We start from the raw sequence: 61,407 nt of genomic DNA, 5'->3' as shown, positions 1-61,407 counted from the left end.
TTTCTAATAAAAACTTGAAATTAAATTTGAACCATTATAAAATTACCGTACTTAAGCCAAATCCTTTAAGATAATAATAATAATAATAATGGTCAATGAAAGATGTTAATATATATGAAAATTCTATGGGTGTCTAAATAAATATCTTACTAATATGGCAATAAATTAAGATAGAGACACATAAATAACATTAATGGTCCTCCCACTAGTTCCATGATCTGCATGATGGCCTCCCACCTTCCCCTGGCCTCCTTGAATGGTCCAATTTATTAATTTGATCAATTAATATCGTCTTGATTAATCATGTGATCTAGACAATGTTTTAATTGCTCATTTTTTCCACCTTGCCAGCTAGTGTAACCTACTCATTGGGAACTGACCTAATCCTAACCCTTTCAAATTGATCAAAAATGTTGTACACCATATTGTTATATTATTTTACTGATTTGACACTGTTAATTGGCCCACATCATAAAAATGTGATTTATAACGTTTTTCTCTCAAATTTATATCTAAAATTTTTTCGAAATTTCCAACATGAGTGTTATGCTACACCATCAATATACAGTAACTAGTTATATTTTAAAGATATTGGTTTTATTAAGATGATCATTACCATCTAAAAAGCACTGATTTTATTATGTCTACGAAGGTTCATATATATTGTTCATATTAATTACAATTATAAATGACATAATCCACCTTTAGTTATGGAAGTTGATCATATCATTTCTCAATTTATTTTCAACCAAACTCAAACTTTTTTCAAACCAATTAAATGTATATATATATTTACAATTACTATTAAAAAAAAAAACTTATGGGTGGCTGAACCACCCCATGGAGGTGGATCGCCCACCCTCAAATAGCACGTAGAGTCAAGTTTGATAGTGAGTTCCCATAAAAAAATTAATGGAGGTGCAGGCTTATTCATTTTCATGATCAGAACGAGCAAGCTTAAGCACTTGTTCAAGGTGGTGGGCCATGTCTGGTGGGTGGGCCTCCACTCTAGGCCTCTCCGGCAAAACCCACCGCCCATCGCCACTCCTCACCATCCCTTTGTTCTCATCCTGCCGCCAGTGCGGCGGCACGCCGTACTCACCCCTCAAGAAATCACAGCATTTGTTGACAAGAGCAATATCCCTCTTCGTCACCAAGCAAAAACGCCGCCCCTTGCCGTGGTAGCCGTCCACCAAGTGTAGAAGTGCTTCCAAATTGTGCGCACAACCAGGATCATTAGTTTGCTTTAGAAATGGGCTGTGAGTCTGATCCAACGCAAGTTCCACGCCAACATGCGCATAACTCCATGGAAAAGATATGGTATCCTCTATGTACTTCTGAAAATGGAGCTTCTCGTTTGCAATAATCCCGGGCACTGCGGGAACCTTGTCATGGACATTGATGACTCTTAGAACCTGCTTCAATATAAATTAATCGATTAAATTTAGAGTAATGTTTCTTACACAACTCTCTCACAACTTTTGCACAACTCTAACTACTTTTTGTTATGATTAACCATTGGATTTGTTTTTCAACATGTGGGTCCTAAATATTCAATGGCTGATTTTAAAAGAAAGTTGTTAGAGTTGTGTAAAAGTTGTACAAAAATTGTGTAAGAAACATTACTCTAAAATTTATAACATCATAGCAAAAGTCATTATGATTTAATATGATATTAGATCAAATGTTTTGAGTTCAAATTTTCTTTTTCTTTTTTTTTTATTGACTTAATTTTAATCAAATATTCGCCCACACCCATTATTTGCAACTATCCGTACATACGGATGTGAATTTATATATATATATATATATATATATATATATATATATATATATATATATATATATATATATATATATATATATATTTATATTCACTAAAATGATATTGTTTTGGATTAGGTATAGGTTTACATTGATTAGGTTGGATGCGTTGTTTTCTCGTGTAAAATTTGGACAAAAGTCAAAATAGTGTGAAATTAATATATTTTCAAAAGAACATGACTTAAAAAAAATTAAAACAAACCAAAAAACCAAGAATTGGCCAAAATTATTTAAAATAGGCTTTAATAGAGATCCAAATAAGATTCAAAATACTAAAATAAATATATTACCTAATAATTAGCGCATTTAATAACTGTAATAACCACACGAATACTGTTAATAAAAACATGATGCGAATATAAATGAAAAATGCTAGACATCCCAACACTTTTTTCCAGAATTTGATTCCAACTTGATGTATCACAATCCTATGAGATTGTGGCACACTTCCCAAAATGATATATCTTGAGATTGTGACACATCAAATTAGAATCAAATTCTGAAAAAAAGTGTTTGGATGTCTAGCATTCCTCAATATAAATATAGTTACGAATATTGCAAATAAGTGGATCTATAGGAATGTTCGTGCAACCTTACTATTATTAAAGGAAAATTGTAATCACACGTGAAAATATATATATATATATATATAAAAATTAAATAGATTAAATTTATGTGTTTGTAAGCTTTTGCGAGAATGATTTAACTGCACCTTAACTCCGAGCTCATCACACCGTTCCTTAAACCTAAGGTTGCCCACTCGAGGACCCGAGAAGGAGTACACTGTGATCGGAATCTTGGGCGCATAGTCGCCGTCACCGGCATCACGTACAACGTTTAGTCTCATCTCGGCTATGTCATAAGCGCTTAATATCGCCAAAGCCGCGCCAAGACTATGCCCGGTGAATGTGAGACTGATTTCTTCCCCTCTATAGTAGTCAAGAAGTCGCTTGATTTCGGCTAGAACTTGTTCGCGGGCTGAAAACGAGCAATACTTGCAGTTGTTCTCCTTCTCGGTGTACAAATCGTAAAACCCAGACTCTATTTTGATCGATGGGTCGTTCCCGAAGTTAGCCGGGTGGAGAATATCTTTGAGATCGGATATCCATTCCAGGTACGTTACAGTGCCTCTCCAGGCGACGACAATATCGCGCCGTCCTAGCCGTTTGATCTCTTCCTCGTCGGTGGTCACTGCGATATAGCCCATCCAGTTGGCATGTCTGCTCCACACGCTGCTAATCTTGGACTTTTGGAAGAAGTTTGGGAGGTTGATGTTCGAAGTTGCGTACAAATAGCGGCTGATGTTGTAGCCTCTGTCGGCCATGTCGAGCTTTTCGAAGAAGTGTGCTCCTTGGTATTTGCACGTGCCGCAGTACTTGGAGTGAGGGTCGAAGTCGAAGGAGTCGTAGGAGGCTTGTGCGAATTCTCCGTACCGGATGATTTCTCGCCGGAGGTGGGAATTCATGGGGTCTAGGAGTCCTTCCCAGTTATTACAGCCTTGAATTTCCTTCCAAACTTGAGAAAGAGGCTGCTGATGATCATCCTCTTCCTCGAAAACTGGGGCTTCTCCAGGCTGATCATCCAACGACAGTGGGCTTAAACTACTTGAGACTGATGACAAGCATTTTGGTGTGAAGGGTTTGCGTGGAAGGAGGAGATTTTCGGATTTCTTGAGGTTGTAATATCTTGGGAGGAGGCCTTGAGAAAGAGGTGAGAGGGTTGGCTTGGCCGGAATATTGTTGAGAGATAGAAGCAAAGAAGCCATGATGATCTCAAATATTGTGCGAGGAACAGAGAGTGAGATTTGAATTTGTGTTTGTGTGTATCGGCACGCCTGTCTGAAATCGGAGAGATATGATAATGGGTGGAAACTACTTGTACAAGCCACTTAGCTACTGCTTTCCGATCACCGTTAGATATGTGAAGTTCATATATAAGCTAGGGGAAGTGAATCATTTCCGTCGAGTAATAATGAGGGTAAAACGTTAAAAGAGTTATTGGCGGTCCCAGCTTTTTTGGTTTGGCTTGCTAGCTGCAAAGTCTCTATTATATTGCATGCATTGTCCTTTGTACTAAAATAGTTTCATTATTGTCCTCGAGTTAGTTCAATCGGCCAAAAATTACGCCTCATAAAATAAAGGTTACTAGTTCGAATTCCCTCTTCCCTTTCCCTCTCTTATGTGGACATATAAAAATAAAAAATAAAAAAAATAGATTCACTATTTTAAAAATCCACTTCAGCGGCTATAGTGCGAACAAGAATCCTTTCTACCTCAAGGTTCTCTCCATCTATTATAAGAATGAAAGTATAGTTGTCTTTTTACACTTTTATAAAAATATGAAAAAACAATTATATTCTCACTTATACTAAATGAAGAGAATACTCTTCATTTCAAATGGAGAGGATACATTTTTATAAAAATATAAAAAAATGATTATATTCTCACTGTTATACTAAATGAAGATAATCATCTTTCATTTCAAATGAAGAGGATCCAAATTCCTATAGTGCAACCTCTTCCAATGCTTTCCTCCCTGCTTTAGTTTTCAAGTTAGCTTGTTGCTTCAATAAGAGCATCCTCAACAAAAAAAGTTTAAATAATTATTGTAAAAGTATGAATATTTACTTTATCTACTCATTTTTCTAAACACACTCTAACAATTCACTCACTATTTTCTTTAAATATTGTTTTTTAATCTTCTTTTTTTCTTCATTTCTCTCTTAATCTCTGGTCTCCCTCTCACTCTCCAGTCTCCTCCAACCCCACTATTTTTCATCGGAAATCAACCGGACTTTGCACCTGGCCCACTGAAAATCACCCTGCTGATGTCTCCAAAGGAGGAAAGACGTCTCCTGGGAAGAGGGGCTGTTGACGCGCCAAAGGGGGGTCACTGGGTTAACAAGGGGCACAACCACCGAGGAAAATAGAGCGGAACTGGGAAGCACGGGCTTCGGCGATCTGGGCCAAGAGGGAGCACGAACATTTGGGGGCAGCAAACCAAAACCTCCAGGGACCGGTGAAGAGAAACTCCAGAGAAGACAAGGCTGAAGGGTTGCCTGAGTCCAGAGAGGGAGAAGCTAGCTTGGACGATGCGGGCTCCGGCGATTTGAGGGGGACATTGATTTGATTGGTAGTTTGAATGGGACATTGACAATTGAATAATAGTTTGAGGGGATATTCGGATATGTGTACTTTTCCTTATTCCTTTTCTTTTCTTTTCTTTTTCAGTTGATTTCCCCTTCCTCGTTTCCTTGTACTTTGCTTCGGGAAAAAAAAAATGCTAATTTTCCTTCTTGTTTTAAGTATCTCAAACGTAACGCCCTAACATTAATTTTACCTCTCTCCCCCTCTCCATTCCCTTCACTTTTTTTATTTTTTATTTTATTTTATGTAAAATTCACGAGGCATTGCTACTGTGACTTAACTTTAAAAATATAAGTAAAATTATAAGTTTATAACTATAAAAACAATACCAGAGCACTAACTGAAACCTCATTTACATTTATTCACATTAACTTTATAACTCTGTGTACACTTAGATTTTACATTGTGTCATACTTCCTAAAACTAAATATATACAAAAGAAAAACCTTCGATGTCTCTCCCTTTTGTGTGAGGAATAGAGAGTGAGATTTGAATTTACATGTGCAATGATCGTAATTTTATCATTTTTTTTTTGAGTGAAAACTACTTGTCCTGCTTTCCCATCACTGTTAGATATGTGAAGTTCATATATAAGAGACTCATATTTACAAATTCAACAATAATTTATAAAAAAAATAAAAAATAAAAAAAATAAATTGAACAGAAGACTGAAAGATAGGACGAAATGAATCACTTATCTCCACCAATAATGGGAACAGGATCCTCTCCATTTGCTTGTAAAGGAGTGATACAATTATCTTTTCATATTTTTATGAAATGTAAAAAGATAATTAAATAGAGATGATCCAAATTTTCAATAATGAGGGTAAAAAAATCAAAGAGTTATGATGAGCCCAAAATATAATTGGGCGGTCCCAGCTTGATTGGGTTGCTGGCTAGCTTGCTGCAAAGTCTCTAGACTCTATTGCATGTATTGTCTTTTCAGCTAAAATAGAATCATTTGTCTTGGGGCTCAGTTCCAGTAATGGGTTCTGATGGTACCGCATGCTACTTTTTATTTTCTTCTTTTTCTTTCTTTTTTTATTTTATTTTTTTAACCCTTTTTCCTTTTTCATTTTTTTAATATTATTTTATGTGAAATCCATGAGGCATTATTACTGTAACTTAACTTTAAAATTGATTTTTGCAACAATATGTGAATATCTCTAAACAGAAGAAAATAGTAATTAATTATTAATCAATTTATCTTTCAAACTCATAGACGAAAGGAAACTTTTTCTCTCACGGTGGGTGAAGATTGAAGAATCCATATTTGTTGTTTCATGGTTTTCCTCCGCCGAAAGTGAAGCCTTTTTCTAATAAACTTAGGCCGGGATTACTATTGGACATGTGATCTCGTCCTTTCATTAAAAAAAAAAAAAAAGAAAAAAAGAAAAAAGGATTGAAGAATCCATATTTATATGAGTATCGGATAAAACTAATTATTATTATTATTATATATGAGAATGGTATATTAATAGACTAGCACAGACCTACCTGATTGTGCCATCCTCCAAACCATTTTCAAGTGACGTATGGGGTGACCTCAGCATAAGTAGTGACGTCATAATTAGAACGTCACAATTCTACAACTTAAAATATGAAAAAAAAAAAAAGAAAAACAAAAAGGGAGAGATTAGAATGCAGCTTGAAAGTGATCTAGAAACGATGCAATAAATTATTTGTTGAGCACAAAGATTAGATAATGAGGGAGATTTGCCGGTTCAAAATAATCGATGGCTGCTGAATAGCCAAAATGACCATAAGAGAATTGCCTTTCAAAGTGAAGGAATTGAGTTTTAGGAATTTGGTCAGTTGAAGAATCGGGAGACCTGCCAAAGCTCCCCAATGAATTGGATCACATTTTAGACAAATCTAGGAGATGGCATGGACAGTTTGACCGCTAGAGTTACCGCACACGGCTACTCAGACGGAGAAGAAATCACGAATGGCTTTATCAAAATTAATCTTAAAAAGCTCTGTTTTTATATTTGGAACTTTTATCCCACTAACATTTTGTACACCAGACTTATCATTTTGCCGTATCATGTCATTTTGGTCTCATGTTAGCATTTTGGTAAAGACAAGTCAGAAGAACAGTAATTAATGTTCCATTGTTTCAACGTAAAATGTTTTTTGTCGAATAATATTTTTTTTTTATGATTTCTTTTTTTTTAAAAAAATTTCAGCATTTGACTCAAACGAAAAAATCACCAATAGTGTAAAACGGAATCCTGCAACTGTTGTCGAAATCTGGCTAGTGCTGGCCGGATTCCGACCATACTGGCCAGATTTCGACAAATTTGGGTGGAATCTTGTCTGCCGGAATCCGACAAAGTCGTTGGATTCAAGCAAAAAAATTCAGATTCTGGCCAAACTGTCCGGAATCCTGGAAAAAGGGCCAAAATTCGGCTGTACTGGCTAAAACTTGGTATGCCAGAATCCAGCTGTACTGGCAGGATTTCGGATGTACTGGTTAGATTCCGGCCAATTTGGCTAAAATCCGAAAATTTCGCTGAATTCCGGCAAAAATTCCAGATTCTGGCAATCGGATACTAAAATTTGGAGATCTTCGACAGTAATGTCGGGTTACCAACAAATTTCAGTGCCTAACAGTGGCGAATTCCCACAAACGTTGGTGCAATAATGAAAAGTTTAAATCAAGAAAACGATTTTGTTTTCAAAACTGTAAGTCGTTTTGCAAAAATTAAAGAGGCTTTTACAGTTAAATTGAAAATGATTTCCGTTGATCATTATTTTTGCCCACACCAAACACCGAAAAATGCCGAAATCATTTTCTGAAAAACATTTTCTGCTGAAACAAGCGTAGTAAAAAAAACATGTAATTCTTATGTGCTTATGAACAATAAAGATTGTTTGTAATACCTCAATGAGGACCGTGTTTTCTATTGTATTTACAACCAACATACGAAGTTTAAAATTACAAACAGACTATCCAACTCATCTTGAGTTTGTTACAAAAAATTCAAATTACAAAAACAAAGTGAGATATGATTATCTCATAGAATTATTGACTTGGTCTTGTCTCTTATTTTCAGTTATAGGTGGTTGACTTGTATATGAAAGAGTCAATCCAATAGTCCCCCTCAATCCTGACAATTGTGAGCAAACAATAAGATTGTTATGAAGATAAGCAAATCGAGTGGAGACAAGAGCTTTGATGAACTCATCTACTAGCTAATCTTTGCTTGAGAGAAATTTGACTGTGAATGATTTTTGAGCCACTAAATCACGCACATAATGATAATCAATGGCGATGTGTTTTCATGTGAGCATGAAACATGGGATTTGAAGTTAAATATGTGGCACCAATGTTATCACAAAATAATATGGGTGTTGATTCGAGAAAAATTCCAAGTTCTTTTAGCAAAGATTGAATCCAAAGTAACTTTGCAGTTGCATTGGCTAAAGCCTTATACTCAGATTCAGTACTTGACCTTGAGATTATAGGTTGCTTTTTGGAAGTCTATGAGAGGAGATTGCTGCCTAAAAACGTGCAGTAGCCGGAAGTAGATTTTTTGTCGTCTGGGCAACCTGTCCAATCAGCATCTGAGAATGCAACTAATTGATTTGAGGAAGAAGGCCGAATGAGAATGCCATATTTCTTTCAAATAGCGAAGTATTCGCTTTACTGCAGTCCAATGAACATCACAGGATCATGTGAAAATTGTGATACCTTATTTATTACAAAGGCTATGTCAGGCTGTGTGATGGATAAGTATTGTAAAGCACCAACTGTGTTTCGAAAGATAGTAGAATCAGACATAAATGTGCCATCAAATCTGCTTGGCAAATTGCATATTGTTTCGTTGAAGAATGTCAGCAATATATCTTTGCTGAGACAAATGTAGACTAGACTTGAAATGGTGAACCTCTACACCTAAGAAGAGAGATAAGGATCCAAGATCCTTGATTTGAAATTCAATTTTGAGAGATTGAATCAAATTATCCACAGCAGATGCAGAAGAACCTGTTAAAATAATGTCATCCACATACACTAAAGCAAACAACTGAATTTTGTCAAGATTAAAAATAAACAATGAAGTATTCGCTTTTGAAGCCACAAATTCCAGTTCTAGTAGACGATTGCTTAGACGATAGAACCAGGCACGAGATGCTTGTTTTAGCCCATACAATGCTTTATTTAGAAGACATACGACATCTGGGTGTTGAGGATGAGTAAAACCAATTGGCTATGACATATAAACGGTTTCATGTAGAAACCTATGTAGAAAAGCGTTACTAACATCCATCTGTTTGATAGACCATCTAGATGACTTTGTAATTGACAAAACAGTACAGATTGTAATGAGTTTAATAACTGGACTATATGTTTCTCCATAATCAATCTCAGATTATTGATGAAAACCCTTAGCAGCTAGTCTTACCTTATAACGCTCTATATTGCAATCCGCTTTTCGTTTGATTTGGAAAACCACTTCAATCCTACAATATTCATAGAGGGTGTAGCCCGTGTAGGAGAAACAAGGGTTTACGTTCCATTTTTCAGCATTTCTCCGTAATAAAGATAGGAGACAAGATCAAGTCAATCCGATCCAAATAACACGTGTTATCATTAGAGGTAATTTGTATGACGTTTCCTGCAGAAAATGAATGTCCAAAATATTTTTATTATTTTTTAATTGGCTGTCCTTAAAACCTACTGAAAACACGGACGTAGTTGGTATGATGATAATGCCTATATAAAGAGCAAAAGGCAAATTCCAAAACGTAAACAGCATCCGAGTAAAAAGAGGAGATCGGATAGAGAAGAAAATGAGCAGTGGAGCAGGGAAGATCGTGTGCGTCACCGGTGCGTCCGGCTACATAGCTTCATGGCTCGTCAAGTTTCTTCTCCAGCGCGGTTACGCTGTCAGGGCCTCTGTTCGTGACCCAAGTCAGTACTCTCTGTCTCTATCTTTACCGTGTAATTTAATCGCGGAGTCTTTGTTTAGGGCTAATGTGTTTATGGGTTCTGACTCTTTAATTCTTGGTGAGCTTTTGGATTCTTGTCGTTGAAGTTCCTGCTTGCAAATTATAAGCAATTCCCATTTTCTGGTTGTGGCTTATGATCGTATATTTTTCAGTTTCATTGGACCTTTTGATAGCTTTCAGGGCTATTCCAGACAATGGTTGTGGGTATTTAGGACACTGGGTTATTGGGTTTGGATTTTTCTTTTCCTTGTGGGAGAGGGGTGGTGTTGGGAGCTGATGGAATTGCTTTTTGGAAAATATGGGCTACTAATTATTTTCTTGAAAGGTCAAAGTTATTAAATTTTAAAGTGATTACATTAGTTCTTGATTGTAGATACACACATCAGTTTGCAATCAGATTGGGTGTATCAGTTACATTTTAATCAATGTCGGAAGTGGAAATGGATTTTAACGCTGCAGTTGATCCAATTTATCATATATGTTTCTTCATCTTGACATTGGCTAAATAATCTATAGCAAGTAAAAAGAATGAGAAGAGATTGGACTTTGTATGGAAACCCAACTAGAGGAATTAGCCTCCATCGAAATGATTGGACAAGTATTTGTGAACAAAAGAAGGCCCAATCGGCGAATAATATTGTTTTATGAGACAAACTGACACCATTTTTTATTTATTAAATCAATAGAGTCTACAGTCACTGAATAACGACACCCTGTGTAAATTACATGCAGATCTGAGTTTGGACTTCGAAGGAGTGATTAAAATTGAGTCATTGTCCTGCCCTTAGTTTCTTGATGATGGAAATTTCAATCATCAATTCCAATGTGCATTGTTTGGATGGGTATATTTAAAAGTTAAGAAATTAGAGTCACATCGATAATGGTGATGGTGGTGGCAATAACTTGGCAATTGAGGTGGTAAAGTGTCATGATGTTGGTATTGATAGTGGTACTAGTGGCGGTTGTAGATGATAGGTGGTGATGATGGTAATGGTGACGATGATGATAATAACATAAGATAGCAATATGAAGCATAATGGTGATAGTATGAGAATAGTAATGTTAGTATAATTTGTTTAGTGACATATTTATGTGGAATTTGGGCATGGGATCTGGATACTTAAAAAGCCCAAATTCAAAATTTCAAAGAATAATAATAAAAATAAAACTATTGTTCACCCATGCAAGTGGAATCAACATTAAAAATTCCCAAAATAAAACCTTAAGATAAAATCCTAGTTTAAAATATCTCACCCAAACACAAAGCTATAGGATATGTTTGTTAAATATTTTAATTTTTGATTTGAAAAAATTTATGATGTGACAAAAAGTTAAGAAGTATTTTCGGTGGGATTCATATTTGAATTGTGTTTTCCATAGAAGAAAATTGTTTGGTAAACTTATTTTTTTGGGTAAGTACATTTTTTGTTAAACTTTTGGAAAAATATTTTGTGTTTTCAAACAAACATACACTGGACATGTTTATTTTGAGAAAATACATGTTTATTATTCAGTCGTGGGGTCTAACTTTGTATTTTGAGTAAATACATGTTTATTTTTCAGTCGTGGGGTCTAACTTCTTCTTTATAAAAAATTATAAAATAAAAAATAGAGAGGTTGTTGCGCGATCACCCGAAAGGGGGGAGGGGGTGGCCTTCTGGCCACCTTTGTCCTGTTGGGATGGCCGTGCGGCCCCTCTTTTCCGCTGGGGGTGGTTGTGTGGCCACCTCTTTGTTTTTTGTTTTTTTTTTTTTTAATTATTTTGCTAAGTAGTAAGTTAGCTTTTACCCCTACAAAAATAAGCGCTTCTTTTCTCAAAAGATACCAATAAGGTGTGAACAGTTTTCTAAAAAGTGTGTTTTGTATTGTTTTTCGAAAAGTGTTTTGTGTTTTGAAAAATGAATCCTTTGTTAAATGTTTTGAAAAAGTGTGTTTTTATTTTTGAAAACGGAAAAGAGATTTTGAAAAATTTAACAAACATAGCCATGTCTTTTCGGTCCCATAGTTCAAATCAAATCACGCAAAGTCACACCATTCTGTTCCAACTCAGATTATTTGGGATTGAGAATAGCATGTCCTCTAGCATATGTTAGTGCACTTTTGTAGTTTTTGCATTCTATGTGAATGTTGTAATTATATGACAGCTTCCAGCTGTAATTTTTGGTTTCGTTACTCTGAAATTCTTAGTAACAAAAATGCAAATATAAGTGAGATCCTTTGTAACTTTGTGGCATACAATGGATTAGAGAGTTTCTATCTGGAAGGCTGCAACTTCTTAACTGCGGCTGTTTCTCCTCCTGCACAAATATATATATATATATATATATATATATATATATATATATATATATATATATATATATATACTGATTTGTAAATGTGCTCATGAGTAAGACATATATTAATTTAAATTGTATGTTAGATAGTATCAAAGCTGCCCTTGAATTTTGATCTTGCAGTGTCATAGATTAGAGGAATAACAATGCTATTCAGTCCTGTTTATTGGCATTTTTTTTTTCATCGTTTACAGACTCTCCCTTTTCGTTCTGATTTTCTGAGTAAGAGAGTAACTGGAAAGTAGTACCCTTTTTCCTTAGGTCAACTGTATAGTTTACCTGCCATGGCTATTGGTATGATACATTAATCAAGTTTATTTCCGTCTCACGCAGATGATCCAAAAAAAACAAACCACCTACTCGAACTTGATGGAGCTAAGGAGAGACTTCACCTCTTCAAAGCAAATCTTCTGGAAGAAGGTTCCTTTAATTCTGCTATTGAGGGCTGTGAATGTGTTTTTCATACTGCATCTCCCTTCTATAATGATGCTAAGGACCCACAGGTATATTCCATTTTACTCTTCTTTGAATATTAAATCCTAAGGGCATGAATTATTAGCATTTATTGATGAAATCATGATCTTTGAAGTTTTGTGTACACCTTTCTTCTGAAAGAGGTACTTATATATATAAAAAAACCTTTATTCTGAAAGAGGTGATTTGAACAATGAGTTTGTTAAAGAGGCCATGATAGTGTCTTTCAGAATGTCTTTCTTCAGAAATAGGGGATCGAGACATCATGTAATGAGTGTACCGATTGACCTTTTGTCTATTCATCTAGATGAGAAGCAGGTAATAGGGGTCTCAGAGATGATTTACTGCACCATTCTTTGTTTTGGAAGTTGCTTTTTGTACCGTTGTCAATACAAAGGCAACCAAGTTAACAAATTACTAAAACAACTTTAAGAAGGATTTTTTTATTTTTTATTTTTTTTTAAACTCTAGCCATTTGCTTTTTTATTTCTATATCTCAATTATTATTGCATCAAAGTTGTTATGCCACCATTTCTTATGAAATGTTTTTTTTTTTTCCAGTTTTTCTTAATCACTCTACTACAAGGTGTATGTGAGGCATGTTTTACTATAACATATTCTGATTTCTTTCTAAGACTTGTGTTGTCTGACTTAATTATACTTTGTATGTATAATTTACTTGAGCCTCTAATTACTCTTTCAAAGACACATGGATAAGGGCATTGGGTAGGAAATATTTTGTAGGCTGTCAAAATGTGATGTTTTTCCTCTTCAAAACTTCCAGTCCATGAGTTTTTTGTAACATATTCTTTCACCCCCTACTTTTACCACCAGTTCATGTTCAATAGTGCCTTTAGGTCTCCTGCTAGAAAAATGTACCAAAGTTGGAATATAGCCCAAACTTGAGCTTTTGAGAGGTGGAGGGCATAATTCATGAAATGGCTTTAAATAGCAAATGATGTACTTTTGATAGATCATAGATATGGTTCCTGTAGCAATCATAAATATGGTGATTTTGTGATTGCATTGGAGATGGGTAACAAAGTTCTGTAGGATAGGATTGCAGTGCCAAATACCTTTGTTTCTTCTTTGTGCAAAAACTGTATAAAGATGTAAATTATGAATTGGACTGGAAAGAACAGATTCCTATGAACTACATGGATGTCCAGCCACAGATTAGAATGGAGAAAAGTTTAAGTGATGTAATACTAGTCACAAACCTTGTGAAATATGGCTTGTGTAATGGCCTGTCATAACCTTGTGAAGCATAGCTCGTGTAACTGCGCGTTTCGCATTTATACTTTTAATAATGTCAACAGTCTTGCTATTTCTATCAGAATGCTGTTCTTGTTTCATTTAATAACTACTATCAAAATGCTGCTTGGGATTTTGATTCCTAGTTAAGAACGCCGATTTCCTACTAAAGAACAATGATGTTAATATAGTCAACTACTTTTTGAATGTGATACCATGAAATTATACTGAATTTTGTTTATAAAAAAGCAAATGACTTTCTTGTCTTTGCTAATGGTAGTCGTTGCTGCTTTTTTTTTTTTTTTTTAACCCTAATGATTATGAGTAATGACTTAACTTTTCCCTAACCGTTCAGGCAGAGCTACTTGATCCTGCAATAAAGGGAACACTTAATGTTCTTAATTCGTGTGCAAAATCTCCATCTGTCAAGCGGGTAGTTTTGACATCTTCTATAGCTGCAGTTGCATACAATGGAAGGCCTCGAACTCCTGATGTGGTTGTTGATGAGACTTGGTTTTCTGATCCAGAAGTTTGTAAGCAAGCAAATGTATGTTGGGCTACTACTCTTCATTCTTTTTGAAAATAAATATGGTGTTGCATTTGAATCATAGCCCATAATATTGCAGTGATTTAAATATAAACTTAAACTACTTTTAGTTTCGTATTTTTTGAGTTCTTATATATGCTCTGTTCATCTCATATTGTTTTTCCCTTATCCTATTTTGGAATGTCCCAAAATGTTGTGTACTTTGAAAACTCAATTGACACAATTTTTAGATACTCTTCTATCTTATCCTTCACTATATTTGAAAAGTCAAAGACATTGCATTAAATGATATCTCCTTGCAAAGTTGGATTTTCTAGTGGACAAACAATTTGGTTTGGAGTAAAAATTAATGGTTATTTCCTTTGTCATTTTGTGTACTAGTTGAGATGAGTTGTGTGTCCAATAAGCATCGACTTCTCAGAGACGGGGTGTGCAACTTAGTAGATGAGTGCAATTATTTTAATTCATCATTGTTGAAAATATTGTGAGTTAAAATTTAAACTTGTAGGTAAGTCTGTGGGTGTGAAGATGAGGGGCGTTAGTGCCTTGCCAAGGCTTGGGGACCCTACTCTGTTGTTGTCTTCCTTAGAGGTGGGTGAATCTTCGAGAAGAGATGTTTTTGAAGAGGTTGGTGCCTTGGTGGTTCTCCTGGGGCCACGATAGATGTTGGTTTCTGTTTCCAGACTCTGGGGGTCTCCCATGAGGGGAACGTGAAGGGCTTTTTGGATTTATTGGCTCAAATTGATGTGGCGCAGCATCAAGAGGTTTCAGTTTCCACTCCTAAGTTAAAGGGAGTAGAGAGGTGAAAAATTTAGAGGGCTCAATTAATTATAATGCTAAGGGTTTTTGTTCTAGCTGGGGCAAAGGCAAGAGTGCCCTTGCTGTGGTGTAATGGTCTCTAGGTTTTGTGGGCTGGTTCTTGTTGGGGTATTTGTGTTTCCTTCTGTTTTTGGGTTTTGTCGGTGTTTTTTCTTTTTTCTTTCTTTTTCCTGTTTTTGTGTCCTTATTCCTCCAGTATTCTTTGGGGCACCTTTACGTTTTTTATAAATTTTTCTACTTTCCTATCCAAAAAAAAAAAAAATTGGCGAATTTAATACACGAGTTTATGAAGATTTTAAATCTAAGACCTCTAACTATTTTTTTTCTAATAAATAAATAAAAATGATGTTAATATACTAATATGTCATTCATTTTGATTTTTTTTTTTAAAATAAAAATAGAAGACTGGGGTGGCTCGTGACCAGGGCACCTTTGTTCCCTCTATTGGGGGTGGTTGCCTTTGCATGGGGTCACTCACGGCCATCCCCAAGAGAGGGGGTGGCTCGCAGCCACCCCATTAGATATATTGATATATTCTTTTTGTTTTGTTTTTTTATTTTTTTAATGAAAAGGGCATAATAGTGTTTTCAAGTCATTTTCGTTATTTAACTTTGGGAAAAATAGCTAGAGGTCTTAGATTTAAACTCATTGTAAACTTAAGTATTAAGTTGGCCAAATTGAAAACTAAGGTCTAAAACACAAAATCCGAAAATGCACGTGTTTGTAAATATTTTATTTATAAAGTAATGGAAGCTTGTCTGTTGTTGAACTAGAATAATAAAGGAAGGGATGGAATTTGGGAAGAGTGGAAGAGCAAAGAATGGTAGCTTGTTAGGCTATCGGTACTTGCCATGTATTAATCTGCAGATTATTTCCTGTATATGACTCATATATGCCTTTCTTCTTTTAGGGCAAAAGGGGAAGGAGAGAAGAGGAGGAAGAAAGGGGGGGAGGGGGAGGGGGAGGGGAGGGGAGTTCCTTTTGATGGTACTGAATTGTGAATGCAGTACTTGAAAGTTAGAGTAGGTCTTGGTTGGAGGGAATTTGTTCTAAAGGGGGTGAGGTTAGTACCATTAGCGACCCTATTTCCAGCCCACCAATAGAATCCTCTTATTTCTTATGGCTGTAGCAACCTTTGCGAAGGGATAGTAGCATCAAAAGCAACCTTGTTTAACAGACATGTCGTGAGTTAAAAGAGAATTTGTGGTTGAAGCCAAATGGTTTCCTTGAAGTGTTATCCTTAGGGACTGGATTAAGTCTTGCTTCTGCTCATGACCTCGTAGTATCAGGAGAACTGATCTTTTATTGAAAAGTTTTGCAAGAAAACTTGGAACACTGGTCTACAGAAGTAAATAATATAGAGATACTTATGCAATCAGGTATGAGAGTATTTCGTTTCTACACATGCATGAGCTCACTCCCTAAAATTAATCTGAATCTTAGGTTATGCTCCATTGGTTCCAGCTCCCACATCAGTAATTGGATAGCTTGGCCCCTGTAATGGTTTACTGCAACATCATACTGAAGATTGTCATGTTCTTCCAAGTGATTATGACTAGTGCTGTCTGTCATCATGATGCAGCTTTAACTCAAAACATGTGGTTAATTTATACTCTTCATGGAAGCAATAGATTATTTTAGTGAGGGAGCACTCTGCACCAGTCAGTCTCTGCATGCTCAGCCATTAGTGCTTTGTTAAAGTCAATGCCCTTCTATGGTCACTTATAAAACAGGGAACCATGCTACTAATGACTATCATATATTCAGCAGTTCATTTATGTTTCTGGGTGCTAATCTTGACTCTATTTTTTCCCAGCAATGGTATGTGGTTTCAAAGACATTGGCTGAAGAAGCTGCCTGGAAGTTTGCAAAAGAGAAGGGTATTGACTTGGTTGCAATTAACCCATCAATGGTGATTGGTCCTCTCTTACAGCCGACACTAAACACAAGTGCTGCTGTGATTTCCAACTTATTAAATGGTATTTGTTCTTTACTATACTGATTGTAAATCCTAATTTATGATTCATCTCTATAAGTAGATCTTGACTAACAACCTTTTAACAAGAGCATGTTTCAAATGGTAATGAGAGGTGTATTTGATAACTCATTTAGGGAAGGTTGTAGAGTACAAAACATCATGTTTCTATTTCTGCTGAATCAGGATGTTAACCAAGCAGCTTGATGCTAGCGTTTTATGCCCCTTTGGGCCTTTGCACAAATATTACCGTGTGAGCGTGTGTATTTGTGTGTCTTGTCTGTGGTACTTTATTCTGAAATAATGATATGATCCCTACTTGTTTAAGGTACTTATTGTAATATGATACACTAAAGTTTCCATTCCCAGAAATTTTTGTATCTTTTCTTGCTTTTTATTTGATCTCTCTTGTTCTTTATTTGGTGCAGGAGCACAGGTGTTTCCCAATCTAACATTTGGATGGGTTGATGTCAGAGATGTTGCCAAAGCACATATTCAAGCATATGAAATCCCTTCCGCTAGTGGCAGATATTGTGTGGTTGGGAGGGTTGCACACTATTCTGAAGTTGTGAGGACTTTACGTGAGCTTTATCCGTCTTTACGACTTCCAGAGAAGTAAGTGTTTATTTCCCTGTAATTTCAAGATATAATATTTGAGTAATACTTTACATTAGCAGTATCGCTCCAATTGCACATTCCTGTATGTATGACATGGTTTGGTGATTTAACATGGGGACTAGCTATATATATATATATATATATATATATATATATATATATATATATTTTTTTTTTTTTCCTTCTTCTTTTGGTTATGGGTTAATTACTTATAGCCCCCTTCAACTACCACTCATTTACACATTGCCCTCATGAACTGCCACTTGTCACACTCAACCTCCTTCAAATATCAATCGTTGGCACGAAACCCATTTCTTTAACCAAAATTGGTAGAAGGGACGGGATATTGATCACATGCCATACACGTGATTTTTTTAGACATGAAATGATAAAAATAGGCTGAATTTAAAAACTAAATTTATTTAAATGCCCTCAAGTTAAAAAATTAAAAAATAAAAGAAAAAAATAAAACTCAAATTAAAACAAAAGGAGGCTTAACACTAGCAAAGTTTTAATATGCATTTGGACAACATGTGTCACAAATTCAAACTCTTTTGAGAATAACCATGAAACCAAAATGGCTTGTTTCCTCCTTTCCCCCACTTTTTATTTTCTTTACATAAAATTTCCATCTTAATTTTTTTTATTTTGTTTTTCCAAATAACCTTGACAGGTGTGCGGATGATAAGCCGTTTGTGCCAACATATCAGGTGTCCAAAGAAAGGGCAAAAAGCTTGGGTATTGAATTCACCCCTTTTGAGGTCAGCCTCAAGGATACTGTTGAAAGCTTGAAGGAGAAGAACTTTGTCAGTTTTTAAGTTTGGTAGCCCCATGAGGCTCTTTCCAATAAATAAATGCTGCTGATGAGGTTTTTGGTTGTGTCGTAGCACACTAAAGCTTGCAGGAAAAGAACAGAATGCTTTGCATTTTTCTCCTTGATAGGTTTCAAAACTACTCATTTTTAGTGTGGATGATTATTAGAAGTGTGAGTTTTTGAGTATGTAATCAGGATGAGTTGATGATGAATGTAATAATATCACTGATTTTCTTTAATCTCGTTTAATGTTGAGTGGTGTTATTAATATTGTTAATTACAGCCTCACATGGTGAGTAGAAAAGTTAGCACTTTGGTCAATTTTCTTAGCTTTCCAAGTAGAAAAAGGATGAATAAGAGAGATGGTGTTTTAGATGATGGGAGAGATCTGTCAGTCCAAGGTAATCAACGGCTGCTGAAGAGCCAAACTGACCACAAGAGAATCGCCTTCCAGAATGAAGGAATTGAGCTTCAAGGATTTGGTCAGTTGAATAACCAGTTAGCTGGCAAAGCTCTCCCATGATTTGGGTCACATTTTTAGACCAATCTGGGAGATGGCATGGACAATTTGACTGATAGAGTTACCGCACCCAGCTACTCGAATTGAGAAGATATTGCGAATGGCTGTATCAAAATTAATTTTAAAAAACCCAAGAGAGTGGAACCATTTTTCCGTAGTCTTATCTAGTTTTATATTCCGGGATGAAGCATTTGAATTTGGAACTTTTATCCCACTAACATTTTGTATACAAAAAACACACAAAAAAATAGCTTTAGCTTCAAATAGCTTATAGAGCAATGCTGTAACACACTTGTTTTTTATTTTTTATTTTTTGAACAGAAAAATCACTTTTAATTAATAATCATAAAAACCCCTCATTGGGTTAAAAGGTAGGGACAACAGATTCCCTTCAAACAATATCAGATAGGAAAGATAAGACTTCTTCCAACCAAATAGAATTTATGACTTAAGCGACAGTTGTTTTGGCTAGAGTGTGCACCGCTGAATTAGCTTTTCTCTTTATATGTGCCACGCTAAATGAACGATGTGACCTCGCTTATTTTGTTGATTCCCTCCATAAAATGTTCAAACCTGCTCCAATTAAAAGATCCATGGTAATCGCTTTGACTATTTGCAGTACACCGCCTTCTAATATAAAATCAAATAGCCCTATTTTTTAACTCAATAACACTGCCTGTAATGCTGCCTATGCCTCGGCCATAGAAGGGTCCATGCAAATGACTTGGTTAATAAGCCCATTTTTATGGTTAATCGCAGCATCCAATTAATTGACTTTAACAATCCCGGGAGGAGGCGGGGTGCAGGTAATTGTTTGACCTCCTTGTTGTGTCTCGATCTGGTCCCTCCACGACCAACGACCAACGACCAACGACCAACGTAGTGGTTCTTTTATAATTCTCAAGTGAAGCAATGGCTTCCCGCATCGGCTTGTCGGGGGGGGGGGGGGGGTTGAAAACTCAAAACTCCACCATATATTTATTTGTTTAATTCGCCGACATCAAAACCTACTTAAAACACATACGTAGGTGGCATGATGATAATGCCTATATAAAAAGCAAAAGGCAAATTCCAAAACGTAAATGAAAGATAACTTAATCCAATGAAAAACTGAAAGATTAAATGCGAAAATAATAGAATGGAGATAAAAAAATTTTATGTGGTTCGGTCTATGATCTACGTCGACAGAGTAAAGACCTAGGCCATGGTCTCCAACCTGTACACTTTGGTTTGGCAAAATAAGAGATGTGTTAAGTAGAGGACAAAGCTGACTTGATGTGACCGTCGGAGATGTTGGCATTGTTATCGTAAAACCATAATTCATTATCAAAGCCCCATATGACTTTCTGGGTCTCATGAAAGCTTTGGAATCTCTATAACCCAGAATCCAAACCTTGCTGGGACCAATCGAGACAGATGGCTTGGCAAAGTGGCCATCGATTGCAGCGCCGAATAAGCACAGAACCAGTCAGAAAGCTATGCCTGAGATATCCACGACTTTGTGCGATTTTGACGCTGAAATTTCAGCCTACAAAAAAAAAATCGCACATAGAGAGAATTGTGATGAATTTTTTTTTTTTTTGGTCATATACTATGCAAGATCTATGGTGAGGACATTTGCAAAATATTGATTACTAATGCTCCGTTTGTTTCGACGTAAAATGGTTTCCGTCGTAAAATATTTTCGACGAAATCAATTTCAAAAGAAATTATTTTCTCGAAAATATTTTTCGGCGTTTGGTTCCCACGAAAAAATTACGAAAAGTGAAAATGCAACTGTCACCGGAATCCGGCGACGACCGGTCGCCGTCGCCGGAATCCGGCGAACATGTTTGGTCGGATCCGGCCAAAATTGCCGGATTCCGGCAGGACACCTCCTGGCCCGGTCAGATCCGGCATGATCCGGTCATTTTGGCCGGATCTCAGCAGATCAGTGGCCGGATCCGGTCAGATCCCGCCGGATTCCGGCCATTTGGGCCAGATCCGGCCGGATCAGTAGCCGGATCCGGTCAGATCCCGCCGGATTCCGGCCATTTTGGCCGGATCCGGTGGGGTCAGTGGCCGGATCCGGTCAGATCCGGCCGGATCCCGGCCATTTCGGCCAGATCCGGCCGGATCAGTGGCCGGATCCGGTCAGATCAGGCCTGGTTCCGGCAGGTTTCTGTCCATGGCCGGATTCCGGCGGCTGGCGGTGTTCCGGCAACCGGATTCCGGCGGCTGGCGGTATTCCGGCGGCCGGATTCCGGCAGCCGGCAGGATTCCGGTGGTCGGATTCCGACGCCGGCATTATTCCAGTGACTTGATGATGCCGGATACCGGTGCCGCCTATTTTCGAACGACCGACTATTGTAGAATTTGGACAGTCAGATATTAAACGTGCGTGTAAGGACGAAGAATATAATTTTGGAAAACGATTTACGGTTTTAAAAACCGTAAATCGTTTTCCAAAAATTAAAGAAGGTTTTACGGTCAAACCGAAAATGATTTTCGTTGACCGTTATTTTCGCCCCTACCAAACACCGTAAAATATCGAAATCATTTTCCGGAAATCATTTTACACTGAAACAAACGGAGCATAAGAGAAAAATGAAATACACGAAAACGAAAAATCTACAAGACCACTGGATCTAACACTGGTGTTGGCCTATAGCTCTGATACAATGAAATATAATATAATCTAATGAAAAACTGAAGATAAAATGCGAAAATAATAAAATGGAGACATGAGAATTTTCATATACTCATATTTATAAGAAAATTGAGATAAGTAAGGATGACATTATTAAACTTAATTACAATCGACCTTATAAAAAAAAATATCGTAATATAAAATATAAAATATAAAATATTAATATAATATATTTCCTATATTGAATATAGGAAATATATTCTCAAACAGTAAACAGAATCCCAACAGTAAACAGAATCCGAGTAATAAGAGAAGATCGGATAGAGAAGAAAATGAGCAGTGGAGCAGGGAAGATCGCGTGCGTTACCGGTGCGTCCGGCTACATAGCTTCATGGCTCGTCAAGTTTCTTCTCCAGCGTGGTTACGCTGTGAGGGCCTCTGTTCGCGACCCAAGTCAGTACTCTCTGTCTCTGTCTTTACTGTGTAATTTAATCGGGGAGTCTTTGTTTAGGGCTAATGTTTTTATGGGTTCTGACTCTTTAATTCTCGGTGAGCTTTTGGATTCTTGTCGTTGAAGTTCCTGCTTGCAAATTATAAGCAATTCCCATTTTCTGGTTGTGGCTTATAATCTTATATTTTTCAGTTTCATTGAACCTTTTGATAGCTTTCAGGGCCATTCCAGACAATGATTGAGTGTATTTAGGACACTGGGTTATTGGGTGTTGGGACTTGGGAGCTGATGGAATTGCTTTTTGGAGAATATGGGCTACTAATTATTTTCTTGAAAGGTCAAAGTTATTAAATTTTGAAGTAATCACATTAGTTCTTGATTGTAGATACACACATCAGTTTGCAATCAGATTGGGGTATCAGTTACGTTTTAATCAATTTCGGAAGTGGAAATGGATTTTAACGCTGCAGTTAATCCAATTGATCATATATGTTTATTCATCTTGACATGGGCTAAATAATCTATAACAAGTAAAAAGAATGAGAAGAAATTGGACTTTGTATGGAAACCCAACTAGAGGAATTAGCCTCCATTGAAACGACTGGACAAGTATTTGTGAGCAAAAGAAGGCGTGAATAATATTGTTTTTGGAGACAAACTGACACCATTTTTTTGATTAAATCAATAGAGACTACAGTCACTGAATAATGACACCCTGTGTAAATTACATGCAGATCTGAGTTGGACTTTGAAGGGGTGATCAAAATTGAGTCATTGTCCTTCCCTTCATTTCTTGCAGATGTGCGAGTTCAAGTCCTATAGGTTGTGTTTGGATGAAGAATTTTCAAAGTGACGGAATCTAAATTGATGGAAATTTCAATCATCAATTCCAATGTCCATTGTTTGGATGGGTTTATTTAAAAGTTCAGAAATTAGAGTCACATCGATAATGGTGATGGTGGTGGCAATAACTTGGCAATTGAGGTGGTAAAGTGTCATGATGTTGGTATTGATAATGGTACTAGTGGTGGTTGTAGATGATAGGTGGTGATGATGGTAATGGTGGTGACAATGATAATAACAGAAGATAGCAGTACGAAGAATAATAGTGATAGTATGAGAATAGTAATGTTAGTATAATTTGTTTAGTGACATATTTATGTGGAATTTGAGCATGGGATTTGCATACTTAAAAAGCCCAAATTCAATTTTTTTGATAAGTAAAACAAGTCTCATTGAAAGCCTAAAACGCCCCTAAGTACACCGGAAAGCCCAAATTCAAAATTTCAAAGAATAATAATAAAAATAAAACTATTGTTCGCCCAAGCAAGGGGAATCAACATTAAAAATTCCCAAAATAAAACCTTAGATAAAATCCTATTTTAAAATCTCTCACCCAAACACAAAGCTATAGGATATGTTTGTTAAATATTTTATTTTATTTTATTTTTTTGCGATTTGAAAGAATTTATGATGTGACAAAAAGTTGAGAAGTATTTTCAGTGGGATCCATATTTGAATAGTGTTTTCCATAGAAGAAAATTGTTTGTTAAACCTTTTTTTTTTGGTAAGTAAATTTTTTGATTAACTTTTGGAAAAATATTGTGTTTTCAAACAAACAAACAAACACTGGACATGTTTGTTTTGAGAAAATACATGTTTATTTTTCAGTCGTGGGGTCTAACTTTGTATTTTGAGAAAATACATGTTTATTATGAGAAAATATTTTATGTTTTCAAACAAACAAACACTGGACATGTTTATTTTGAGAAAATACATGTTTCTTTTTCTGTCGTGGGGTCTAACTTCTTATTTATAAAAAATTATAAAATAAAAAATTAAGAGGTTGTTGCGCGATCACCCAAAAGGGGGGAGGGGGTGGCCGCATAGCCACCTTTGTCCTGTTGGGGGTGTGCGACCTTTGTCCTGCACGGCCACACCTCTTTTCCGCTAGGGGTGGTTGTGTGGCCGCCTCTCTAGTTTTTTTTTTTTAATTATTTTTCTTAGTAGTAAGTTAGCTTTTACCCCTACAAAAATAAACACATCTTTTCTCAAAAGATACCTATAAGGTGTGAACAGTTTTCTAAAAAGTGTGTTTTGTATTGTTTTTCGAAAAGTGTTTTGTGTTTTGAAAAATGAATCCTTTGTTAAATGTTTTGAAAAATGTGTGTTTTAATATTTGAAAACAGAAAAGAGATTTTGAAAAATTTGACAAACATAGCCATGTCTTTTCGGTCCCATAGTTCAAATCAAATCACACCAAGTCACACTATTCTGTTCTAACTCAGATTATATGGGATTGAGAATAGCATGTCCTCTAGCATATGTTAGTGCACTTTCGTAGTTTTTGCATTCTATGTGAATGTTGTAATTATATGACAGCTTCCAGCTGTAATTTTTGGTTTCGTTACTCTAAAATTCTTAGTAACATAAATGCAAATATAAGTGAGATCCTTTGTAACTTTGTACTATCAAAGCTGCCCTTGAATTTTGATTAGAGCCATAACAATGCTATTCAGTCCTGTTTGTTGGCGTTTTTTTTTTTCATCGTTTACAGACTCTCCCTTTTCATTCTGATTTTCTGAGTAAGAGATTAACTGGAAAGTAGTACCCTTTTTCCTTACGTCAACTGTATAGTTTACCTGCCATGGCTATTAGTATGATACACTAATCAAGTTTATTTCCGTCTCACGCAGATGATCCAAAAAAAACAAACCACTTACTCGACCTTGATGGAGCTAAGGAGAGACTTCACCTCTTCAAAGCAAATCTTCTGGAAGAAGGTTCCTTTAATTCTGCTATTGAGGGATGTGAATGTGTTTTTCATACTGCATCTCCTGTTTTACTCTCCCATGATTCTGCTATTAAGGACCCACAGGTATAGCCCGTTTTACTCTTCCTTGAATATTAAATTGTAAGGGTTTGAATTAGAGTTTATTGATGAAATCATCATCTTTGAAGTTTTGTGTACACCTTTCTTCTGAAAGAGGTACTTATAAAAAAATACTTTTATTCTGAAAGAGGTGATTTGAACAATGAGTTTGTTAAAGATGCCATGATAGTGTCTTTCAGAATGTCTTTCTTCAGAAATAGGGGATCGAGACAGCCATGTAATGAGTGTACCGATTGACCTTTTGTCTATTCATCTAGATGAGAAGTAGGTATTTACAGCACCATTCTTTGTTTTGGAAATTGCTTTTTGTACCGTTGTCAATACAAAGGTAAGTTAACAAATTACTAAAACAGTTTTAAGATGGATTTTATTTTTTTTATTTTAAAAAAAAAACTCCAGCAGTTTGCTTTTTTATTTCTATATCTCAACTATTATTGCATCAAAGTTGTTATGCCGCCATTTCTTATGAAAGGTTTTTTTTTTCTTCAGATTTTCTTAATCACTCTACTACAAGGTGTATATGAGACATGTTTTACTATAACATATTCTAATTTCTTTCTAAGACTTGTGTTGTTGACATAATTATACTTTGTATGTATAATTTACTTGAGCCTCTAATTACTCTTTCAAAGACACATGGATAAGGGCATTGGGTCGGAAATATTTTGTAGGCTGTCGAAATGTGATGTTTTCCTCTTCAAAACTTCCAGTCCATGATTTTTTGTAACATATTCTTTCACCCCCTACTTTTACCACCAGTTCATGTTGTCAATAGTGCCTTTAGGTCTCCTGCTAGAAAAATGTACCAAAGTCGGAATATAGCCCAAACTTGAACTTTTGAGAGGTGGAGGCATAATTCATGAAATGGCTTTAAATAGCAAAAGATGTACTTTTGATAGATCATAGATATGGTTCCTGTAGCAATCATAAATATGGTGATTTTGTGACCGCAATCGAGAGGGGTAACAAAGTTCTGTAGGATAGGATTGTAGTGCCAAATACCTTTGTTTCTTCTTTGTGCAAAAACTGTCTAAAGATGTAATTTATGAATTGGACTGGAAAGAACAGATTCCTATGAACTAAATGGATGTCCAGCCACAGATTAGAATGGGGAAAAGTTTAAGTGATGTAATACTAGTCACAACCTTGTGACACATAGCTTGTGTAACGGCCTGTCATACCCTTGTGATGCATAGCTCGTGTAACTGCGCGTTTTGCATTGGTACTTTTAATAATGTCAACAGTCTTGCTATTTCTATCAGAATGCTGTTCTTGTTTCGTTTATTAAGCACTATAAAAATGCTGCCTGGGATTTTGATTCCTAGTTAAGAACACTGATTTGCTACTAAAGAACAATGATGTTAATATGGTCAAGTACTTTTTGAATGTGATACCAAGAAATTATACTAATTTTTTTTTATAAACAAGCAAATGGTAGTCGTTGCTGGTTTTTTTTTTTTTTTTAACCCTAATGATTATGAGTAATGACTTAACTTTTCCCTAACCGTTCAGGCAGAGCTACTTGATCCTGCAGTAAAGGGAACACTTAATGTTCTTAATTCGTGTGCAAACTCTCCATCTGTCAAGCGGGTAGTTTTGACATCTTCTACAGCTGCAGTTGCATTCAATGGAAGACCTCGAACTCCTGATGTGGTTGTTGATGAGACTTGGTTTTCTGATCCCGAAGTTTGTAAGCAAGCAAATGTATGTAGGGCTATTACTCTTTATTCTTTTTGAAAATAAATATGGTTATGCATTTGAATCATAGCCCATAATATTGCTGTGATTTCAATACAAATTTTATTTTATTTTTAGTTCTCATATATACTCTGTTCGTCTCATATTGTTTTTCCATTATCCTATTTTGGAATGTCCCAAAATAGTGTACTTTGAAAACTCGATTGGTACAATTTTTAGATACTCTTCTATCTTATCCTTCACTATATTTGAAAAGTCAAAGACATTGCATTAAATGATATCTCCTTGCAAAGTTGGATTTTCTAGTGGTCAAACAAATTTGGTTTGGAGTAAAAATCAATGGTTATTTCCTTTGTCATTTTATGTACTTGTCGAGATGTGTTATGTGTCCAATAAGCATCGACTTCTCAGAGACGGGGTGTGCAACTTATAGATGAGTGCAATTATTTTAATGCATAATTGTTGAAAATATTGTGAATGAAAATTTAAACTTGTAGGTAAGTTTGTGGGTGTGAAGATGAGGGGCGTTGGTGCTCCGCCAAGGCTCGGGGACCCTCCTCTGTTGTCGTCTTCTTTAGAGGTGGGTGAATCTTCGAAATGAGATGTTTTTGAAGGGGTTGGTACCTTGGTGGTTCTCCCGGGGCCGCGATAGATGTTGGTTTCTGTTTTCAGACTCTTAGGGCCTCCCACAAGGGGAATGTGAAGGCCTTTTTGGATTTATTGGCTCAAATTGATGTGGCGCAGTATCAAGAGGTTTCAGTCTCCACTTTTAAGTTTAAAGGAAGTAGAGAGTGAAAAACTCAAAGCGCTCGATTAATTATGATGCCAGGGGTTTTGGTTCTAGCCGGGGCAAAGGCAAGAGCGCCCTTGCTGTGGTGTAATGGTCTCTGGGTTTTGTGGGTTGGTTCTTGTTGGGGTGTTTGGGTTTCCTTCTGTTTTTTGGTTTTCACGTGTTTTTTTTCTTTCTTTTCTTTTTCCTATTTTTGTGTCCTTTTTGTATTCCTCCTGTATTCTTAGGGGTGCCTTTACATTTTTTTTATAAATTTTTCTACTTACCTATCCAAAAAAAACAAAAAAAAAAAAATTGGCAAATTTATTATACGAGTTTATGAAGATTTTAAATATGAGACCTCTAACCATTTTTCTCTAATAAATAAATAAAAATGATGTCAAAATACTATTATGCCATTCCATTTTTTTTTTTTAAAAATAAAAATAAAAGACTGGGGTGGCTTGTGACCAGGCCACCTTTGTTCCCTCTATTGGGTGTGGTTGCCTCTGCATGCGGTCACTCACGGCCAGCCCCAAGAGAGGGGGTGGCTCGCAGCCACCCCATTATATATATATATATATATATATATATTAATTTTTTTAATGAAAAGGGCATAATAGTGTTTTCAAGTCATTTTCGTTATTTATTTGTGGGAAAAATAGCAAGAGGTCTTAGATTTAAAATCATTGTAAACTTAGGTATTAGATTGGCCAAATTGAAAACTAGGGTCTAAAACACAAAATCTGAAAATGCACGGGTTTGTAAATATTTTATTTATAAAGTAATGGGAGCTTGTCTGGTATTGAACTATAATAATAAAGGAAGGGATGAAATTTGGGAAGAGTGGAAGAGCAAAGAATGGTAGCTTGTTAGGCTGTTGGTACTTGCCATTTATTAATCTGCAGATCATTTCCTTTATATGACTTATATATGCCTTTCTTCTTTTAGGGGAAAAGGGGAGGGAGAGGAGGAGGAAGAAAGGGGGGAGAGGGAGGGGAGGGAGGGGAGGGGACGTTCCTTTGGATGGTACTGAATTGGAATGCAGTACTTGGAAGTTCGAGTGGATCTTGGTTGGAGGGAATTTGTTCTAAAGGGGGTGAGGTTAGTACCATTAGCGACCCTATTTCCAGCCCACCAATAGAATCCTCTCGTTTCTTATGGTTGTAGCAACCTTTGCAAAGGGATAGTATCATCAAAGGCAACCTTTTTTAACAGACATGTAGTGAGTTAAAAGAGAATTTGTGGTTGAAGCCAAATGGTTTCTTTTTAAGTGTTATCCTTAGGGACTGGATCTATTAAGATTAAGTCTTGCTTCTTCTCATGACCTCGTAGTATCTGGAGAACTGATATTTTATTGAACAGTTTTGCAAGAAAACTTGGAACACTGCTCTACAGAAGTAAATAATATATAGATACTTATGCAATCAGGTATGAGAGTATTTCGTTTCTACATATGCATGAGCTCACTCCCTAAAATTAATCTGAATCTTAGGTTATGCTCCATTTGTTCCTGCTCCCACATCAGTAATTGGATAGCTTGGCCCATTTAATGGTTTACTGCAACATCATACTGAAGGTTGTCACGTTCTTCCAAGTGATTATGACTAGTGCTGTGTAGTTTAAGAGATGCTGCATCTGTCATTATGATGCAGCTTTAACTCAAAACATGTGGTTAATTTATACTCTTCATGGAAGCAATAGATTATTTTAGTGAGGGAGCATTCTGCACCAGTCAGTCTCTGTCATGCTCAGCCGTTAGTGCTTTGTTAAAGTCAATGCCCTTCTCTGGTAACTTATAAAACAGGGAACCATGCTACTAATGACTATCATATATTCAGCAGTTCATTTATGTTTCTGGGTGATAATGTTGAATGTATTTTTTTTTCCAGAAATGGTATGTGGTTTCAAAGACTTTGGCCGAAGACGCTGCCTGGAAGTTTGCAAAAGAGAAGGGTATTGACTTGGTTGCAATTAACCCATCAATGGTGATTGGTCCTCTCTTACAGCCAACACTAAATTCAAGTGCTGCTGTGATTTCCAACTTAATAAATGGTATTTTTTCTTTACTATACTGATTGTAAATCCTAATTTATGATTCATCTCTATAAGTAGATCTTGACTAACAACCTTGGTAATGAGAGCTGTATTTGATAACTCATTTTGGGAAGTTGTTCAGTACAAATCATCATGTTTCTGTTTCTGCTGAATCAGGATGTTAACCAAGCAGCTTGATGCTAGCCTTTTATGCCCCTTTGGGCCTTTGCACAAATATTACTGTGTGAGCGTGTGTATTTGTGTGTCTTGTCTGTGGTACTTTATTCTGAAATAATGATATGATCCCTACTTGTTTAAGGTACTTATTGTAATATGATACCCTAAAATTTCCATTCCCAGAAATTATGTATCTTTTCTTGCTTTTTATTTGATATCTCTCTTGTTCTTTATTTGGTGCAGGAGCACAGGTGTTTCCCAATCTAACATTTGGATGGGTTGATGTCAGAGATGTTGCCAAAGCACATATTCAAGCATGTGAAATCCCTTCAGCTAGTGGAAGATATTGTATTGTTGAGACTGTTGCACACAATTCTGAAGTTGTGAGGACTTTACGTGAGCTTTATCCGTCTTTACGACTTCCAGAGAAGTAAGTGTTTATTTCCCTCTAATTTCAAGATATAATATTTGAGTAATACTTTACATTAGCTGTATCGCTCCAATTGCACATTCCTGTTTGTATGACATGGTTTGGTGATTTAAGAAGGGGACTAGCTATATATTTTTTCTTTTGGTTATGGGTTAATTACTTATAGCCCCCTCAACTACCACTCATTTACACATTGCCCTCATGAACTGCCACTTGTCACACTCAACCTCCTTCAAATACCAATCGTTGGCAAAAAAACCCGTTTTGTTAACCAAAATCATTAAAAGGGACGGGTAATTGATCACATGCCATACACGTGATTGTTTTAGACATGAAATGACAAAAATAGGCTGAATTTAAAAACTAAATTTATTTAAAGACCCTCAAGTTATAAAAATTCAAAATAAAACTAAAATTAAAACAAACGGAGCCTTATAAATACTAGCAAAGTTTTAATATGCATTTGGAGAACATGTGTCACGAATTCAAACTCTTTTGAGAAACCAAAATGCCTTTGTTTCCACCTTTCCCCCTCTTTTTAGTAAATTTCCATCTTAATTTTATTTTTTGTTTTTCCAAATAACCTTGACAGGTGTGCGGATGATAATCCCTTTGTACCAACATATCAGGTGTCCAAAGAAAAGGCAAAAAGCTTGGGTATTGAATTCACCCCTTTTGAGGTGAGCCTCAAGGATACTGTTGAAAGCTTGAAGGAGAAGAACTTTGTCAGTTTTTAAGTTTGGTAGCACCCTGAAGCTTGAAGTAAGAGAACAGAATGCTTTGCATTTTTCTCTTGATAGGTTTCAAAACTACTCATTTTGGTGCGGATGATTAATAGAAGTGTGAGTTTTTGAGTATTTGTGATCAGGATGAGTTGATGATTAATGTAATAATATCACTGATTTTCTTTAATCTCGTTTAATGTCGAGTGGCGTTATTAATATTGTTAATTATGGCCTCACATGGGGAGCAGAAAAGTCGACACTTGGGTAAATTTTCATAGCTTTCCAAGAAGAAGAAGGATGAATAAGAGAGATAGTGTTTTAGATTATGGGAGAGATCTTCCGGTCCAAGGTAATCGATGGCCGCTGAAGAGCCAAGATGACAACAAGAGAATGGCCTTCCAGAATGAAGGTATTAAGCTTCAAGGATTTGGCCATGATATGGGTCACATTTTAGACCAATCTGGGTCACATTTTAGACTAATCTGGGAGATGGCACAGACAATTTGACCGATAGAGTTACCGCACAAAGCTACTCAAGTTGAGGAGAAGAAATCGTGAATGGCTGTATCAAAATTGATTTTAAATAACCGGAGAAAGTGGGACTAATTTTTCGTAGTCTTACCTAATTTCATATTCCGGGATGAAGCATTTGAATTTGGAATTTTTATCCCACTAACATTTTGTATACTAAAAACACAAAAAAAAAAAAAAAACAGCTTTAACCTTAAATAGCTTATAGAACAATGCTATAGGCACACTTTTTTTTTTTTTTTTTTTTTTTTTTTTAACAGAAATCACTTCTCATTAATAATCATAAAAACCCCCCTCATTGGTTAATAGGTAGAGACAACATATTCCCTACAAACAATATTAGATGGGAAATGTGTGACTTTTTCCAACCAAATAGAATATGTGACTTGAGCGACAACTGCTTTGGCTAGAGCATGTGCCACTGAATTAGCTTTCTTCTTTCGTATGTACTACGCTAAATGGACGGAGTGACATCGCTTCTTGTTTTGATTCCCTGTATAAAATGTCCAAACAGGCTCCAAGTTGAAAGATCCGTAGCAATCGCTTTGACTATTTGCAATGCATCATTGCCTTCCAATATAAAATCAAACAGCCCTATTTTTATACTAAATAACACAAGCATGTAATGCTCTGCCCATGCCTCGGCCATAGAAGGGTCCATGCAAATGACTTGGGTAGTGCTACGTGCAGCCAATTCCAAAACGCTAATCTCACTATCGCTTGCAATAAGCCAAAGCCAATAAGCCCATTCTTATCGTTAATCGCAGCATCCCAATTGATTTTAACCATCGAAGAGGCGCGATCCGGGTAACTGTTTGACCTCCTTATTGCGTCTCTCGTCCCTCCATGACCAACGTAGTGGTTCTTTTATAGTCCTCAAGTGAAGGGAAGCAATGGCTTCCCGCGTCACCTTGTCGGGGTGGTTGAAAGCTCCACCATATATATATATTTTTTTTTAATTGGCTGTCCTTGAAACACGGACGTAGTTGGTATATTTGATGATAATGCCTATATAAAAAGCGAAAGGCAAATTCCAAAACGTAAACAGAATCCGAGTAATCAGAGAAGATCGGATAGAGAAGAAAATGAGCAGCGGAGCAGGGAAGATCGCGTGCGTCACCGGTGCGTCCGGCTACATAGCTTCATGGCTCGTCAAGTTTCTTCTCCAGCGCGGTTACGCTGTCAGGGCCTCTGTTCGCGACCCAAGTCAGTACTCTCTGTCTCTGTCTTTACCGTGTAATTTAATCGCGGAGTCTTTGTTTAGGGCTAATGTGTTTATGGGTTCTGACTCTTTAATTCTCGGTGAGCTTTTGGATTCTTGTCGTTGAAGTTCCTGCTTGCAAATTATAAGCAATTCCCATTTTCTGGTTGTGGCTTATGATCGTATATTTTTCAGTTTCATTGAACCTTTTGATAGATCTCAGGGCCATTCCAGACAATGATTGAGGGTAATCCAATTTATCATATATGTTTCTTCATCTTGACATTGGCTAAATAATCTATAACAAGTAAAAAGAATGAGAAGAAATTGGACTTTGTATGGAAACCCAACTAGAGGAATTAGCCTCCATCGAAATGATTGGACAAGTATTTGTGAACAAAAGAAGGCCCAATCGGCGAATAATATTGTTTTATGAGACAAACTGACACCATTTTTTTTTAATTAAATCAATAGAGTCTACAGTCACTGAATAATGACACCCTGTGTAAATTACATGCAGATCTGAGTTTGGACTTCGAAGGAGTGATTAAAATTGAGTCATTGTCCTTCCCTTAGTTTCTTGATGATGGAAATTTCAATCATCAATTCCAATGTGCATTGTTTGGATGGGTATATTTAAAAGTTAAGAAATTAGAGTCACATCGATAATATTGATGGTGGCGGCAATAACTTGGCAATTGAGGTGGTAAAGTGTCATGATGTTGGTATTGATAGTGGTACTAGTGGCGGTTGTAGATGATATAGGTGGAGACGATGATAATAACAGAAGATAGCAGTATGAAGAATAATGGTGATAGTATGAGAATAGCAATGTTAGTATAATTTGTTTAGTGACATTTATGTGGAATTTGAGCATGGGATTTGGATACTTAAAAAAGCCCAAATTCAAAATTTCAACGAAGAATAATAAAAATAAAACTATTATTCACCCAAGCAAGGGGAATCAACATTAAAAATTCCCCAAATAAAACCTTTAGATAAAATCCTATTTTAAAATCTCTCACCGTTTACAAAGCTATAGCATATGTTTGTTAAATATTTTAAAAACTTTTTGTTTTGTTTGTTTTTGTTTTTTTTTTTTTTTTGTGATTTGAAAAAATTTATGATGTGACAAAAAGTTGAGAAGTATTTTTCGGTGGGATCCATATTTGAATAGTGTTTTCCATAGAAGAAAATTGTTTGGTAAACTTATTTTTTTTTGTAAGTAACTTTATTGATAAACTTTTGGAAAAATATTTTGTGTTTTCGAACAAACAAACACTGGACATGTTTATTTTGAGAAAATACATGTTTATTTTTCAGTTGTGGGGTCTAACTTTGTATTTTGAGAAAATACATGTTTATTTTAAGAAAATATTTTGTGTTTTCAAACAAACAAACACTGTACATGTTTATTTTGAGAAAATACAAGTTTATTTTTCAGTCGCGGGGTCTAACTCTTATTTATAAAAAATTATAAGATAAAAAATAGAGGTTGTTGCGTGATCACCCAAAAGGGGGGAGAGGGTGGCCGCATGGCCACCTTTGTCCTGCACGGCCACCCTCTTTTTCGCTGCAGGTGGTTGTGTGGCCACCTCTCTCTCTCTCTCTTTTTTTTTTTTTTTTTTTTCTAAGCAATAAGTTAGCTTTTACCCCTTCAAAAATAAACACATATTTTTTTCTTTTTTTTTGATAAGTAATAAACTGGTTTTATTAAAAGTGTAATGCACCCTTAAGCACACAGAAAGTATACAAGAGAAAGTACCTAACTAGAAATCGAAAAACGAACAAGAAAATCACCAAAACTAAGCGACAAAGGGGACCCAAAAGCCACTGTCCAAAGATACAAAGTATGAATAAAAGAAGCTAAAATATCCTTCAAGGACCTCTCAAAATCCTCAAAACACCTATTATTTCTTTCCTTCCAAACACACCAAAGAATTTTATGTCAGCACCATCTTCCAAGTCGTGACACTCCTCGGCCTTCCAGACATCTACCAACAAGCTAAATAAACACATCTTTTCTCAAAAGATACCTATAAGATGTGAACAGTTTTCTAAAAAGTGTGTTTTGTATTGTTTTTCGAAAAGTGTTTTGTGTTTTGAAAAATGAATCCTTTGTTAAATGTTTTGAAAAAAGTGTGTTTTTATTTTTGAAAACAGAAAAGAGATTTTTGAAAAATTTAACATAGCCATGTCTTTTCGGTCCCATAGTTCAAATCAAATCACACCAAGTCACACCATTCTGTTCTAAATCATTTTATTTGGGATTGAGAATAGCATGTCCTCTAGCATATGTTAGTGCACTTTTGTAGTTTTTGCATTCTATGTGAATGTTGTAATTATATGACAGCTTCCAGCTGTAATTTTTGGTTTCGTTACTCTAAAATTCTTAGTGACAAAAATGCAAATATAAGTGAGATCCTTTGTAACTTCGTGGCATACAATGGATTAGTGAGTTTCGATTCGGAAGGCTGCGACTTCTTAACTGCGGCAGTTTCTCCTCCTGCACAAATATATATATATACTGATTTGTAAATGTGCTCATGAGTAAGAAATATATTAATTTAAATTGTATGTTAGATAGTATCAAAGCTGCCCTTAAATTTTGATCTTGCAGTGTCATAGATTAGAGGAATAACAATGCTATTCAGTCCTGTTTATTGGCATTTTCTTTTCATTGTTTACAGACTCTCCCTTTTTATTCTGATTTTCTTAGTAAGATACATTAATCAAGTTTATTTCCGTCTCATGCAGATGATCCAAAAAAAACAAACCACTTACTCGAACTTGATGGAGCTAAGGAGAGACTTCACCTCTTCAAAGCAAATCTGCTGGAAGAAGGTTCCTTTAATTCTGCTATTGAGGGGTGTGAATGTGTTTTTCATACTGCATCTCCCTTCTATTATGATGTTAAGGACCCACAGGTATAGCCCGTTTTACTCTTCCTTGAATATTAAATTGCATGGGTTAGAATTAGCATTTATTGATGAAATCATCATCTTTGAAGTTTTGTGTACACCTTTCTTCTGAAAGAGGTACTTATAAAAAATAAAAAATAAATAAATAAAACCTTTATTCTGAAAGAGGTGATTTGAACAACGAGTTTGTTAAAGATGCCATGATAGTGTCTTTCAGAATGTCTTTCTTCAGACATAGGGGATCGAGACATCCATGTAATGAGTGTACCGATTGACCTTTTTTCTATTCATCTAGATGAGAAGCAGGTAATAGGGGTCTCAGAGATGATTTACTGCACCATTCTTTGTTTTGGAAGTTGCTTTTTGTACCGTTGTCAATACAAAGGTAAGCAAGTTAACAAATTACTAAAACGACTTTAAGATGGATTTTTTTCCCCCCCAACTCCAGCCATTTGCTTTTTTATTTCTTTATCTCAACTATTATTACATCAAAGTAGTTATGCCACCATTTCTTATGAAATGTTTTTTTTTTTTTTTTTTCAGTTTTTCTTAATCACTCTAGTACAAGGTGTATATGAGGCATGTTTTATTATAACATATTCTAATTTCTTTATAAGACTTGTGTTGTCTGACATAATTATACTTTGTATGTATAATTTACTTGAGCCTCTATTTACTCTTTCAAAGACACATGGATAAGGGCATTGGGTAGGAAATATTTTGTAGGCTGCCGAAATGTGATGTTTTCCTCTTCAAAACTTCCAGTCCATGAGTTTTTTTGTAACATATTCTTTCACCCCCTACTTTTACCACCAGTTCATGTTGTCAATAGTGCCTTCCCCAGGTCTCCTGCTAGAAAAATGTACCAAAGTCGGAATATAGCCCAAACTTGAACTTTTGAGAGGTGGAGGCATAATTCATGAAATGGCTTTAAATAGCAAAAGATGTACTTTTGATAGATCATAGATATGGTTCCTGTAGCAATCATAAATATGGTGATTTTGTGATCGCATTGGAGATGGGTAACAAAGTTCTATAGGATAGGATTGCAGTGCCAAATACCTTTGTTTCTTCTTTGTGCAAAAACTGTATAAAGATGTAAATTATGAATTGGACTGGAAAGAACACATCCCTATGAACTACATGGATGTCCAGCCACAGATTAGAATGGAGAAAAGTTTAAGTGATGTAATACTAGTCACAACCTTGTGAAACATAGCTTGTGTAACGGCCTGTAATAACCTTGTGAAGCATAGCTCGTGTAACTGCGCATTTCGCATTTATACTTTTAATGATGTCAACAGTCTTGCTATTTCTATCAGAATGCTGTTCTTGTTTCATTTCTTAAGCACTATAAAAATGCTGCCTGGGATTTTGATTCCTAGTTAAGAACGCCGAGTTCCTACTAAAGAACAATGATGTTAATATAGTCAAGTACTTTTTGAATGTGATACCATGAAATTATACTAAATTTTGTTTATAAAAAACAAATGTCTCTCTTGTCTTTGCTATAGGTAGTCATTTGCTGCTTTTTTTTTTTTTTTATTCTAATGATTATGAGTCATGACATAACTTTTCCCTAACCGTTCAGGCAGAGCTAGTTGATCCTGCAGTAAAGGGAACACTTAACGTTCTTAATTCGTGTGCAAAATCTCCATCTGTCAAGCGGGTAGTTTTGACATCTTCTATAGCTGCAGTTGCATTCAATGGAAGACCTCGAACTCCTGATGTGGTTGTTGATGAGACTTGGTTTTCTGATCCAGAAGTTTGTAAGCAAGCAAATGTATGTAGGGCTATTACTCTTTATTCTTTTTGAAAATAAATATGGTGATGCATTTGAATCATAGTCCATAATATTGCAGTGATTTAAATACAAACTTAAACTACTTTTAGTTTCATGTTTTTTGAGTTCTCATATATACTCTGTTCGTCTCATATTGTTTTTCCATTATCCTATTTTGGAATGTCCCAAAATATTGTGTACTTCGAAAACTTGATTGACACAATTTTTAGATACTCTTCTATCTTATCCTTCACTATATTTGAAAAGTCAAAAGACATTGGATTAAATGATATCTCCTTGCAAAGTTGGATTTTCTAGTGGTCAAACAATTTGGTTTAGAGTAAAAATTAATGGTTATTTCCTTTGTCATTTTGTGTACTGGGAAAGATGAGTTATGTGTCCAATAAGCACCGACTTCTCAGAGATGGGGTGTGCAACTTAATAGACCAGTGCAATTATTTTAATGCATAATTGTTGAAAATATTGTGAGTGAAAATTTAAACTTGTAGGTAAGTCTGTGGGTGTGAAGATGAGGGGCATTGGTGCCCCACCAAGGCTTGGGAACCCTCCTCTATTGTCGTCTTCCTTAGAGGTGGGTGAATCTTTGAGAGGAGATGTTTTTGAAGGGGTTGGTGCCATGGTGGTTCTTGCAGGGCCACGATAGATGTCAGTTTACTTTTCTGGACTCTAGTGGTCTCCCACGAGAGGAATGTGAAAGGCTTTTTGGATTGATTGGCTCAAATTGATGTGGCGCAGTATTAAGAGGTTTCGGTCTCCGTACTTACAGAAAAAAAAAGAGGTTTCAGTCTCCACTTCTAAGTTTAAAGGGAGTAGAGAGGTGAAAAACTTAAAGTGCTCGATTAATTATGATGCTAGGGGTTTTTGTTCTAGCTAGGGCAAAGGCAAGAGTGCCCTTGCTGTGGTGTAATGGCCTCTGGGTTTTGTGGGCTGGTTCCTGTTGGGGTGTTTGGGTTTCCTTCTGTTTTCGGGTTTTGTGGGTGTTTTTTCTTTTTTTCTTTCTTTTTCCTGTTTTGGTGTCCTTTTTGTATTCCCCCTGTATTCTTGGTGCCTTTACATTTTTTTTATAAATTTTTATACTTACCTATCCAAAGGAAAAAAAAAAAAAAAAAATTGGCAAATTTAATATTCAAGTTTATGAAGATTTTAAATCTAAGACCTCTAACCATTTTTCTCTAATAAATAAATAAAAATGATGTTAAAATACTATTATGCCATTCCATTCCATTTTTGTTTTTTAAAAAATAAAAATAAAAGACTAGAGTGGCTCGTGACCAGGCCACCTTTGTTCCCTCTATTGGGGGTGGTTGCCTCTGCATGGGGTCACTAATGGCCATCCCCAAGAGAGGGGGTGGCTCACAGCCACCCCATTAGATATATATTTTTTGTTTTGTTTTTTTAATTTTTTTAATGAAAAGGGCATAATAGTGTTTTCAAGTCATTTTTGTTATTTAATTGTTGGAAAAATAGGTAGAGGTCTTGGATTTAAACTCATTTTAAACGTAAGTATTAAATTGGTCTTTGTTTTAACTCATGACAATTTACGTAGGCGTGGTATTGTGGTGGTAGAGTGGTGTGTTATGTGCAAGAAGCATGGGGAATCCGTTGATCACCTTCTTCTACATTGTGACATGGCACGGGTTGTTTGGAGTTATTTTTATAGCTTATTCGGGGTGGAGTGGGTTATGCCTAGTAGTGTTTTGGATTTATTGAGTGGTTGGGGCACCTTGCTAGGTCGTGGTTCTGCTATTTGTATTTGGAAGTAGGTTCTTTTATGTGTTTTGTGGGGCTTGTGGCGTGAGAGAAATTCTAGGCTTTTTGAGGATTTGGAGGTTACGGTTGGGGCTCTTTGTAGAAATGTGCTTAATATGTTATATTTGTGGGTGTCGGCACATAGCTCGGGTCGTATGTCGTCTGATGATTTTTTACTTTCATGTTCGTTTATCTTCTCTGATTAGGGGCTCTTTTGTATACTTCCTGTGTACTAGGGTTGCGCCCCTTGCGCTTTTTAATGAAATTATTACTTATAAAAAAAAAGGTATTAAATTGGCCAAATTGAAAACTAAGGTCTAAAACACAAAATCCGAAGATGCATGGGTTTGTAAATATTTTATTTATAAATTAATGGAAGCTTGTCTGTTATTGAACTAGAATAATAAAGTAAGGGATGTAATTTGGGAAGAGTGGAAGAGCAAAGAATGGTAGCTTGTTAGGCTATCGGTACTTGCCATGTATTAATCTGCAGATCATTTCCTTTATATGACTTATATATGCCTTTCTTCTTTTAGGGGAAAAGGGGAAGGAGAGAAGAGGAGGAAGAAAGGGGGGAGAGGGAGGGAAGGGGAGGTTCCTTTCGATGGTACTGAATTGGAATGCAGTACATGAAAGTTAGAGTGGATCTTGGTTGGAGGGAATTTCTTCTAAAGGGGGTGAGGTTAATTAGTACCATTAGCGACCCTATTTCCATCTCACCAATAGAATCCTCGCATTTCTTATGGTTGTAGCAACCTTTGCAAAAGGATAGTAGCATCAAAAGCAGCCTTGTTTAACAGACATGTAGTGAGCTAAAAGAGAATTTGTGGTTGAAGCCAAATGGTTTCCTTTAAGTGTTATCCTTAGGGACCGGATCTATTAAGATTAAGTCTTGCTTCTGCTCATTACCTCGTAGTATCTGGAGAACTCTTTTATTGAACAGTTTTGCAAGAAAACTTGGAACACTGGTCTACAGAAGTAAAGAATATAGAGATACTTATGCAATCAGGTATGAGAGTATTTCGTTTCTACACATGCATGAGCTCACTCCCTAAAATTAATCTGAATCTTAGGTTATGCTCCATTGGTTCCTGCTCCTACATCAGTAATTGGATAGTTTGGCCCCTTTAATGGTTTACTGCAACATCATAACTGAAGGTTGTCATGTTCTTCCAAGTGATTATGACTAGTGCTGTGTAGGTTAAGAGATCCTGCATCTGTCATCATGATGCAGCTTTAACTCAAAACATGTGGTTAATTTATACTCTTCATGGAAGCAATAGATTATTTTAGTGAGGGAGCACTCTGCACCAGTCAGTCTCTGTCCTGCTCAGCCATTAGTGCTTTGTTAAAGTCAATGCCCTTCTATGGTCACTTATAAAACAGGGATCCATGCTACTAATGACTATCATATATTCAGCAGTTCATTTATGTTTCTGGGTGCTAATGTTGACTGTATTTTTCTCCCAGCAATGGTATGTGGTTTCAAAGACATTGGCTGAAGAAGCTGCCTGGAAGTTTGCAAAAGAGAAGGGTATTGACTTGGTTGCAATTAACCCATCAATGGTGATTGGTCCTCTCTTACAGCCGACACTAAATACAAGTGCTGCTGTGATTTCCAACGTATTAAATGGTATTTGTTCTTTACTATACTGATTGTAAATCCTAATTTATGATTCATCTCTATAAGTAGATCTTGACTAACAACCTTTTAACAAGAGCATGTTTCAAATGGTAATGAGAGGTGTATTTGATAACTCATTTAGGGAAGGTTGTAGAGTACAAAACATCATGTTTCTATTTCTGCTGAATCAGGATGTTAACCAAGCAGCTTGATGCTAGCGTTTTATGCCCCTTTGGGCCTTTGCACAAATATTACCGTGTGAGCGTGTGTATTTGTGTGTCTTGTCTGTGGTACTTTATTCTGAAATAATGATATGATCCCTACTTGTTTAAGGTACTTACTGTAATATGATACCCTAAAATTTCCATTCCCAGAAATTTTTGTATCTTTTCTTGCTTTTTATTTGATATCTCTCTTGTTCTTTATTTGGTGCAGGAGCACAGGTGTTTCCCAATCTAACATTTGGATGGGTTGATGTCAGAGATGTTGCCAAAGCACATATTCAAGCATATGAAATCCCTTCCGCTAGTGGAAGATATTGTGTGGTTGGGAGGGTTGCACACTATTCTGAAGTTGTGAGGACTTTACGTGAGCTTTATCCGTCTTTACGACTTCCAGAGAAGTGAGTGTTTTTTTCCCTCTAATTTCAAAAGATATAATATTTGAGTATTACTTTCCTTTAGCAGTATCGCTCCAATTGCACATTCCTGTATGTATGACATGGTTTGGTGATTTAACTAAGGGGACTAGCTATATATTTTTTCTTTTGGTTATGGGTTAATTACTTATAGCCCAGCCCCCTCAACTACCACTCATTTACACATTGCCCTCATGAACTGCCACTTGTCACACTCAACCTCCTTCAAATACCAATCGTTGGAAAAAAAACCCGTTTTGTTAACCAAAATCTTTGAAAGGGACGGGATATTGATCACATGCCATACACGTGATTGTTTTAGACCTGAAATGACAAAAATAGGCTGAATTTAAAAACTAAATTTATTTAAAGACCCTCAAGTTAAAAAAATTCAAAATTAAACTAAAATTAAAACAAACGGAGCCTTATAAATACTAGCAAAGTTTTAATATGCATTTGGAGAACATGTGTCACGTATTCAAACTCTTTTGAGAAACCAAAATGCCTTTGTTTCCACCTTTCCCCCACTTTTTAGTAAATTTCCATCTTAATTTTATTTTTTGTTTTTCCAAATAACCTTGACAGGTGTGCGGATGATAAGCCCTTTGTACCAACGTATCAGGTGTCCAAAGAAAGGGCAAAAAGCTTGGGTATTGAATTCACCCCTTTTGAGGTGAGCCTCAAGGATACTGTTGAAAGCTTGAAGGAGAAGAACTTTGTCAGTTTTTAAGTTTGGCAGCCCCATGAAGCTCTTTCCAATAAATAAATGCTGCTGATGAGGTGTTTTGATTGTGTGGCAGCACCCTAAAGCTTGCAGCAAAAGAACAGAATGCTTGGCATTTTTCTCTTGATAGGTTTCAAAACTACTCATTTTAGTGTGGATGATTATTAGAAGTGTGAGTGTTTGAGTATGTAATCAGGATGAGTTCATGGTCATGAGTGTAATAATATCACTGATTTTTCTTTAATCTCGTTTAATAATGTTGAGTGGTGTTATTAATATTGTTAATTACGGCCTCAAATGCTACTTCAAGACACTGCCAACACTTGTGTGCTAATCTATGATCTCTTTCTCTAGTGTGTTACATAAGCAATATATATTGGTTGCCTCAAATTAATCATGATTCCATCGTTTGACATCATCAACACACAATAGTAATTGTGGGAAAATGATTTGTAGGGGACGGAAACTGTCTTTTAGCACCCACTTTTTATTAAAAAAATGAGTTTTAATGAAAAAGTTGTCTCTCGGAGACGCTAAAGTGTATCATTGCTCGTCATTGTGGGCATTGGTAGCCACCATCCTTAGAATGCTCTCTCTCTCTCAATTATGAAATGCGGGCAGTTAATGTGAGAATGTACGTGGGCTTGCCCGAACGCTTGTCGGAGTAGGTGTATAGCCTACGTGTACTATTACATTAACTACGTGTACAATACGAGCAGCTAATTTCATTGAAAGCTGTGTGTAAATTAGTTGGAAGTGCGTAAATTAGTGGGAATTGTGTGCAGCCAACCACATTCTTTGTGCAATTTGTTATATAGTGTGTAATCATTAAACTATCTCGTACTAAAAAATGTGGTGCTAAAAATGGCAGCATTTTGTTATTTTAAAAATGAGCACAAATTAAGCTTTTCAATTGGATTAAAAATTAAAATTCATAGGATTTTTCATATATAGGATTGCGTTTTTAAAAAAATTAAGATTAAAAAATACAAAAAATTTTCAAATCGCAAGCAATAGGGTACTTTTTTGAAAACGTATAATTTTAAAGGATAAACTACAATTTTGTCAAACGATTAACTATATTTTTTAAAATTTTGTTTTTAAATCTCTATTTTTAAATCGCACATTTTTAAATTTCAAACCCAAATGAACCAAAATCACTCTACGAGTTCTAGAGGATATTAAAAATTTCAAATTTATTAGATATATATATATATATATATATATTTTCTTTGACTATAAATTGCATTTTTTTGTTGAAATTTAATTTTTTAGAATGCCATCGCAATGTACGTGATCAAGAAGTTCAAACAATGTGAAACTCCATGAAACTTTAGAATAATTTCTCAGTTCTACATTTATAGAAAAAAATTAACGAAGGCAAAAAAAAAAAAAAAAAAAAAGTTCAATTTACACACATGACCTAAAAAACTCTATTAAACTAATCAATTTGAATTTGTTTGACTCTGCAGTTCAGCCATGGTATGAAATTCAACAGTGTATTTAATTAAGAATATTAAATTGAGCTATTTAACTTGGTTTATCAGAATGAATTCATATTCTGAATAGATGTCACGTTTCACAAATTATAATAATTATAAAAAGTATAATACATATTTAATGGTTGATTTTTTTATTTTTATTTTTAAAAAAAAAAAAAAAATTGTTAGAGTTAAAGAAATAAAAGAAAAAGAAAGAAAGAAAAAAGAATCTTAACTGATAAATATTTGAATGTAGTAATTAAATCCGTTAATCGATCGATCAGTTAGATTATGATAACTAACAATATATTAAACACGTTTGTTTCTAAACAGAACTCTGATCTTAAAAGTTTAATTTCAAATGAAACTCTATCTTCATCATATATTTTTTGAAGATCGAGATAAGGTATAGTAACATTTGAATTCATACGTACGTGCTTCAAATAGAATTCTTCAGTTTCCGAGAGAGAGCGAGAGAGTTTGCCTCGGCCAATGTCTTTTCCTTCAGAGACTCCAACAATGGAGTTTAAGCTGAATACGATGGGTAATTATGTGTCAACGCCGGCAGAGCTTTCGGCTTTTCCTTCTTATGATGGTCGCGCACCCGCCGACGTCACTAGAAAGCGAAAGCGAGAGGATGAGTACTTCAAAAGTCTGCCACCCGGGTATCGGTTCTGCCCCTACGACGACGAGCTAATCCGGCATTACTTGAAGCCCAAGGTCTTTGAGGAGCCGGTGCCGCTAAACCAGATCTTCGACGTTAACATATATCGCTACAACCCCGAGTCTCTTGCAGGTTCTTGTTCTCTTCTTTATGCATGCATGGCTTCTTTATTAATTTGATGTTTTAGTTATTATTATTATTTTTTTTAATTTTTGTTAATATCTTTGTATAAATATAACATTTGGGTTTATTAAAGAAATATACAAAGATTATGGAGAAAAAGAATGGTACTTTTTTACTCCAAGAGAGCGAAAGTACCGGAATGGAAGCCGTCCAAATCGAGCGGCCGCTGATGGATACTGGAAGGCTACTGGAGCTGACAAGCCAGTTGTAGATAAAATGGATAATACTCATATTGGGTTTAAGAAGTCACTGGTGTTCTACAAAGGAAAACCTCCAAACGGTGACAAGAGCAACTGGATTATGCATGAATATAGAGTCGCCAATCCTCCTGTTCAAATCAAAACGAGTGAAAATGACATGAGAGTATGTATTAATTTTTGGATCCTTTCATTTTAGCATTTCTTTCAATATTAATTAATATTAATTTCTCAAACTGACCCCTCAATTCCAGTTGGATAACTGGGTCTTATGTAGGATGCATAAGAAAATTGATAAACCTAAAACTGGTACTCAAGCTGAGGATCTGAATCTGATCAGGTCAAGTACTGAATCCACATCTTTGCTTGATGATCATGAGCCCATAGAGATGCCATCCATGGAGGTGATCATTGACCCTGCAGATGAGATGAGCAATGAGATTATCGACCCTGCTGTATATGACAAGATCCTGCATGATCAATCTCAAATTGAACCTTTGGCATCGTGTGATCCGTCTGGAAGCATCGACGCTGCTGATTTGATGTTTTTGCAACATTTTAATTTGATTGATATGCCTAATGCCTTTGGATAACATGCAGCCCAAAGCTAGTTTTAAGGACCTTGCAGATCGAATAATGAATAATTTCAATGATTTGGTTTTAGCTTTCTGCAATTTATTTTATGTGGCCCATGGATTTTCTTAAGGCTTGCGTTATGTAATCTATGTTAATAATTTGTTGAGTACTATATTTTCAACAAAATTATATATTAATGCTGACAGTCATGCATGCACCCTCATGATTTTTTTTTTTTATTTTTAATTTTATATATATTTATATATTTTATTGAGAATGACCTAATTAATAGTCTTTTCATGTAATTTTTATTTATTTATTTATTGGAGAGAATGTGATATAGTACTTCAAATATATATATATATATGGAGCTTGAAGATTTTGAATATAGCCATGGCTCGATTAGATTAACACAAGTAGGTTATGAATTATAAATTTAGAATCAACCTAATGTCAGTTAAATCAGTGGTGACATATTGATATATATAGTTTTTTTTTTTTTTTTTGCTGATTAAATTACTCTTGTTTGCTTACGAAACCTTGCAAATTTTGAATCTTTGCCTATTTAATGACGTCTATGTATAATGTATATATATTATTGCTCAAGATGCCTAACTTCAAAGGGAAACCAGTCACATATTTAATTACACCCACATCATTAGGGTTCTTCAAACTAGGGACGGAGCCAGAAACTTTTATGGGCAGGGGCCAAGGGCCAAAAAGAATTATTGGTAGGGGACAGTAAGCTAAATTTTATTTTTTTACCTTACAAATTTTTTTTTTACCTAATATTTTTTTTTTGTTCTTTTTTAAAATTCCCCCCTTCGATCCGTCCCTGCTTCGAACAATATGATATTTAGTACGTTGTTAAAATTAAAGTCAATATGATTAACAAGAAAATTTCAAAAATATGATTAACAAGAAAATTTCAAAGAAGAATTGCATGAGTATAAAATTTACGTGTGACATTTAGTTGGTGCGTTATTAAGCTTAATTATGGGAGTAATCCTTACATTTACATTACACAAAAATGACACAACACCAAGGCACAATGGAGTCGGATCCATGTTGGGCCCCGAGAAATGATTAAAACACTCACACTACACAACACCAAGGCACAATGGAGTGGAGCCCACACATGGACTCCACTCCATTGTGCCTTGGTGTTGTGTCATTGTTGTGTAGTGTAAGTGTAAGGATCACTCCCCGTGGGCCCCACTCCGTTGTGCCTTGGTGTTGTGTCATTATTTTGTAGTGTGAGTGTTTTAATCATTTCTCTAAACTTATAGGTGGTGCATATATACTCTTTTTCTTTTCTTTTTTTTCACAGACATATATATATAGCAAATAAACATCCTTCTTTTTTTCTTTTTCTTTTTTTTTCTGGGCAAATACAAAAATAATAATAATTTATAATAATGAACACAAAAGGGAACAAGATTAGGGGGATTAAGATCACTTATATATAGGAACTACAACTATATATGATCAGGGGAAGGGGCAGAAGGGAATATTAGCAGAGGATGACCGGCCTGAGAGATCGAAATCTTTTGTTACGTACCGATCGAGCAGTTGGCGGCAGTACTAAGAACTCAATCGATCTGCGTCCGGTGGAAACTCAATCGATCATATGCTCTTTTTTCTTGTCCTTGCATGGAAACTCATATGCCCTCCAAAGGCACTATAACTAGGGAACTCTTTATTACACTCTTTGCATGCATACTTTACATTATAATTATTTCGAGCTACATGAAATGAAGCACCAAAAGCTTGTTGGTAATTCCTCATGATCTGAGGAGCAGGAGTACTTGGACTTTCTAGTACTTGGTTTTGCTTACGAAAGGAGACGGTTTTCGCACTTCTTTTTCTATGGTGGTGTAACTGGTGTTGACCCTTCTCTGTGTCAGTACTGTATGATTCAGTACTTTCTCTATTTGCCAGGATATTAGTCATGACAGGAACATGAACAATGCAGTTATTTGAAGAAAACTGAGATGTTTTTGATGGGATATTATGGATGTTTGAGCCAAACTTGGATTTGTCGATGGGATGGGTAGAATTATCAGCATGAAATCGTCTGTTTCTCAAGGAAAAATTCATATCCAAGCCATTCCAAGAAAACCCAGAGGAGATTGGAACATTAACAAGTTGGTTTTTCAAAGCAGCAAGTTCCAAATCGAGCAGATTAGTGGGTGGAGGAAAATGGAGTACTTGTTGGTTAACTATGGGAACAAAAGAAACAGATGAATTTCTGGAAGAGCAAAAAGTACCTTGTTGATGATTAACCATTGGGACAGTACTGTTGGTGATTTGTGGAGAAGAAAAGTGCCGATTTCCAGCAAAAGAGTAGAGATTGTTCATGTCTAATACAGAAGCATTCTCTAGTACTGCAGCAGCAGTAGTATCAAGCAATTTGTTGGGGCTGAACATTGGAGTAGTAGAGATATCAGGAAGTTCAAACTCCTTTCCACATGGGTCAGCCACAATATCATCAAACCATGCTTCCTCACATTTTGGTGAAACAGTACTGTCTTCTTGGTCATCCATGGAAGAAGAAGAAGAAGAGACAGCCATTTGTTACCTGCAAGAAGCTGAGAAGATTTTGGAAGGACTACTAGACTCACAAAGAATTAATATTCTTATAAATAAAGGCTCATGTTCTCCTTTTAACATTAACTTTTGGGGTGGGAGGAAAATTTCGTTAATTAATTAACCTTGAGTTGAATGTGTGCCAATAATTAAGCATTAAGTTGAACTTCATAAAATCAAAGTACATGATCTCTTCATTTTAAGTGAAAATGGAGAAAATCTATTTCATGGTATATATTGTCACATTGTCAACATGTTACCACGTTATTTAAGAAATTTTATATGGCGTAGTATCATCTACACCGTTAAATGTGATAAAACAATTTTTTTACTATAAAATAAATCTTTTTCATTTTAATTGAAATGGAAAAAATCATTTATTGTGTACAGCTTCTTTGACGAGTAATACTACTTTTCATATATACCTATTTTTCATTGATTAATATGACGTGTTTTAAGTGGCTGATACTTTTGACATTTCGTAATTGCACCATAATGACCAGTTGCCCCCATAAAGACGTCCAAATCACTAGATATTAGTTAGCTATTGCTTCTATATAAAGCCCCAAACACTAATTTCAGTAAGGAAAGTATACTCTGTACTTGAAGAAGGCATGGCATATATATCTGAATTATAATGAAAATCATAATAATGGTCGCCATTTGTTATATTAATTACTATCCTAATTGCCAACTAAGTTCAGTATTATGAAAATCCACACCAGGCCACCATATTTATAGAGAATTTATAAATACCAGTTAATTAATGGGGAAAGAAGGATCCATTTTATGAGGCTGATTAGATTTCACAGCATATTTACTGTGTTGATTTATTTTTAAAATGGAAAAATATAAATCAAAATTAGTGCGTAAGTTTTCTTATGATCATATATTTTTAATTTTAGTTTTCAATTTTGATAATTACATCCTTGGGTTTTACACTTATTTCAAATTGGTTATTCCGTCAACCCACTATCCAAATAATTAACTTTATCTACCATGTCACACCGTCAACATATTGCCACATCATCCAAAAATTGGTAAAAAAGAAAAACAAAGAAACTTGCCGGGTTAATGAATGGGGGAGGGGGTGGGCATGGGGTGCTAGTTGGAGATGAGGCGGTCCAACCACCAACCCTGCCTGAATGGGTGGTTGAGCCATCACCATGTGATTTTATGTGGATTGGCCATCCTTCCCACCTCGTCAATGGGATTTCCCATTTACGAGTGGTCGTGAGCTTTGAGGTGACTGAATCACCCCTCCAAATTGTTTTGAGATGGCTCAATCACCCCAAAAGTTTCCGAAGGTGGTTGTGGTTGAGCTACCCTACCAGATGGGCTTTGAGGTGGCTTGGCCATACCAAAGCTCACCCTTTGGAGTGACCTAACCATGACAAAACCAATGTGGGTGGTGGATGAGCCACCCCTTTAGGTGTATTTTGGCCATCCTATTAGGTGGGATACTTGACCACCCCATGTTCAGCCCCTTCGACCCCACTTACTTTGTTTTCCTTTTTTACCCTATTTATTTATTTATTTATTTATTTATTTGAGGATGTTGCATAAATGTACTAGACAAGTGTGACATGGAATTATGTTTATGTATGCCATGTAAAGTTTTTCATGTGGCCGATTGAAGTTAATTATTTAGACAGTAGGTTGGCAGAACAACCAATTTGAAATAATGGACATTGATGAAACCTAATAATCTAAATTAAAAATCTATGGACTAAATTGAAATTATAAGAACAACTAAGAACAAATTTTGATTCTTTTCCCTTACTTTTTATGTGTGAAGCAAATTTATAATGACCCCAATCATAATTCATAAACCATATCATTTGGGCAGTTAGAAGCCCATAAGAGAAGAGTTGGACATGTGAGAATTGAAAGCCTTTTGCCCGGGCCATCCAAAAGCATTTGCCCACCAATCGTCAAATTGATACACTTGCCCAATATGTTCTTTTGGCCCCATTGGCCATCAAAGTGGGATAGAATGTAACTTGTTCAAAAATCAAAAGAAAAAAGTGTGGAAATCCCATAAACCAAAAGGGTACAAAAATAAAAATCTCCTATGTACATTACGGGAAAAGGAAAAGAATTGGGGAAAATTGTAGGCACGACTTTGTTAAACCAAAATTTGAAAATTTTCAAAAGTTTTTGTCACAATCACTTACAAAACCATGTAGACTCATAAAACCCGAGCTTTGCTTGTACGCGTTAGGCTAAATGAAGATCGGTATGTGCTCAAATTTGGCTCGAGCTTGAGACATTTTTTTTTTCTTTTTCTTAGAAAGGGTTCAAGCTTAGCTTGAACTCAACAAACAAAAATATAAATAAATACGCGTTAGGCTAAATGAAGATTGGTATGTGCTCGAATTTGGCTCGAGCTTGAGACATTTTTTTTTTTTTTTTTTTAAAGAGGGTTCAAGCTTAGCTCGAACTCAACAGGCAAAAATATAAACAAATACGCGTTAGGCTAAGTGAAGATTGGTATGCGCTTGAATTTGGCTCGAGCTTGAGATATTTTTTTTTTCTTAAAGAGGGTTTAAGCTTAGCTCGATCTTAACAGGCAAAAATATAAACAAATATGTCGAACTTGAACCGAACCCAAGCTCGTTTAATTATAAAATACTATCTTCAATCAAGAAAGAAAAGATAAAATTTAAACGGATAAGAAAAAATAAAATTCAGTGCGGCTGGTTTGAACTTTGAAATGAGGCCAAAATCAGAATATTGGAGTTTTTTTTTTTATTATTATTATTTTATAAATTCTCTGATGATTCAAAATCAAACGGTGGGCCTGAGCCCTGAGGTTCACTCCTTTTGCGTGGTGGAGTGCAGGAAACAGAAGGTCGTACAGCAGTCCACCATTGAAGCACCGCAGCAAGTACACGTGACAACCCCACGTGATAAAGTAGAAGAGGAATAGAGGATAGGCTCCCCCCTCAGCCTTTACCCGTTCATCTCTCAATCTGATAAAAGGCCAAGTGGGGACAGCTGAGAGAATCTCTTCCATCTGGGCCCCGCATATCTATGATCATTAAATACGTGGAATTACTGACAGGATATTGTCTGTTATATGTTTCAGACTCCCAGTGGAACAAGTCCACCAGCCACCAGGGAAACAGTTACATTGCCATTTTGTAAATAAAAATATGTTAATTTAAATAAAATTGCAGAAAATTAATTATTTTAAATTATATTTTAAAAAAAATTGTGATTTAAAAAACATAAAAAATTTACGTTTTTAAATTGCAGCCAAACAGGTGCTATTTTGAAAACGTACAAATTTTAAGGGTTAAATTGTAATTTTAAAAGTCAAACTGCGATTTTATCAAACGTTTAACTGCGTATTTAAAAATGATCACGTTTTCAAATCACAAAAGAAAGAAACTTCAATTAACCAACTATTATTTTCAATTTTTTTTTTCACCAACAAATGCACACAATTTGATGTACTTCCATTTATTATAATGCAAATTAGCATGAACTTGAAGATGTGGACTTTTGGTGGTCTTAATTAACCAACTATTATTTTCATTTTTTTCACCAACAAATGCACAAAATTTAATGTACTTCCATTTATTCTAATGCAAATAGCATGTACTCGAAGATGCGGGCTTTTGGGTGAGAAAATTCAAAATTTCAAGGGACAGAGTTTTTCTTTAAATTAGAACGAGCACGTATTTTTTATAATAAGATTTTCTCACGTGCTTAAAAAATACATGATAACTTAATAGATCGGATTGATAGAAAAATCTATCGAAGAAAGGGACGATGTAAATATCACAATTGTTTTATAATCTATTTTTTTACTAGAAAATACCATTTAGTTTGGATGGTTTAAAGAGAGAGGAAAAGTTTTAAAATTGAGACCCACAAAGCATCTCCAAATGGTCTTTGTTTTTTCTATCTCATGAATCATTCATGGGGTTTGTGATTGTACAAAAGCTTTTAAATTTGCAAGTGGGCAAACAGTTTTGAAAGTATTAAAGAAGAATGTAGGCGACAAATTAATAGCCTCCACCACTTGCTGCATCCTAGTTTTTTTTTTTTTTTTTTTTTAATTAATTAACTGAACATCGACTTGACTTGGATGCTTCTATTTGCAAAATATTCCCAAGTGTTACTAAAATTTAGGGGTAGTTACCTTTTTCTCCCATCAACTATCAGCCACTGTCAACATGCTCCCATGAATTGACATCTCGACCAAAAGAGAGCATCAAACCAACTTTACACACTTTGCCCCATTCCGTCAGTTTATTCGTAAAAAAATATAAATGCCCTCAACTTTTTTAAACATATTAATTTTAATATTTTTTTTATTAATTACTATTGGAGGGCATTTTGGTCTTTAAACCAAAATTAACGCTAAAAAATGAAATATTTCGTCCAAATTAACGGAATTCCTTGACGGAAGGGGGCAAAGTGTGTAAAGTTGGTACTTGGATGCTCTCTTTTGGTCGAGGTGTCAGTTCATGGGGGCATGTTGACAATAGCTGGTAGTTAATGGGAGAAAAAGGTAATTATACTTAAAACAAAAAGAAATAAAATTGTATTGGAAGCTGAGTTGAGTTATTAATTGTTGGTTCTTTTCAAGGTACCACTAGCTTGCATATATATAAATATCTAGTACAACCTACAACGGTAATATCATGAAATTGCGAGAGCATATTGCAAAGGAAATATATATATATATATTGGTACATAAAAAAAAATTACAACTAAAAACAATACATTAGGGTTGGCGACCCAACAAGAAGCCACCAAAATAATAAGAGAAAACATAAAGTAAAAGGGAATGTGTCAAATGAATAATGCGGCCCTATTGATTCTTAACACGAACACCAATAAATGAAACCACTAAAAAAGGTGGTCAAATATAGCGTAGATAGGAGCATGATCGTCACGAGACCCTTCAATCCTATCCGAACCCCTAGAGAAAGTGACTCATATAGAGGCATGACCCTTGTGATACCTTTCAACTCTATCTAAGCGTATGAAGAGAAACAAAGACAACAAACACACATAAAGAAAGGGAAAGACAGAAATTTAATAACAAAAATTCCAAAAAAAAAAAAACACAAAAGCAACACAATAAAACTAGCGAAAGGCCGCTGTCTTTGATCCCACGCTCTGGCGCATGGTGGTCATTGTCCGCCTCAATGTGGCTGGAAGAGAAAAGATTACCCCAGGGAATCGTAGTAGTGGGGGAAGACAGCAAATGAGGCAACACAAACCAGCGAATGAGATTTACTCGCGAGCGCGTGTGTGCTACGCACCAGCACTTGCTAGCCAGATGGAGATGAAACTAATGGTTGATGGAAGAGATGAGGCTGAGGAGCAAGGTACAGTGCGCGTCTGATGGTGGAACTTCTTGAAGTTGACAAATTTGAGTTTGAAAAACCCAAATCCAAAATCAATATGCTTTCACAAGATTATGACTTCAAAAAAAAAAGAAGAAAAAAAAACAAAGATACTAAAAATGGGCCCAAATTTTTTTTAAAATTGTTTAAAATAGGCCATAATAGAGACCTAAAGAAGACTCAAAAGGTTCATTACCTAATATGCGGATATCGGATAATAACCGTAATAATCGTACGGATGCAAATAATAAAAACATGATACAGATGCAAATGTAATTATAAATATTACAAATAACTAAATACGCGTGTACAGTACCTTTAACACAAACTACGTTTGACAAATATATTCAAACAATAAACCTAGCTGTTATATATTCAAACAATAAACAATAAACAAATATATTCCAAATAAACAATATTTGTTTATTGTTTGACAAATATATTCAAACGATAAACAATAAACAAATGTATTCAAACAATAAACCTAGGTCTACTTTGCAGTGCTTGTACCTTTTTTTGCTTTAGAAAATTGAACCTTGGGCTGTACTGTAAAAATGAATTGGGCTCAAATTTTAACCTAAACAAAATATAAAATATATAATATGATAATCAGTTGCTGGAGCCTTGAGTTATGTTGTAGTACTGCATGCATGCAGCCAAACAATTCACTTGTTAATTGATATAAAGTATAAACATGGTGCCTGCAGTTTCACTCCGTGGCAAGAGCAATATCTCTAAGTTCTAACAAAAGCTTCTCTGGGCTTTGGTGCCCTTTGAATTTTGAAAATGATAATTAATTAAACACAAATGAGAGAAAGATACATGGTTGTCAGCAATATATGAAAATAAATTCATTATTAAGAACCAAAGCAACAACTTCAACGGCACGTACCACTTTATTTATTGATGTGCGAAGTAAAAACTAGATGCTGACACTTCACCTTGTTATTTGTGACCCTTTAAACATAACCTCACAAAAAAAAAAAAAAAAAGTGTCCCAATTAATTAATTCTTGTCCAATAGTTTTATTTAGAATATCAGGTTTTTTTTTTTTGTCCGATTATTTTATAACTTTTATTTACTAAAATTTTTCATAATAAAAAAGTTTAATTCCAAACATTTATCTCTGAATTGGTGAATTTTGTGGCAAATACTACATGAGAATTAATAATGACCTTTTTAACTATTTAATGATGCAAAATTGAATGCTGTAAAAAGAGTTACTTAATATTAGCATTTGCCATTTGCATTATACAACATCATCAAAGCCAAATATTTGTAAGAGACATGGCTTGTATGCCTCATTTACATAATGGGAAATGCAAAAATTTGAAACATCTGTCACATGGTTTTTGGCTCGCAAAAGTAAGAGATGAACGTTTCATAATTAAGATTTTGTTTTGTTATAGCTAACAGTATATATGGTGTTACGTTATTTAAAATTTTAAATAATGTGATAGTATATTCACCATGTAGCAACATATAAATTATTAGATCTATAAAATCTAATTTTGAGCATAAAATAAATCTTCTCTATTTCATTCCCATATGTATACATTTAAATTGAGATTTTGGTTGGTGAATACATATTTAATGTAGTTGATCACAACAACTCATATTTATATTCTCCCCTTCAAATCTCTAATTTAAAAGGGTTGCTTCAAATGAATCATGATCATTTATTTGTGAGAGATCATTTGTGAAACTTACCTGACCGGATAAGTAGTTGGGTAATCTAATTTTTATTTGATGAAGTTGGTCCCGTAAGTAGTATCTTATAATCATCTACCAAAATTATTTTAAATTTAAACAAATAATTATAGACGATCCTAATCTACTTCAAATACCATATAATACACCGTCTTTATCCTTGTTGTACTATGCAGTTTTTGGTCCCTTTTACTTCTAGCAAGCTAATCCTAAATAATACAAAATAAAAACGTAAGACCCAAAAGAAAAGGTGGTATAGTTCAAAAAAGAAAATGTTTGGAGTATTATTATTTTTAGGTTTAAATAATTTTTTTTTTTTGCCCCATATGATTTAACAATTTTTTTTTACTTAAATTTCATTTTGTATAATAAATGGCTAAAAATAAAAATAATACTTCCATCTATAAATTGACGGAAGTCCATGTTAATACACTTCAAAAATAGACACATGTCCTTATGCCTCATTTAGAAAAAAAAAAAAAATGAAAACTAAAAGATATTAAAAACATAAAAAAAAGAAAAAGAAAAAAAGAAGCCACTTTTATAACTGGTCTGAAAATAACGGAACCACCCCGTAAACTTTGGGAGCGGCTGAAATAAACTTTTTTATTATGATGTCTTACGAACTCACGTTGCAATGTACGTGAGTGTCACATGGCACAATAAGTGCAAAAACAACAAAAATTTGACAGACGAAATTTAAATATTTAGTAACTAATTTGATAGTTCATAAAGAAATTATATAGTAAAAGAGAGATTTAAAAAAGAAAAAAAAAAAAGTGGAATATGAAGAAAAGGGCAAAATGGTCATAAGGCAGGAACAGACACATTAAGTAGCAGTACAAATCTTTTTCAAATTCCCATACAGTAATACACACACTAAAACAAGTAACAAGGTCCAAGGTAAGGCAGTAAATTACTGGGTAAATTACTGATAAAAAAGAACACACACAGCTTTCGTTTGAAATCCCTGTTGTTTCATTCTAACGAGGTTGCACGCCTATTGCCCTTTTTAACTCCTCCAGCTCTATCTTTCTCTCTGCGTCTTTTTCACTGATCACAAATTCTCAAACCCCTCGCGATAAAACCACCCAGAAGGGCCTCTCTTTTCAAACCCAAAACAACAAAGTTGGTAACTTTGGTGTTCCAAAGTCCAAGCTCTCGCTTTCGCTCTCAGCCTGAACCCAAAAAAAAAACCATCCATACTGCAAAACACAAACCTCATATTATCTATGGTGGTGGCATAGAGAATGTCAACAACAACAGCAACAAGAAGAGCAAAATGGCAATACCCACCACCGCCGCCGACCCCAAGAATCCTCCACTTGCCACGCCGGCCTCGGCGGAGACCCACCAAGACCGTGGCTTCGAAACCTGCCTCTGCCGAGGCCCGGCGTGACCGCCAAGGCAAGCTGGAGGCTCTTTTTGATCAAGAGCGTGCGTTTTCAAGAACTGGGGTTCCAATAGTGGTGTTGGACTATGATGGTGGGGAATGTGAGAGGAGGAGAGTGAGAGTTGAGGAGAGTGGTAGTGAGAGTGGTGGTGGTGTGGTGGAGGAGAAGTGGAGGTTCCAGGCGGAGATGTTGAGGGCTGAGTGTAATTTGCTGAGGATGGAGAGGGAGATTGCGGTCAAGAAGTTGGGGAGGAGCCGGGTGAAGATGGAGAGGACTCTGAGATCCGCTATTCAGACTTTGGTTTCTGTTAGTCTCTCTCTATCTTTCTTTTTCTCTGTTTGATTTTTTATATTTATTTGTATAGGTTTTGGGTGGTCTGTTTTTCTGCTAAAGAAATGCAGGAAAAGAAAGAAATCAAAATTTGAATTGTCATGTTTGTTACACTCACTTTTCTTTCTTTCTTCGTAGGCTGTCAGTTTAAAGGCAACTGAGCAGTGTTGCTCTGTTTTAATGGCTGTAAGAATGCAGGAGAAGGGTGGAATTAGTATAGTGTTTACAGCTTTATGAACCTGAAAAATCCTACTTGAGTTAATGGTTCCATTTTATCCCATAGTTTTAAGTTTTCAAAGAGAGAGAGAGAGAGAGAGAGAGAGAGAAGTGACAGAGGTATGTGAATGGACAGCGATCGAGTTGATGGTCCATCCATACCGGCGTGTCGCATTGATATTGGTGGAACTGTGGAAGTGGTATAAAAGATAGATAGCCGTTTGAAAAATGTAGTGGGACATCTTTAAATAATATAAAAAGATGAGGAATTTCGTCTTATTATATTGTAACTGGATCGTTCATGAGAGTGTGAAAGCATCGAACTTTGGTGCGGGAATAGTAATCTATTTGTTTCAAAAGAACTAAAATTGTTAGGTTCCTGTTTCTGTTACTGTTAGTATCGGTTTCTAGCTTGTCCTTTTTCAATGGGTGGAACCTTGGGTCATTTTGTCACCATTGCATTTGCTTGATAAATATATCCAGGCAAAGACAGGCAACTTGAATATTGTTTTATTTTTTTGTCCCATTGTTGTCTCAGCAACCAACCAGAAGCTATGGTTTTTTGGCCTCTATTAATTGCTTAAGTTGCATACCATGTTGTTTAACATGAATTTCTTCTGGTAACTTGGGTTGGTGATTGGTTTGTAGGGAAGAAAGAAGATTTGTGAAGGAAAGAATGCGAGCGTGATATTGGAGGAAGAGATCCAAGATTTGGTAGAAAAACTAGAGAAGTTGCAAAGGAGCTCAGGAGTAAAGGGTCTCGAAGCTAAGAACTACAGTAATTTTGATAAACAAACGTCTCTTCTTCAGAGACGGTTAGAGAAGTTTGGAGCACCATCGGATGAGATATGCGTGGAGGAGATCTCATCCGTTAAGGAGATACGGGAGATGGCGGAAGCAAGCTTGTCAATCAAAACAGGTTGTAGAATCAAGGAGAGCTTTGTTTCAAGTGGCAAATGCAATGTAAGAATGATCTGTCTTTCACTAATTAGTATCATCATTCCATATTTTAATGTACAAAGCTACTATTCAATTACTTGAACTCTATCTTTGACTGTCCTCAATAATAAAAAGGAAGCAACTCTTAGTTTTGAATCAACTTTATGTTGTTGTTATGGTTCCTGAGTGGAGTTTTTTGTGTTCTCGAGGCATACGTAATGGATAATTTAAGGTCAATTTTTGGACTTCTTTTCTTTTCATAAATTTTCTAAGCCAAAAAAGCAAAGCATTACAATTTTCAATTCATATATCTTCCTTTTGGTTCATATAATTAAAGAAAAGAATACAGGCTAATAGAGGTTTTGACTCAATTGAGGGAAAAGGTTGATTCTCAACAGCCAAAGACTGCATTATTGTCATTGTTATTATTGTTTTTATTAACTATATTAAACATTTATAATCCCCATCTATAACTTGGGTAACATTGATTTGCAAAGAATTTGCAGGTGGAGATTCTAAGAAGGAAGATGGAGGGGTTGTCAAAGGGGATTTTGTTAGACAGAATGGAAGAGGAGTATAGATCAATGCTTTCTACATCAAACAGTTCTGTTGCCAGTTCTGCCTCCTCTTCCAAGCGAAGCGAATTTCCTAACTCATCTTCTTCCTCAATAAGACAACCTGATCAGGCACATCCTTACTTCTTTGTTTACTATGTTTTGTTTCTCCTCACTTAATGAACAAGTAATTTTATAGATTCTTCTTTTCTTCTTCATATTTGCAATAGTTTGAATAACTTGTTAACATAAGTGGTTCGATACTGGTTTGTACTGCAGAATTTAAACTTTCTCAGATCAGCCTAACTAGTCTCAATTATTTAGATTTGTCATCTGTCGTTCAATTGTTACCCATGTTGATACACTTCCTTGGTCTTTCTTTACTTTTCCTGATGAGCACATGTTTCTTGTTGCTTCATTGTTCAAGATTTTGTAGGGGCCTTTGAATGTCCTTTCTACTCTACTAGGCATTACAAGCCCCAACTAATACAGCATATAGGATCACCTAAAGAAGTAGGGCAAGGGTTCTTTCCCAAAATTTCTTGTTATTTGCATTGGACCTGCAAATGCTCCATGCATATCTTTTTTGTTAAAAATCGTGACAAACTGACAAGGGATGAATTCATTTTTAAACTTGGATATACTCTTCCACAGGAAACAATGTCCCGTGACGATAACCTGTGCTCAGGACGTTGCAAGGCTGTAGTGCGAAGAATTGTAGAGCAAGTTCGAATTGAGACAGAGCAATGGTCACAGATGCAGGAGATGCTAGGGCAAGTGAGGAAGGAGATGGAAGAATTGCAGGCTTCTCGAGACTTTTGGGAAGATCGAGCCCTCAATTCTGATTATCAAATCCAGTCCCTACGCACTGATGTAAGATTTCGTACAACAAACCCTTGTCAAGTCCTATGTTTTTGCCTCATTATTTGTCCCAAGATTTTCTTGGTTTTAGTTAAGCTAGATTGAAGTTTTATGCAAGAGGCTCTTTTTCTAGTTTCCATGGCCAATGAATGTAGTTCGTAGGAAAATATCACTTAATACATCATTGCAATTGGCAACTCATTCCTTTACTAGAGAATATTGATTTTTACACTTGGAATTCAGTTGCAATTTCAACATCTTATTGTCTGCTCACCTGTCTTAGAATTACAAAATAACATCGAGGTAAGAGTAAAATTAAGCACAAAACTCAATTCTTGGTTGCTCTTTTTGATGATTTAGAGAGTTGGTATTTTATATCATACCACTGGGCCTTTCCTTCTTATATACAAGATTTTATCATTTTGTGAAGAAGAAGAGTAAGAAGGCCTGAAAACTCGCATGAATTCTATCAAATTGATTAAGCTATTGAGTATCATGTTTCTTATCACCAGGTGCAAGAATGGAGACAGAAGGCTCTTTCTTCTGAAAGCAAAGCTAATGAGCTACAAGGGGAAATGTCTGTGCTCCGCGGGGAGCTTGAATGCATGAAGAAGGAACAAAACTCAGTAATTATGAGGGCTCCAGGAATCACCCATGATGCACAAAACGAGATGGAGAAAAGAGTACTGGTTTGTCGCTTGAAGGAGAATCATTGTACTAGAGATAATGTCAGTAAGGAGGTCTTAAGTGATAGAAGAAGAAAAGCACATACATCCACATCCACTGCTCCAAAACGATCACCTTTCCGAGATATTGGCAACTCATCATTGTTGATGAGGCAAAATAGCAAAGCTATTTTCCCTTTGCATTGCCCCCTCCCTTCCAACGCGGCGGAGACCTATTCGAGAGAGTGAGTCTCAGTAACTGTGATTCTGCTAGGGGCAATTCTTGTTGTCTAGCTAACTATATCAAATGTAGCACTTCATAATGAAATAGTTAGCTCAAAATATTTGCAGGGAGGTTCTTGGCTGGATTTCTGTTCTTCTTTGCCTTCTGATGATACCTAGTGGCAGTGGTGACCTTTCAATACGGCCAACACCAGGAAGCAACAAAATCAGTTCAATGGGGGTCACACGAATACTTTAATGGGTGAAAACCATTAAAAGAAGGAAAACTATTACTAGCTTGGGTTCAAGATATCAATCAACCTAGGCAAAAATGTGCATCCTTCCAAATAATAAAACCGAGAGATCGGACATGGTAGAAAGTGCTAGAAAGAAAAGTCGTCATTTTTTTTTCAGGGCAAACACAACAGAAAGGGTGGGGCGTCGGGAGAGCGAGGGTAACTCTGATGCTTAAGTTAAAAATTTCTGTTTGGTTAGTAATGAACATACCTCCCAATGACCCAATTCCCTAATTTTTGCTATTTTAGTTCTTTTTTATCACCCAATAATTTTCTTTCTTTCGTTCTCATCATGAGCAAATTAAATCTAATTATCTGTCTATGAAGGGAAGCCTAGTCCCATGGATCATACCATCTACTACCAATGGTTGCCATTTGCATTTTTTAAAACATAATCCAATTTAATTTGCAAATCATTTAACCGAGCATCTACTCGGCTGCCTGATTCATGTTGACCTACACACCTTCTCTTTGATTCTACTTAGGTTCTTTTCTCGTTTGCCGGAGCCTCGTTCTCATTATCTGCTACATTGTCTGCTACCTCATCACATTGGTCAGTCAGCTGCTCATTGTGATAGCTTTACATTCCACATGTTGAATTGCATCATGTTCTCATTTTGCTGCATATTTTTTGCAATTACTTGCAATTAGAGCTCAATTGTTCATTTCTAACCAAACACTCTCCTTCTTTTACTTTCCTTTTAGCTCGTTTTCCTTCTCCAAGACAAATTCTAACTTAAGCATTGGTGTGACCCCTGCTAGACCCGAACAGGACACTTTCCTAGCTTGTTTTGTAGATAGTCCTGGTTGAGAATTTGGCGTACACTCAATTGGTTCTTCAATAATAAGCAGGGAGGGGTGAAATTTGGAGATTACGG

General features: G+C 35.7%; 6 protein-coding genes across 7 annotated transcripts; 5 read left to right on the top strand and 1 right to left on the bottom strand.

Annotated features, from left to right (window-relative positions):
* Nucleotides 1–717: 717 nt before the first annotated feature.
* LOC133878042 (phospholipase A1-Igamma3, chloroplastic) lies at nucleotides 718–3,739 on the bottom strand. Its single transcript, XM_062316527.1, has 2 exons — nucleotides 2,537–3,739; nucleotides 718–1,415 (listed from the first exon to the last, which is right to left on the bottom strand). Exons 1-2 carry the CDS (start codon nucleotides 3,587–3,589, stop codon nucleotides 927–929), a joined length of 1,542 nt encoding a protein of 513 aa, XP_062172511.1. The 5' UTR covers nucleotides 3,590–3,739; the 3' UTR covers nucleotides 718–926.
* A 5,940-nt stretch (nucleotides 3,740–9,679) lies between these two features.
* LOC133878699 (phenylacetaldehyde reductase-like) lies at nucleotides 9,680–19,002 on the top strand. Its single transcript, XM_062317290.1, has 6 exons — nucleotides 9,680–9,888; nucleotides 12,596–12,765; nucleotides 14,346–14,537; nucleotides 17,173–17,335; nucleotides 17,760–17,946; nucleotides 18,623–19,002. The coding sequence occupies exons 1-6, from the start codon at nucleotides 9,768–9,770 to the stop codon at nucleotides 18,765–18,767; spliced, it is 978 nt and encodes a 325-aa protein (XP_062173274.1). The 5' UTR covers nucleotides 9,680–9,767; the 3' UTR covers nucleotides 18,768–19,002.
* A 3,178-nt stretch (nucleotides 19,003–22,180) lies between these two features.
* LOC133878698 (phenylacetaldehyde reductase-like) lies at nucleotides 22,181–31,279 on the top strand. The gene is made up of 6 exons (XM_062317289.1): nucleotides 22,181–22,365; nucleotides 25,060–25,241; nucleotides 26,769–26,960; nucleotides 29,616–29,778; nucleotides 30,181–30,367; nucleotides 30,960–31,279. Exons 1-6 carry the CDS (start codon nucleotides 22,245–22,247, stop codon nucleotides 31,102–31,104), a joined length of 990 nt encoding a protein of 329 aa, XP_062173273.1. The 5' UTR covers nucleotides 22,181–22,244; the 3' UTR covers nucleotides 31,105–31,279.
* A 1,323-nt stretch (nucleotides 31,280–32,602) lies between these two features.
* On the top strand, nucleotides 32,603–42,527 carry LOC133877425 (phenylacetaldehyde reductase-like). The gene is made up of 6 exons (XM_062315715.1): nucleotides 32,603–32,829; nucleotides 35,582–35,751; nucleotides 37,337–37,528; nucleotides 40,769–40,931; nucleotides 41,358–41,544; nucleotides 42,145–42,527. The coding sequence occupies exons 1-6, from the start codon at nucleotides 32,709–32,711 to the stop codon at nucleotides 42,287–42,289; spliced, it is 978 nt and encodes a 325-aa protein (XP_062171699.1). The 5' UTR covers nucleotides 32,603–32,708; the 3' UTR covers nucleotides 42,290–42,527.
* A 1,756-nt stretch (nucleotides 42,528–44,283) lies between these two features.
* LOC133877713 (NAC transcription factor 47-like) lies at nucleotides 44,284–45,401 on the top strand. The gene is made up of 3 exons (XM_062316095.1): nucleotides 44,284–44,560; nucleotides 44,697–44,974; nucleotides 45,063–45,401. The coding sequence occupies exons 1-3, from the start codon at nucleotides 44,284–44,286 to the stop codon at nucleotides 45,399–45,401; spliced, it is 894 nt and encodes a 297-aa protein (XP_062172079.1).
* A 10,621-nt stretch (nucleotides 45,402–56,022) lies between these two features.
* Nucleotides 56,023–60,355, top strand: LOC133877131 (uncharacterized). Of its 2 annotated transcripts, none has more exons than XM_062315377.1 (5): nucleotides 56,023–56,752; nucleotides 57,641–57,955; nucleotides 58,429–58,617; nucleotides 59,140–59,358; nucleotides 59,859–60,355. In XM_062315377.1, the coding sequence occupies exons 1-5, from the start codon at nucleotides 56,303–56,305 to the stop codon at nucleotides 60,258–60,260; spliced, it is 1,575 nt and encodes a 524-aa protein (XP_062171361.1). In that variant the 5' UTR covers nucleotides 56,023–56,302; the 3' UTR covers nucleotides 60,261–60,355. The 2 variants fall into 2 exon arrangements, with proteins under 2 accessions (XP_062171361.1, XP_062171363.1); XM_062315379.1 differs by having other exon boundaries at nucleotides 56,025–56,752; nucleotides 58,438–58,617.
* Nucleotides 60,356–61,407: the final 1,052 nt, after the last annotated feature.

This window comes from Alnus glutinosa, chromosome 9 (genome assembly GCF_958979055.1).
Source record: "Alnus glutinosa chromosome 9, dhAlnGlut1.1, whole genome shotgun sequence".
In the NCBI taxonomy this organism is placed as follows: Eukaryota; Viridiplantae; Streptophyta; class Magnoliopsida; order Fagales; family Betulaceae; genus Alnus; species Alnus glutinosa.
This window is presented reverse-complemented; position numbering and strand designations above follow the sequence as displayed.

Coding starts and splice junctions, on each gene's coding strand:
- LOC133878042 (XM_062316527.1), bottom strand. CDS start 3,589: ATGGCTTCTTTGCTTCTATCTCTCAACAATATTCCGGCCAAGCCAACC. Junction 1,416..2,536: donor GTGATGAGCTCGGAGTTAAG/GTGCAGTTAAAT, acceptor ATATTGAAGCAG/GTTCTAAGAGTCATCAATGT.
- LOC133878699 (XM_062317290.1), top strand. CDS start 9,768: ATGAGCAGTGGAGCAGGGAAGATCGTGTGCGTCACCGGTGCGTCCGGC. Junction 14,538..17,172: donor AAGTTTGTAAGCAAGCAAAT/GTATGTTGGGCT, acceptor ATTTTTTCCCAG/CAATGGTATGTGGTTTCAAA. Junction 17,947..18,622: donor TCTTTACGACTTCCAGAGAA/GTAAGTGTTTAT, acceptor TAACCTTGACAG/GTGTGCGGATGATAAGCCGT.
- LOC133878698 (XM_062317289.1), top strand. CDS start 22,245: ATGAGCAGTGGAGCAGGGAAGATCGCGTGCGTTACCGGTGCGTCCGGC. Junction 26,961..29,615: donor AAGTTTGTAAGCAAGCAAAT/GTATGTAGGGCT, acceptor TTTTTTTTCCAG/AAATGGTATGTGGTTTCAAA. Junction 29,779..30,180: donor GATTTCCAACTTAATAAATG/GTATTTTTTCTT, acceptor TATTTGGTGCAG/GAGCACAGGTGTTTCCCAAT.
- LOC133877425 (XM_062315715.1), top strand. CDS start 32,709: ATGAGCAGCGGAGCAGGGAAGATCGCGTGCGTCACCGGTGCGTCCGGC. Junction 37,529..40,768: donor AAGTTTGTAAGCAAGCAAAT/GTATGTAGGGCT, acceptor TTTTTCTCCCAG/CAATGGTATGTGGTTTCAAA. Junction 40,932..41,357: donor GATTTCCAACGTATTAAATG/GTATTTGTTCTT, acceptor TATTTGGTGCAG/GAGCACAGGTGTTTCCCAAT.
- LOC133877713 (XM_062316095.1), top strand. CDS start 44,284: ATGGAGTTTAAGCTGAATACGATGGGTAATTATGTGTCAACGCCGGCA. Junction 44,561..44,696: donor CAACCCCGAGTCTCTTGCAG/GTTCTTGTTCTC, acceptor AAATATACAAAG/ATTATGGAGAAAAAGAATGG. Junction 44,975..45,062: donor CGAGTGAAAATGACATGAGA/GTATGTATTAAT, acceptor CCTCAATTCCAG/TTGGATAACTGGGTCTTATG.
- LOC133877131 (XM_062315377.1), top strand. CDS start 56,303: ATGTCAACAACAACAGCAACAAGAAGAGCAAAATGGCAATACCCACCA. Junction 56,753..57,640: donor CTATTCAGACTTTGGTTTCT/GTTAGTCTCTCT, acceptor ATTGGTTTGTAG/GGAAGAAAGAAGATTTGTGA. Junction 58,618..59,139: donor CAATAAGACAACCTGATCAG/GCACATCCTTAC, acceptor ACTCTTCCACAG/GAAACAATGTCCCGTGACGA.